Source organism: Benincasa hispida, chromosome 12 (genome assembly GCF_027475165.1).
Source record: "Benincasa hispida cultivar pf3 chromosome 12, pf3_genome.v1.1, whole genome shotgun sequence".
In the NCBI taxonomy this organism is placed as follows: Eukaryota; Viridiplantae; Streptophyta; class Magnoliopsida; order Cucurbitales; family Cucurbitaceae; genus Benincasa; species Benincasa hispida.
In genome coordinates, this window is record NC_143489.1 from 40,146,535 (window position 1) to 40,218,623 (window position 72,089).

Here is a 72,089-nt window from a genome sequence, read left to right on the forward strand (position 1 = left end):
TAGATTTCCAACTCAACATGCCTACCTTTTTGGGGACTTGTCTGATTTGGGAGTTGGGAACTCACTTACACAAGATGGAATTCACTTCTTCCTTGAAATAGGGATAAGTAGATAGATTGCTCCCTTAAGGGCTGATTCTGAGGCTTGAACATAGTGGCCACAACTTCTCTTTGGAAGAGAGGACTCAGTCATAGTAGGACTATGACTTATATTCATTAAAGGATTCAGTGGTACTTAAGAAGTTAGATGTAACTATAGGGGCATAACAGTTATTGGCTGAACTATACTTACGAGCGATCTATGAAGGGTTGTCGTACTGTTGATTGGTTAAGATGGACACATAATATAACTGTGGTAAGGAGAGTTCAGTTGTCGGTCTTTAGTGGAGTGTCTGGTAGTTAATGGATGGTGGATCTGTGACTAAAGAGTTTAGTCAATTATTCATGTATCGTTGGAGCTTTGAGCTACAGGTCCATAAGGTCTCCTTAGTAGCTCATGGATTCAAGATGAGGATCAGTTTTTGGTGTTGATTTGAAATGTTCAAATTGACAAGAGGTAATTCGATTATATATGATATGGTCGGTATGGTGTATGGATACATCAAATGGAGGATTAATGTAAATGAGATTTATATTAAGAGCCATGGAATAGAAAAAGAGCTATGGTTTATATGTTTCATTAGATGAAATATTAAAACTATAGGTTATATATATATTGCGGTAAGTTAGTTATCATTTATATTTATAATAATATTAATTATTGGATAATTATCTCTTTTTCTCTAATAACAAATTGAGTGGGAGGTTATTGGTGGTTTTATGGTAACCGTGAGATAAAAGGAAAAATGTTTTCCTAATTTTAGTAAGGTAAGAAAAAAAAGAAAAGAAAAGAAAAGAAAAGAGAGTTCCAATCTCGGAAAATTACTCACGGAGAAGTTGTCAAGTAAATTAGATTTACTAAGTGATAGCTTGGAGTTAGTTAAACGATCATGGAGTGTTCTTACACGATAGACACTCAGCTAAACGATGAGTTAAACGATCACATAGCTTTTGCTCGACAATCACATAGCTTTTCCTAAACGATTGGGCATCGACCTATATGATAGGTTATTCCATCTCCCACTTGCTCAATCGTTTACACGATTGTGGTTCCTTTGGTTTCCTGCCTCAAACTAAGTCCACACAGATCCCACCCTCTGGATTCTCACACCGAGAATACCAAGTTAACATTCTTGGTGGTGTCATACTCAACTCGACACTGTCGAGGTTCTGTGGAGGCCATTCGTGGAGTTTGGGGTGCTCGTGACCTTAGCGATCGTTGAGTTCGAGTGCGCGGTGATCGTGCAGTGTAGCGATGGTGTTGAACGTTCGTGTGTTGCTATGTTGTTGTGATCGAGCATTCATGATCAAGGAACGTGAAGATGAGTCTACAAAAGTGTGTTGATTCTTGTCCTTAATCTGTTGTATAGCATGTTGTAATTTCTATTTTATGCATAACCGGATGTTTCTGTTTATGATTTTAATTGTAATGTTCATATACGATTGAAATTTAGAAAGATCATTCCGCTGCTTATGGAAATCCTCATGTTCGATTTCCTTCAGGGGTATACCGTACCGATAGATGATGTGAGTGCGGATAAAGTCCACCACATTTTCTTTCTTAGCTTCTTGTAAAGCGCTAGCCTTGGCCCATCTTGAAAAGTAGTCAGTTGCTGCAAGGATATAAGAATACCCTGCCGATGACTTAAGTGTTATAGAGCCAACAAGATTAAGCCCCCACGCTTCGAAAGGCCACGAGGCTATAGTCAGATGCAGAGGCTCGGTCGATTTATGAATGAAATTTGCATGATATTGAAAAGCTTCACACTTCTTTGTGTATTCCATCGAATCCTGGATCATCCCCAGCCAGTAGTAACCCATCTTTTTCAATTGGAACTGGTTTGGTCCAGATTGATGCGCGTCGCATACGCCTGAATGCGCTTCTTCCAAAGCCTTCGTTGATTTATCTTTTCCAAGGCATCGAAGAAAGAGTCCTTCAAGGGATCGGCGGTATAAAACCCCTTTGTAATAAATGAAATGTGCAGCCCTTCTTCGAATCTCGATTTTATGACGAGGGTCGTCCGGAAGCCTTTCGTGATTAAGGTAATCTACAATGGGTTACCGCCAGTCTTCCTCGTCGGTTAAGTAGACTAATATCACATTCATTTCCTCACACGCGATCTCAACCAGAGGTACAACCCACCTTCGAAAAATTGATATACTAAGAGATACATCGTCTAGAACCATCAAGGTAATAACTAAGTTTACTAAAGTGTCCACCTTCTAATTTTCCATCCTTAGGACGTGCTCTAAGATCACGCTTTTGAATTTTTCCATCAACTATCAAGCATAAATGAAGTAAGGCTTCAAGTCATCATGCTTCACATCGTACTAGCATAAGAGTTGATTGATTATCAACTACGAGTCACTAAAAATCTCTATGTAAGATACCCCAATCTCTAAAGCCATTTTGATGCCGATTATCAAAGCTTGGTATTCAGCAACATTGTTCGAGCATGATTCAGCAAACACGAAGCTATAAGGTAACATGTGCTTTTCTGGCAAAATGAGGATGATGCCTACCCCCGCTCCACTTCTCTGGGTCACACCATCGAAGAACATGACCCAAGGCCCCGTGATTTCTATGAAGAGAACTTCATTGACAGACAAGTTTTCACTTAACTTCCAATCTGATGCAACTCGGTGATTTGCCAAGAAGTTGGCCAACGTTTGCCCTTTAATCGCCTTCTGCAGCATATAAACGATGTCGTGTTGCTGAAGCATGATTGCCCAAATGGCTAAATGCCTCGAAATGATTGGCCTAGATATAACGTATTTGATGGGATTGATTTTTGCAATTAGATGGACTGTGAAGGTCTGCATATAGTGTCTCAACTTATCGATGGCGAAGAAGAGTGCGAGGCACATTTTCTCAATAGGGGAATAATTGACTTCAGCTAGTTTAAGGTCATGCTTAGGTAGTAGAGAGCACGTTCTTTTTCCTTCTCTTCTTCTTGGCCAATAACGCCCCCAACGATCTTTCTTGCGCTGTGATGTACAATATTAACGACTTGCCTGCTACTAGGGCTCCTAAGATAGGAGGACTAAGCAAGTACATTTTTATGCTATCAAAAGCATTTTGACAGACATCATCCCATACGAAATTTTCTCCCTTTCTCATCAGTCTCTGAAAGGTTGGCATCGCTCTGCAAGGTTAGAAATAAACCTCCAGATGTAGGCCAGAAGCCCTTGTAGACTTCTCAACTCATGTAAATTCCTTGGCCTTGGCATATTCTAGATGGCATCGATCTTGGATTGATCTATCTCTATCCCCCGATGTCTCACAACGAAGCCCAAAAACTTCCCTGAGGTTACGCCAAACGCACACTTGAGAAGGTTCATCTTCAACTAGTACCTTCGCAGGTGATCAAACATAGTTCTTAGATCCTTCAAATGGTCTTGTCGCCACTTGGTCTTAATCACAAGGTCATCCACATAGCATTCTACATGTTTATGCAACATATCGTCAAACACCTTCTGCATGGCATGTTGTTAAATAGCGCCAGCATTCTTCAATTCGAAAGGCATTACCTTGTAGCAATAGATCTCTTTTGGGGTTCAAAATGCCGTCATTTCCTCATCCTCAAGAGCCATTTGTATCTGGTTATACCCAGACGATCTGTCCATAAAGGATAGGGCTTCATGTCTCGTTTTCGCATCAACCATGATCTTCGTGATGGGCAATGGAAAATCGTCTTTTGGGCACACGCTGTTTAGGTCACGAAAGTCCACGTAGATATGAAACTGTCGTTCTTTTTTCTAATTGGGACAATGTTGGCTATCCATGTTGGGTATTTGACTTTTCGAATAAATCTTGCTTTAATCGACTTATTGACTTCAGCTTCGATCTGGGGAATAAGTTCCGGCCGAAAATGTCATCGAGCCTGCTTGACGGGTCGACATCCTCGATTGATCGCGAGATGGTGGACTGCTACCTTTGGATCCAACCCCAACATTTCTTTGTATGACCAGGCAAAAACATCCCTATATTCGGTAAGTAGACTCATATATTCACCCTTTTCCTCTTTAGAGAGAGATGCACTAATGAAAGTCGGACGCGATTCCTTCATTGTGCCCAGATTCACCTCTTTGAGCTTGTCCACCGTAGACCGAACACCATCCTCCAGACCTAATGGAGCATTTTCCACCTCTTCGGTTGCATCATTTTCGGAGTCTTCGGTGATGGTAATGTGGTGGCATGAAGTTTCACCTTCCTCCTGCTCTAAGTCTCCATTCTGATGGTTGGTGAAGACAATGTCACGCCTCTTTATTCTGAGCGAGCCTTCGCTTGTGTTTAAAGCAACGAAGGTCTTTCTCTTCATTCATGAGGGGATGGTACTACAAATTTCTCTGTCGCTTCTTGCCTCATCTGATGGTTTCTTGTCTGACGGCCTTTCAGCATTTTTAAGGTTGAGGCATCGCCAAATTGACGTCTGGGATATCGGCCCCCTCTTCCTTATAGTCATATTGGGGACGTCACTGCAAGCTTTTCCTTTCCCCTTTATCTCACTAGAGACATGTCCGCCGAGGGGATCTTCAACCCTCTCGCGCTTCAGGTAATAAAAAACGAAAGTGCGGGGTTTTCCTTCACTTTTCTTCAAAACTGTGCCTAATCTCTCAAATGTTGAAGGTCGTGCCACTACCGGTGGTTGACAAATGATCTCCTCCTCTCTTTCGTTAGGCAGAGTCAACCTTCGAAGGGTTGAGCATCGAGTAGCTCCGGGAAACGTATGTGGACTTCCCTTTCTACTTCCGTCATGCTCAATCTCTCGAAGACCAAAGTGCATGCAACAAACGGCCTAATTCGATCGAAGACTGAGGTTCTTTTATCTTTGCCCTCCCTTCCCCTGCATCATCGACTTCTTCTGCGGTGATATGATTGTTGTTAGCACCTTTTCCTTTGCTTTTTCAGTTATGAAAATAGGCTCTGATGATTTATATCCGAGTCTCGTCCTCAACGTAGGTATAGTATGTCTCTCTTGCAAAAGCTTCTTTTAGGTTGACGAGAGTTTGGGTTGCTCATAAATCTTTAAGCTCTTAAACTCAGTGTGAGTTGTGAAGTCATAACCCACCTTCACCAATGGTTTGTAAGCCTTAGGATCGAATCCGTCTTTAGTTTTCTTCTTGGCATTTAACTTCATCAATTCTACCTCCGACTTGTGAATTTTTATATCGCCGACCTGCAAACCTTTTGAGCATTTCGTTAAAGGTGAGTCACCTTTCTTCCATCTCGACAAAGGGACATAGCATAGAATCAAAGGTCTTGAGGCCTTATCATCCCTCACTACAAGTGTCTCTCTGATGCTGGTGGATGTTCCACTCCCTTTTAGGTTGGAGGCTTGTGCCTTGCTACCCATTTCTTTCCTTGTATCAACTGGTGACCTTGATCAGGATCTACCTACTTTCTTTACTAGCAAGGTCTCTGCGAGCATTGCTTCACCGGAATTCTCACTCTTCAAGTAAAACTTCGCATCTGCGAAGTGAGATTCAGCCTCTGAAAACAAATTGGAGTTTGCTTCAAACTTCTTAATCCCATCCTGGTAAAACTTGAAGCAATGATGCAGCGTTGACGTAATCATACCATTTCCATGAATTCAAGGGTGCCTTAGTAGCATCCTATAGGTGGTCTTTGAATCTATAACATGAAATAACGCATCAGCCTTCAGGTCGACAATGAAGAGTCCTAAGCATATCATGCCTATCATCTTTTTGCTCTTCTTGATTGAAACCCTGAATCATAAACTTGTTGTTTGATAACTCTTCCATGAGGATGCCTAACTGTTTCATAGTTGCCTTAGGCATTATATTGACGACGGATCCATTATCGATGAGAATCCGACCGACTCTTTGTTCCCTAATGTATCTAGAGACATACAAAGGCCTATTGTACAACTTGGATCCCAGCAGCAGATCTTCGTCTGAGAAGGTTGTGGATGTACAACATGAGGCATACACATGTGCTGCAGAGGTCGGTGCACCAAACACGTTGGATTTCAACAACGCCTCAAAATAGGGTCGTCTTAGCTTCTTCCAGAAGTGAGAGCAGGTCATCTATACTGAATGATGGTAAGCCCTTTGATTCTTCTGTCGATTTCAATGGGCTTGGGAGGGTATCTTCTTCTTCTGTGGTGTTGATAGCATGACATGTAGCAGCCTCTAGTGTTTCTCTTGAACCTGAATCGCAGAAGTTCTCTGGGAGGAAATCCGCCAACACCACCTGTCGTCTGGGACGAGGAACATCCTCATCTCCCTCCTTAACAACCTTGGGCTTTTGAGCATTCTTTCTTCTCTTCCTCTTCTAGGTCTTGCTCCCTCTTTTATAACTTTGATAGGAGTGTGACTCTTTTTGGGTAGGGTTCAACTTTTTCTTGTTTCAGTGTGTCACAAAGGTCCAGCCTTCATCATCGTTCCTATCAATGCATTATCCCTTGTTTTGCAGATCTGTGACTTGGATCTCCAGCTAGAACCATACAACCACAGGTTTGAAGGTCCTAAATCAAACCAAACTTTCCATTTCCTCATAACATACCACTGGTGTCGGTGCGCTTGGAGTTACTACCAACGAGGCATGATTTGTTTGAGCAACCTCGTCTAAGTCTAGTTCAATCTTTCTTTCCTAAGCCAACCTAAGATCACTCCTTTAGCATAAAACATTTTTCAACCAGGTGGTTAACGACCCTATGGTACCTAGAGTAGTTGGAGTCATCTTCCTTCTCTGCCTACTCTGACTGTTTACACTCTGGTAACTAGATGAGCTACTTTTTCAACAGTTGCTCAAGCATATCTGCCACATCATAGTCAGGGAACGAGTAGACTTTGTCTTGCCTCTCCTTCAAGGTTAGGCGGCGTCTTTCACCTCCCTTTTCCTTCTTTTCTGTCTTCTTTGCTTTTCCTTCTGAGGAATACTTCAGTGAGGTCGTATGGACGACCATTGATTCCTTCGCGACGCTCTTCACAATCTTCTCAGTGCCTTTTATCTCCTTCTTTTCTTTCTTCATCTCAAGGATTGGGAAATTCTTCATCCCCCTATTGGCAATGCTCAACTTCATGTCATAGGTGCGAGTCATGAATTCTTCAAAGGTATAGGGCTTTATTCTCTACAGAATATAGAGGATTCCCCAGTGCATACCTTGAGTGCACATTTCTACAGCAGATAATTCGAAAAGTCAGACTTTGCAGTCCAGACTCAGAGTCCTCCATCGATTGATGTAGTCAATGACTGACTCCCTTTTCCGTTGCTTGGCATTTGTCAGCTCCATCATGGTAACGGTGTGTCTAGTGCTATAGAAGCGATTCAAGAATTCCCTTTCAAGTTGCTCCCAACCGTTGATCACCTCAGGCTCTAGGTCCGTGTACCAGGCAAAAGTGTTTTCTTGGAGGGTTCTAACAAACTACTTGACCAAAAGTTCCCCTTGGTTCCTGCATTCTCGCACGTTTCTCGAAGTGGACAATATGTTGTTTGAGGTTGCCCTTTCTGTAAAATTGTGGAACTTCAAAGGTTGATACCCAGCCGGCATTCTCAAGTTGTCAATCCTCTAGGAGTACGGCTTGGAATACATGAAAGAGGTCTGAGCCGAGCCTACAAATTTTAATCAATCGAGTAATATTATGAATACGTTGGGCTCATTACTTCAATTGAGATAATGGGAAATCATTTCGCTCTCAGATATACTAGTACTAGCAAGTGCATCTTTGATGCAGTTATCGATTCTCCCGAGAGGTCACAATTACCGCTCTTTTAGGTACTTGAATATTTCCCAACTATTCTGGCCCATTTACGGTTATTGCTTCTGTAAACATAGTAGCTAAATAATCCCAATTCACTATCGGTCACCCAGGAGTATTTAGCCTTACAAGGTGGTTGTAATTGATTTTCACAATTAAACTAAACTCGGCTCAATCGAGCCCTTATCGAGGTCATGATCATATTTAGCAACTGTTGGATCGACAGAGAGGCCACCGAAACTGATTGTTGCAGTTGATTTTCTTACAACATGGTCTTCCCTTTGTCAGCTGCTTTGATAGCGGGTGCCTAGTTTGATTCAGTAGCCTCTCGAAATTGCATCTATTCTCTCAAGGTGGCAATCTCATGATCTCGCTTCTTGACGGCTTTCATCAGAAAATTTATCTTCCTTTCCATTTTTGCCATGGCCGTCTTAGCTATTACATCCGCCGTCATGACAGAAATCACCTCTGGGTGTGATTCTCTTTTTGACTTGTTGGGGGTAGAAGCAGAGTTGTCAAACAAGGGATTCTCCTTGATGACAATCCCACCTTTAGAGGGCTCTGTCATCCGCCTCAGGATGTCATGCGCGACGACGAAACCTTATTTCTCCTGGATAACTTCCTTTGTACAATTGCGGGTGACAGGTCCCGTGTAGGGGTTGCTTGTAAAGGATGCTCTAGATGCGACTTTTCTATATGTCATTGAGTTTCTTGGATGTTGAGAGAGAGATGAGAGGTAGAGACGTCCCACTGGGCGTGCCAATAATCACATGAGGCTTCCAGAGAAACTTGTTTCGTAAAGTCGAACTTGAGTTGGTGTTGATTTGATGCGATGTGGTTCGATCTCTAGTATTTGATCCTCTGATTCTCTCTCGATTAAATGAATGTGTCTGACTTCAAGAAGAAAAGCACTGAACATTCTTGAAGTAGAAATCTTGGAAGAGTCTTTGTGTCTTCAAGAGCCTTCAAGAGTCTCAGGAGTCTTCTGCTTGTTGGGAAATTCTCTCTGGGCTCTCTGAATGTAGAATTGTTGACCCCTTGAAATGAGAAGAGTTCCTCTATTTATAGGGCTCTTTGATAGGCTTCATGGGCTTGGGCCTGGATGGCCTATGGGCTTGGCCTTTGAGCCCAATTAATTGGATTTGGGCCTACTTTAGCATTTAGGCCCAAATTAAGCCCATTTTTTGGCGTAACTGGATCAAAGCCCAAATTATAAAGTCAAATTGGGCGAAATTAATTTTACTCAATTGAACGCTTATGATAAAAACATGTGACGTCATCAGAATTTATCTCCAACTTTAATTTGGGACACATGTCAACTCTTAATTGGTCCCAAATTTGATTATCTAGGAATTTTGTCATTATCTTAGTAAATGATGTGATGATTCGTGATTGATTCAAAATTTCTCCTCCAACAGCTTTAACTAGGTGGGAAAAAGAATTTTAAAAATAGAAAAACCTTTGAGAAAAAAAAAAGGATACATAAGGAAAAAAAAAGTCAAATAAAAGTTGTATAATGTTTTCATTAACCGAAAGAGCTTAAAACAAATAAAAATGATCTGGACTTCATTTCAATATGACAACACATATTGGTAATATGTCCAATGAGTATTGAGGAATGAATTTTGTGTGTAGAGTGGTGATAGTAATTGGTGGAATTTTATGGTTTGATCTTATTGGTTTTGAGTTTTCACATAAAAGGTAGGTAAGTGCTCCAATATCTCTCTATTTGTTTGTATTTTTTAGTTTAAAACATGAATGAGAGATTCTAATTTTTGACCTATAGATCAAAGATATATTTTTTACCTTCTTAAAAGAAAATATTAAATTAGTAAAGAATTTTTTTAAAAAAAAATGGCACTTACAACCTCATTGCATTTCTTTTTTCTTTTTTCTTTTTTCATAATGAGAGAAAAAGTGTTGACATTAAGTAGGTGATCAATAGGGTCACACATTTCATTGTAAAGATTGATTTAGAAATAATGGATAGCCTTAGGAAGAATTAGGTTTTAAGGATTATTAATATTAATGTTTTTGCCTCCATCTTAGATATGAAATAGTTACCAAACAGAACCATAAACTTAAGAAAATTATTTGTATTCGACTTTTTGTTACTTTTTTTTAATTTTCACATGAGTCTTTTCATGGTCAGGATGAGTCAATTGATTGATTATAATTTTAAAATGGTAGGAGTTAACTAAGATGTTTGATTGTGCATTACGGATTCGAATTTTGAAATATGAGATAAAAGGAAATAGAAATAAAGAAATTGATAACAAAAGTGGTAATAGACTATTCGATGGAATTTAAACCTCTATTTAGGATCGATTTTTGAGAACTCAATATGTACTATTCTCTTCTCTCCTTTTTGGAATTTTTCCAATTTAATTAAAACACCAAACTACCAAAGATCTCTAAGACTAAAGAAAGCACTAATCACTTACGTAGAGAATCACTAACTACTAATTGACTTTGTAGAAATACAAGGGATAAATATTTATTGATATTTAAAACTCTATAAAATTTGTGAACAATAAGAATAAAAATGAAATCTTTAGGATGATAACATTGTGATACCATTTAGGTATGATTTTGTTTTATTTCCTCTAAATCTTAATGGAAATTTGTTTTATGAGTATAGGATGAAAGTGAGGTGCAATTTTAGTAGGTAGGATGTTTTGGATTGTTTGTGTAAATGTTTAAAAACATTTATTTTTCAATATATGTAGGGATGAAGTGATAAAAATGAAATTAGTATTTCATGAGGAAATTACAATAATTTCTCTCCAGCCAAAATATAAAGTTAATGGAAACATTAATTGAAATTGCATAACAGCTAATATGAAATCATTTTCCCTTCTTTTTAGTTTGTGTCTTGTAAATGATGATGGCAACTTAGAAAGAAGAAAGCACCACTTAAAATGTCCTTTTTCCCATAGAGAAATTAAAATCACCCACCAAAACTTTTGCTTCATTTGGTATTTTATTTTTGATCTTTTAAAATTAAAATTAAGTATATAAACCTCTATTTCATCTCTAAATTTTTTTTTTCAATTCCTGTTTTATTTTTAATTTCTTTTTGTTACAATTATAGGAGATCTTAGTTATTCTTTTTAATATTTTCTGTTTGATTTGGTGATTCTTTTCTATGATTTAAAAGGTTTTGACAAATCATACTATTTTTTTTTTTCAAATTTTAGTGGCATATAAGATGCATATATGATATATCAAATTTAAATTTAAAATCAAGTTTTCATTGTATTGTTTACTTTAGAATTGATATATCAATAGTATATATAACAACAATCAACATTTTAAGTGTATCAACAATATATCTAACAATAATCAATATTCAATCAGTAACTTATTTTAAAGCAAATCATGCATGTTTCATTGTATAAGCATGATATTCCAAATATATTAATAGTATATGTATTAGATATAATACATAAGTATATTAGACATCAATGAGTAAATACTTGAAGTAAGATATAAGTATATCAATAGTATATCTAACATAAATCAACATTCCAAATGTATCTACAATATATCTAAAGACAACCAACATTCAATCATTAACTTATATTTTGAAGTAAAACATGTTTGTTTGTTTTTTTCATTTTATAAGCATGATATTTCAAGTGTATAATAGCAGTATATCAGATATAAAATCTAGTGTATCGGATATCAATTGGTAAATATTTAAAGCAAGATATGAGTGTATCGGCAGTATATCTGACATCAATCAACATTCCAAATGTATCAGTAATAATTCTAACAACAATCAATATTCAATTAGCAGTTACACATTTTAACCATGTGGCATTTTTGGATCTTCGATTATCTTTGTAGTTTTTATGAGTATTTCATAAGTATAACAACAATAATGAATAAACATTAATCATTTCAAGTATTATACTACTCAATTTTAATAACTCTCAAAAGAAATACACATTCAATTGATTTCTATCAAATGTATATCACTTAATAAACTGATTTACCCAAAATGAAGTATATCAATGGTATTTCATGTATATACTCAATATCAGATATATCACTTGACTGGTGTACTTAAGATTGAGTTTATCGTCGATACACTATTGTGTTGATATACTTCTTTTTAGGAATATCATTGATGTACTTAATTAATTGATATACTTGATATTTGTGTACCGTCAATACACCATTGTATTGATGAACTTCATGTTAATGATATATCTAAAATGAAATATATCAAAAGTATATTAGTTAAGAACTCAATTGCTAGTATTTGAAATACGTCAGTAAGCTATCAAAAATCAATCAACAAACCATATTAAAATTCCATGTACATCAACAAACTAGCTATTGGACATCAATCAACGAGCATGTTAAAATTTCAAGTACATCATTAAGCTTTCAAGTATCAATGATATAACTACTATAAATTAAATCAATAATGTACCAATATTGGGAAGTATCAATAATCTAACATATTCTTTCAAAATGTGAGTATAACATAACATATCAATACATGAATACTCTCGCTAAAAATATAATTTTAAGTATGTTATTCGTGTATTAGTATTATACTATTAAGATAATTATCTGACTAGTTAATAATGTGGTGTATTAATGATAAAGTATAGATATGGTTTATCAGTAAGCTAATATACTTGGTCTTTTATAAATGAAGTATATCAAATATATTTTGAAAACCTTACATTGACTCGAGGATATATAAGAACATTTTCGACTTTTATCAATTCTATTTGGGTTGGGATGAAGATGTTTTGTTATATTCGTAAAAGATAAAACCTATAGATACGCTTGTAATATTTTTTTTTTTTTTTTTTTTTTTTTTGTCAAATCTGCAAGTGTCCCAAATAGTTAACACTAATTGGGTTTATTTTATTATTTCAATCAAATCACACAATAATAGGACACAATATATAGTTTGAAAAAGTATATGGGTGCATGTGAGAGTTGAAAAACAAAATGTCCCCACCTTCCTCATAACGTTTTGTTTTCTTTTTACTTTTTCTTTCTATTCCTTTTTATTTCCTCGAGTGCAACCAAAATTTAAGATACGGATATCCATTTTCACCAAAAACTCGAAATTATCTCTAAAATGTTGATGTTGATGAATATTTCAATATATACATATATATATATATATTAACATCTTTATTTTTTATATTACGAACAGTTATAAATATAGACATTAGACCTAAAATATTAACAGATATAACATAATGTAAAAGAATTACAAATGTGATCAAATTTAAATAGTCTATCAGTGATAGACCATATCACTAATAAGAGTCTATCAACAATAGAAGTATAGACTTGGCTATATTTATAATATTTTTAAATGATGTATAAGCTTAGTTACTCTTCCTAAAAATGCTACCAATAGCAATTATCCTTTATATTATATTTATATTAGTAAAATAGGAATATTGGGATCTTTTAGGACAATTTTGATGTGAAATTTCTAAATTGCCCTTTTAGGTTTTTTTTTTTTTAAAAAAAAAATCCCTAAAACCCTAAAATGAATGAAAAGAGGCTAAGAGCAGCCCCACCCATTCGGTCAAATTCTTCGTTTTTATTGAGCTTCAAATAGTTGATTGGGCTTATTGAGTTTTCTGATTTGAATGGTTGGTTGAGTTTCTTTTGGTTTGCTTCTTGGGAAATTGTTGTCCGTTTGGGTTTGTGTTTGTGTTGTAAAAATATGTTTTGTGCTAATTTTTTTTATCTCGCAATCATTTCCAAACTCGAGACATTCAATTGGAACTTATACTTATAGGTGTTTTAAGGTGATTTAAGATGGATATGGATATTTTCTAGGTAGTTTATTGGCTAATATTTTTTTTATCTCGCAACATCCCACCAACAAATATCTATAACCATGGAAGAAGGAGAAAGCATTTTTTTTTTACTTTTTATTAATTTGAATTTGATTTGTTGGATTCTAACAAAAATCTAGAATTTAAATTCATTCCTTTAAAATCTAAAATTAAATTTAAAAAACAATATAACAATTTAAAACAAAATAGTATACACATTATTATGAAATTCTTCGATTAATATATACATAAATTTACAAGTCTTAATACATCAAGCTATTCATCATATTTTTCCTTCTCCCATACTATATCCACCATAACGAACAAATATCCGAACATGGGTCATCCTTAAATTATCAAAAAATCTTTAATTCCTACAAAAATGTCAATAATCTCCAAAAGATCTTGTAGCATATAAGAATGATTTGAAGTGGGGCATTTCAAGTCTAGAGATATTACGAGATGTTGCAAGATCAAAAACAGTTCCTAAAAAACTATCTAAAACATGTCTAATCTCACCCTAAATATCCTAAAATGCATATAGAAATAATTTCAAGTTGGGTGTTTCAAGTCTGAAAGTTGAAAAGTTGTTACGAGAAGTGATGAGATGTTGTGAAATGTTGCGAGAAGTTGCGAGATGTTGCAAGATGTTGCGAGATATTGTGAGATAAAAAAATAATACTTAAAAGACTATCTAAAACACGTGTAAAATTGTCCTAAATCACTTAAAATAAATATAAAATTGATTTGGGGATTAGGCATGTGAAGTTTAGGAGTTGGGAGATGTTGCGAGATGTTCCAAGATTAAAAAAAAAAACAATAGCTAAAAAAATTCATAAAACATATATATAACCACCCTAAATCACCTAAAGGCTAAAACAAGTATATAATTAATTTCAGATTAGGCATCTGAAGTTAGGGAGTTGCAAGATGTTTGCGAGATGTTGCAAGATAGAAAAAAAAAAAAATAGCTAAAAAACCTTCATAAAACATGTGTAAAACCACCCTAAATCACCTAAAAATGTATATAATTAATTTGGGATTGGACATTTGAAATTCGAGAGATGTGAAATGTTTGTGAGATATTACAAGATAAAAAAACAATAGCTAAAAAGACTCCATAAAACATGTGTAAAACCACCCTAAATCACCTAAGACAAGTATATAATTGATTTAGGATTGGGAATTTGAAGTTTGGGAGTTGCGAGATGTTGCGAGAAAAAAAAAAAAAAAAAAAAAAAAAAAAAAAAAAAAAAACTTCATAAACATGTGTAAAACCACCCTAAATCACCTAAAACAAGTATATAATTGATCTGGAATTGGGCATTTGAAGTTTGAGAGTTGTGAGATGCTTACGAGATGTTGCGAGATAAAAATAGTAGCTAAAGGAACTCCCTTAAACATGTGTAAAACCACCTAAAATCACCTAAAATATGTATATAATTGATTTGGGATTAGACATTTGAAGTTTGGAAAATACGAGATGTTTGTGAGATGTTACGAGATTAACAAAAAAAAGTAACTAAAGAACTTGCTAAAACATGTGTAAAACTACCCTAAATCACTTAAAACAAATATAAAATTAATCTAGGTTTATATATTTCAAGATTGGATGTTGCACCAAGAGGAGATATAATCTCAACTTAACTCAACCCAACATCAACATAAAAATAATAGTAGATAATCAAAAAAATCATAAAAAATTACCACAAATATATCGAAGGTGAGAGAATTTTCAAGGAGTGGCTAAAAATCCTAGGACATGGTAAGGGAGCAACTTGATTTGGAGGAACCGAGGATAAAACGAGTTTTTTTCATTCAAGGGTAATAGGATTAATTCACCCTAAAATTGTCCTAGAAGTCGTCTTTTTAAAAGTTGGTCCCAAAAGTCTATATTTCCTTAAAAAAGTCCTTATTTTTGACAATTTTCGAGTAATATTGTGGTTTCACTCTGGCTTTGTACGAACAAGCTGATTCTCTTCTCTACTCTCCTTATCTTGAGTGGTTTGTTTCTCTTTTGTGTCTTTTGATATAATTCTTTTGCCTAATGTTTTTGTTATTTGATTCCTAAAGAAAAGAAAAAATAATAATAATATTTTTTAAAAAAATAGAAAAATAAATATAATCTCATTTGTCACATTAATGTGTACAAGACAAGGCAGACAAACTTTTATAGAATATATCCATAATTTGGTTTTCCAACAACGTTTATCTTTCTATCGGGTAAACCTTTTAGGGTTGTAAAATAATTATGGAAAATTTGAGGAGTAAAAAGTTAAAATTTCTTATTTGCAATATAATAATAATATAATTAATTTGGATAAATCATAAAATATACATCTCTACTCTGTTTCAAAAAATATCCTTGAATTTTCAAAAATTTAAAAGTAAACATTCAAAATAATATAAAAGAAAATATTTATATCATTAGTTGCTAACGAAAACTAAAGTTGAAAAAATGTTAACATCAATACTCTTAATTTTTGAAAAAAGTTGAAAACATTCTTACCATTGGTATATATGAATGGAAATTGTTATCAATCCTCCAATCTATAGTCTAACATCTTCTTGTATTTTATATTTTTTTCTCTTCACTTCTTCAATACCCTCTTAATCTCCTTTATTTATACCTCAATTTAAAAAGTTTTGTTGCTAATCTTATCTTGATGGCCGACTCAATGACTAAAAAGAAAATGTCACAAAAGATAGTTGCAACAGTTTTTAAGTGTCATGAAATCTCAATTTTTTTATATTCAATTTTCTACAATATTTTGTATGTATTTCATTATTTTTTGGAATCGAAGATTCGACCTCTCATCCCTGTAACATATACACAGTAATTATTATAAGTAGGTTTTTTTTTTTTTTTATGATAGTGATTTATAAGGCTTCTCCCTTCCAAAATTCCAACAGTTGGAAGCATGTTAAAGAGTTGAAAGAAAAAGCATACGAAATCAAAAACACCAAACACGCCGCTTTCACCGCTATCACTTTTGAATCCAAAATTTGAAATGACTCCAAATTCATCGCCTTTAACGACGCTATGATAAAATCACATAATCAACAAATCCCTTTCTATAAATAATCACTCATAACACTCGAAATAGTTATTATGACACACAAAATGGCATCCTCTCGTCCTTACATTATCACCTCCTTCTTCATTCTCTTTTTTCTCACTAGCTCTCTCCATTTGGCTGAGGTATGTTCTTATATTTGCTATCACTTAATTCTTTTACTGCTGTTTGTTTTTTTGGAAATATAAATAATCAGAATCTTTGAATATTCGAAATTATAGATGTCTAAAATCGTAGATGTTTACTCTTCAATATCTTTAAACATTCGTATGTGTTTTGTAAGAATATCTTTTTTTCAAATAACTAAGAATATCTGGATAAATGTGTTTGTTTTGTAGTATTTCTACTCGAGAATTGTCTTCAATTTACAAAAGGGTTCAAGAATGTATTTATGACATTCATTCATTTGTAATTAATTTAATAAAATTTAAATTTTTATAACATATTTATTTTTATTAATTTGATTTTTTTTAAGTTAATATAATTTATTTTATTTTTAGAGTAATTGTTTTATATAACAAAACTGCTGGAAACATTTTTAAATATAGCAAAATGTTATTGTTTATCAATGCATGGTAGATATTGATACACACTGATATTGATAGACATTGATATTTTGTTATATTTATAAATTAGTTGGCTCATTTTTCTATATTTGAAAATAACCCTTATTTTTATATGTTATTTTTTTTAACAAAATAATATGTATTAATTTAAGATTTTTTATGAAATAAATATTGATTTGAATTTGAATATTTTTCTAAAAAATAAAACAACGACAAAATAACTAAGAAGAGTGATTGCTAAAAAAAAAAAAAAAACTAAGAAGAGTGATAGAAAATAAGGGTAAAAAGGTAAAAAGAGAATTCATCAACATAGAAATCTTGAAAACTCATGTTTTAGATGGCATTAAAAACTCTTTAAGGTCATCTCTAGTTGTGTGGATATCGTATAAACCATAAAATAAAGACAATAATTCAGATGTACATTTTCTATGTATTTTGGATTCCCAAGAAAGAATCAGCTTCTAGACCCTAAGTTTTATATTTCTCATCAATTATTTTTTTTCCCTTCATATAATGGGGTTTTTTCTCTCAACAGGCTGCTTCAAACTTACGTCCTTCAGGTATACTTATCATAATCATTTTTTTTTTCTTGCCTTTTTTGTTAAATGTTTCAAAGGCATATGTTAATCAAAAGGAATAACCTTGAATGTTCATATATGATATTACTGTTGAATTTGGGTTTTCTTTTTTAAATAAGAATGAGCAGTTGGGATGCCTTTTGAAAGTATTACTTTTAAGTGAATCATTCATTGTAATGAATATATTCATGGAAGAAATATAAGTTTGAAATGAGTTTTGAGATTAGTAGTCTTGATAAGTATTCAGATTTCTTTAGCCAAGCAATGTGAAAACGTTTGAAAGATGTTAGAAAATACATGTACCATTTTTAAACGTCGTGTCAAATTCACTCTAAGTAGTTGTGAATACAGATTGCAAACCGAAATGCAATTATCGATGCTCAGCGACGTCGCACAGGAAGCCATGCATGTTCTTCTGCCAAAAATGTTGTGCAAAATGCCTGTGTGTGCCTCCAGGGACCTATGGCAACAAGCAAGTTTGTCCTTGCTACAATAACTGGAAGACTCAGCAAGGAGGCCCCAAATGCCCTTGAGGAAAATAATAGAGCTTTTTCCTACCCTTCAGTCTTATTTTCTCTTAGGAAGATTTCATTAGATATATTTAGTTCCTGATTTTAGCTTCTCCTTTATTCTCTCTTTTTTAATTTTTTTGGCTTTTATTTTCTTCCTTTAGGAGAACAATGTTTGTAGTATCAAATTTGACCGTTATATATGTCAATTATATCAGTCACTAGTAATCTGGAAATATCTCGAAAAAGTAAATTGAGCAGTGGTGTCGAGAGTAATTGAAGTATTTGAAATGACCAACATAGCTATAGAATTTAAAACGAATAAATTCAGTAAGAAAAGTAGAAATGGAAATTCTCATTGATAAGAAATAGCCAAAATGGGCTATCTCAACTATTGCTCAGGCTTCAATGTCTTTTCTTAAACATCAATGCAATCTTCGACTCATAATTCACCATCATGAATAAAAGCATAGCCTAGAGTGCTTTAGAAAGTGTACAACCAAAACATAACAATATTCTGTCATTAAGAACTTGTAATCTAAGTAATATAATCAAAGCAGGTGTGCTAAAATGACATCCTTTTATACTAAAATTGTTTTAATAAACAATGCTAATATAGGTAGCAGATAATGTGACATATTTGAGAATGAAGTGATTCTACTACAATATATATATATATAATATATATATGCTAATTTGTTTTGATTTTCGGTTGTCATTCTGAGAAGATTACACTACAGAACTTTACAGACATCAACAATATTAACCTTACCAATGAGTAGATGGAAAAAGATCCAACTAAAACACTAACATTGCTATAATTCCTCGACTTGGACAGAAAAGCCACAATGGCAGCGTTTTGTCACTACCAAACTTTTCTCATCAAAAATCTGATCCTCTAACAAAAACACATGCTTGTGATCTTGATTGATAAAAGATGGAGCATCCATATTAGTGTTACTTACGTTATCCTGCTGGTGCTCGAAAGGTTCTGCATCATCTTGACAAGAAGGGATACGAATATCTGCATTTCCCTTGTCATGCGTGCTCCGAACATCACTCACCACTTGTGATGGATTCTCACTGTCCCCATAACGGCTGTTCAACCTTTGCCGAGTTATGATGGATGAAAGAAGCTGATACCATCTTGAAATAGCTTGTTTTTCTCTATGTCTTCTCTCTTCAGCCTCCATTCTCTCTGCTTCCTCAGTGTATGCCTGTATCACAAACAAACATGAGTTGAGTTGAGAAATATACAAGAAATCATCATAAAACTTGAGCTATAATAATGGGAGAACGGTCTTTATACCTAGATTTGATGGTTGAAAATTAGAACATGGAAGGAGTATATTTAGAAGTGCGCAAGAAAGAAAAATATAAGTTTCTCCAAAGAACAAGTCCCTAAAACAGTGAAAGTAAATGGAACCTTGAAAAAATAACAAATCGTTGCATATCATAAAAGATTTACCATTCTACTTATCTTGGGAACTACAACGGGAAATACCAACCTCTAATATTACATCTTTAAACTCAGAACAGACCACAATCCCATCATAAATAGGATATGATCGACCATTTCGAAATTCGAAGCCAACCATGGCAGGTGCATAATCAATTTCCAGCCTCTTGGCAACTCTGAACACCCTGGGCAACCTGATGTGCACAGTTCCTGGTGGAAGGCACTTCTCAGACCACACATCCACTTGACCACGCTCATTCTATAAGGTAGGATACAATAATTAGCTTCTGATAAAGAGTAACAACATAAGGAGTTAGGAACAAGCAAAAATGGGGAATTTTAGGTTCAATAATTGTCTTGAGGTTCTATACTTTACAGAGTCAAGCGCACCAATAGAACATAATCACAGAAACATAGCGAGGGTAAATGACTAAGAAATGTCCATATCTCAAATGATGGTTCCCTACCCCTCTAAAGCTATACAAGATGACCTAAGTAGCATAAAAAAGTACAAACCACAGGGATTGAGAGGAATATGTAATTCTTTAAGAAGCTAGAGTATTTCCTAGGCTCTACTCCAAGTTTACTTCTTATCAAAAAGAAAGAAACCTTGATACTACATTCATCATTGTTGAAGATTAGTTCTCATAAAACTCTCACGGGTGAATATCATTTTTTCTTTTTTCTTTTTTTTTCGTCTCAAGATTAATATCAACAATTTCTTATAGAAACAAAATGTTATGAAATATCTCAGAAGATAGATGGTTCACGTCCAATGTCTTGAGCACCACAAGCAAACAGTTTATCAAAAAGGCTTTAGAGCTAACAAGTCTTAAAAGTTTTAAAAATGCCAAGTTCATCGGGACGCCCTATCAAAATACCTGCATTCATTCCTATGAATCATAAATAATAAAAAATAAAAATAAAATAAAATATAAAAGAGCTCACTTTTGGTACAATCCCATTAATAGCACGAGGCAGTTGCAATGGTTCTAACTGCCACTTCCCATAGAGTGGAATGACTCCTTGAGAATCACCCTGATCAAAGTCATCAGCTTCAGATTCTAGTATTTTGATTTTCTTCATGGAACGTTTCAACTCCTAAAACCAAATAACCACAAAGTATGCAATTAAAATAGAAAGAGAAAAATAAGAAAATGACCATGTGATAATGAAGTGAAGACTAATCAAACCTTAACAGGTAGTTCATTAGATTTGACTTGCAGTCCCTCACGCAACCACTTTTGCTTTGTCTTAAGCATTTGGACACATGTTCTAGGGTAAACTGGATGTCCAGAACAAAAACCCAGAACAGGACCCTTTGGATGAAGCATCTGATACTTAGTTAGCCATTTTTCAAGGGCATATAAACGGTGGTTTTTGTAGGCCTGCAATTCAAACAGCATTTTCCAAATTAAAGCTTCATAATTTAGATACCAGTTATAAGTTTGAAATAAATCGTCCACCTGCTGATTAGTTGGAAGAGGTTCAGTAAGAGCCCGAGTTTCCAATTCTATATCCTCAAGATGGTCTCTGGTAGCAACAAATTGATTACCCAAAGAGTCTCGGTTAGTGTCGAGCTCTTCTGACACATTGTGATCCGACTTCCCTGGCTGGTTACCAGCATCTAGAAGATTTTTCTGCTTCAAGTTATCTGACAAATCTGACATGTTCAATTTATCTTGTTCCATCAAGCCATCAATGCAGCTCTTTTCCAAGTGACCAGTGCCCCCCACAGCTTGTCCTTCAAGTATCCTTAACGGTGCCAATACATTATCCCACCAAAGAGCATTAACTCGTTTTGTTTCTATCTTGTACCACTTCATACAATATCTGCACATAAAATGATCATAAAATCCTTAAGTCAAAATAATTAGCCCCAAAACCTAGAGTAACGTAAAAACCAAATTTTCATGTCATAACACTGGAAAAGTCCTCCCAACTCCTTCCCACAAGGGAAAGAAAAAAATGGGGTAACGTGAGATGTACCGAGAAGTAAATGCCGGAATAATAGTTAATGACACACCTATTTACCGCCAAAAAACAAATACAAAAAAGCAACCATGGAATTTCATGGACCTTTCATAGGAAACAATATGGACAATAGCAATCCCTAAAATATTAATTGCTTATTTTCCTGCCTTGGGAAATTTACTCTTTATAATGGTCATGGCCACTAAAAGTATATATCCACCTCTATGTAAATTACATATAAGTATAGAAGTTATCCGATCCGATAGAAAAGAAAAATGTTATTAGGAGGAAGATATATATAAGCATGTATTATAATATTTGGTTACTTAAAGTGTTTCCAAATGTGGCTCTCTTTTCCACTCTGTTCATACAATAACCAGTTACAAAAATTTGACATTGCATTACAAAATAAATGCAGTTGCCATCAGTATCTTATTTTAGCCATGAAGAAAGTAGCTGCAGCTTAAGTACATGTATTGCGAATAGAAGAGCTTACGTGCAAGTATTGTTGAAGTATCCAGATCTCTCACTAAAAAATACTTCCATTTTATCGATCCACCCCACATTCCAAACTTCTAAGGACAAAGCATAATCGCATCCTGACTACCAAGCATGATGACATCTTTGCAAAAAACTGCAGGTAATTCTAACTTTTAATCATCTCTCTTTCTGGCTTGATCCAGTTAATCATACAAATCGAAGAATGCAATGCAATGTTCCATAGTCTAGCATGCTAAACAAACAAACCCCATTCCTCTTTCCCCCTTCAATGAAAGCCTCACCCCTTGGTAGGTAAATTGATAGAAAACATGAATAAATTTCAAAAGATAATGGAGAATAAACAGAACAGTTGCCCAGTTCAATTATCATCTTGAAAAAAAAAAAGTAAGAAAAGAAGACCTGCGAGTCACATCTTTAGCACCAAGCCCAGAAAAAGCAACCACATAGCTCAAAGATGTTTTGCATGCAGCAGTTAAATCCTCCACTTTGTGCTCTCCATCAACAACCATATTTACAGCATCAATGTGTACCCACTTACCTGTCAAGTTCTCCGCATTGCAGTATACTTCTGCCCAATACAAGGGAGATCCCTCCTTACTTGAACCAACAGCAGTGGAGATTCCATGAGAAGAAGAGGCAGATTCTTCATTAACAGTTCTTTTCAGGTTTTTAGGTGAAGGAAAGTTCAAAGGAGGCCCATTTGAGTAATTTATGCTAGAATTTCTAGGCATAGTCTCAACTGCTGTAGCGGAGAGAGCCATTTGTAACTGCATTTCAAACTCAATATCCCCCTTCCTCTTCAGTACCTGAGAGTTATTAGGGGGGAAGGTTTCAGGGATATCAGGTTTTGTGTTGCAACTGGAACTTGTGGTGCAAGACAACTCATCAGGGACATGCGTTTTCTTGCCTGCTAAATGAACTGCATTGCTTTCACAATTATCACCAGAAGTACTTTTACGGAGATTATCCTTCTTGTCAAGACAACGTGGAGGAGAATCTTTATCAACTGGTTCTGCTTTATCTACCATCAAAGTTGAGTTCTTGAAAAGGTTCCTACTTGATCTGCTTGTCTCTTGGCTATATTTAGATCTTTCGGCCTCTGGTTTTATAGGAGCAACATCCAAAATGGATACGAACCTGGAAAGTGACAACATGGGATCTTATTGATTAATTAATTCTTTAAAATGCAGCATATCTTTTAAAAAAATAATAATAATAAATCAAACTAGCAGTTCATTTTTTTAAAAGTACATGGAATGGAATCTAAAAGTGAAACAAAAAAAAAAATCCTTGTTCTTTTTTTTCTTTTTCTTCTCTTTTTTTTCCCCTTGAGGAACCAAAACTTTACTCATGGAAAAAATGTAGAATGAAGGCAGAAATCAACAAATCATCATCCAACCTAAAATTAGATTGCTGAAAGATATCCAACTAGTAAACAGACAAGGAAAAGTTACTGGATTCTAAAGTCATGACGTTATTTAATCAGTAATAGAATGAAAAATATTTGCCCAAGCAAACTCAACATCATCAACTGATGACTATTTCATTAAGCAAGAAAAGCCTTTTATAACTCAATCAACCTGCACAACACTATATGCAACAATATCGTTAGCCTTCTCCCCATTTGCTAGGATGGAAACCCACTCAAAATTTGCAGTCAAGCTTCTGGTGAATTTCACTAAAGCTTTTTCTAAAACTTTTTTACTGGAATGATAAAATATAATACTTCGAGAGAAGAAAGTATGTTCTCGATTTTTTGTGAAAATATTGTATTTTTCAAGTCTTTGTCCTGGTGTAGGTTTTTCAGCTATGATTATTTTTGTCTTTGTGGTATTGGAAGACCTTTCTGTAACTTCTTTAGCACAAGTTGTTGCTTTCTGCCCACCTTTTTGCATAATTTTTTTCATTTAAATATTGTCTTATGCTAGATGATATATAATTAAATTTACCTTCCACTCACAAGTTTAAGCTTTTGGATTAATCGGTGATTTAATATAGTATCAAAACAAGTGAATACAGAAAGTCTTGTATTCAAGCCCCTGCAATATTGTTTCCTCCCCAATTAAAATTCATTTTCACTTGTTGGGTATTCTTCATATTCCAAGCCCACAAGTGAGGGGGAATGTTAGATGATATATTTTACCTTCATCCACTAGCTTAAGCTTTTGGGTCAATCGGTGATTTGACATCTTATTATAAATAAACAAAAAATTTAACATGCATGTGGATGAGCATATATAAGCTCAAACCTAGCAATAGCAAGAAATCCAAACAACTTGAACACATAAAAGAAATAACAGCCAGATTTCTAAGCAAATATGTAGGAACTAGCGTGTCATAAGATAGTGATATTTAAATACTTTCTGACTTGATAGGGACAAGAAATGAATAAATTAATTACTATAAGCAGGCCCATAGAATTTTTGGAGGTATAAGCCAAACAAAGCATTCATAAGACAAGGATAATTAGTAATAATGATATCAAAATTGAAAGCCTACCTGGTTGTTAGATCCAAAGCTCTAAAAAGCACCACGGTCAATGCAGCAATCTGAAGGGGGGAAAACACTTATTGAAATGCTTATCACAGTAATAGCATAGGTTATTATTAAAAAATGCACCAACAAGAAAAAGAGGTTGAAAGATGCATCAACATTAGGGTGAAAGAGAAGTTAATGCTTTGTTCCCAGAGTCTGGCATGGCTACCTCTGTAGTATTTGTCAATAGCTATAGAGAAAATTTTACAATCAAAGTAGATGAAGCACATGCGGGTAGTTCCACTCCATCACAGGAGATGGAGCAAGGTAGGGAAGAACAAGTGCGATAAAAGGTTAGCAGCCATCGGTGAGGAGGAAGGAAGAGGAGGCTTAGAACGAGAAAGAGAGCATGAGAAGAAAAATTTTGGGTCCCTTCTTCCTATTATCTTTTGGCTTTGTTTTAATGGTTTCTCATTTGGGATTTTATAGTTTTTTTTTTTAATTTCCGTAGGACCATTGCAATGACATCAAAAAATAAAAATCAAATTTCAAATTATCATTACAGACATAGATAGCTGAATCTACCTCCTCTGAAGTCCCTTCATGCGTTTCAAGAGCACGAGCTAGAGCTGAATCAATAGAACACTCCGACCTAGTTTGGTTTCGAACACGGAAATTGTTATGTAACTGCAATGTAAGTACAACCCAAAATACATTTAGAAGAATAAATAAATATATAAAAAAATACAAAAATAAAATATTCTTATTATGGTATCAGACAATCAGTACATTCAAGAGGTAATCAAGCTAGCTATACTTTTTCTTTTCCTTTCCCATTCTACTTATTTCTAATTCATAATTCTTATGAGGCATAAGTCATACGTGGAAAAAAAAAAAAAAAAAAACTGAATTGACTTATTTTAATTTTTTTATGAGGTTTATTGTATATGAATAAAAACTACTAAATCATCCATCCATGGGAGTTCTCAAGATAAGCCAAGATAGGGAATGAATTTTATTTTTGTTGTTTTTTTGGAAACTTTTCATTTATGTAAGCCAAGACAGGACCTTTTCAGGAAAGAATTAATCTGGTTTTTTAATATTAGTCAAGACAGGAAGGGGATATTGAAATGAATCGCATAATAGAGGCATAAAAGCATACCCAAGTAACCAGGGGTTTCAGAGAGCTGGCTGTCAGTTGCTTGGCTGGTGAGATCTTCAGTAAATGTGCTGGAAGAAGAGAAAGCAAAGCAGACTGCAATAACAAACTAATTGTCCTCAGGACAAAAGAAATGATATGACCTTGTATTTCTTCCACCAGCAGAAACTACAATTTAGAAGAATAAGTTATGAATTCGTCTTTAAACTAAATTTTGCACCCCAAGAGAAGCTGGCTCTAATCAAATTGTTGCATTGTAATCATTGCCATCATTTGTAAGGATCATCATAAATTATGTACAGCATATAGTATAATATATCTGGCAGCTTCTTCATTGATGTCTATAGTGATGCATGTTGCTGAGTTAGATAATAATTGTTATTCTCTACAGCAAAAAACCTGAATAATAGGGTCATTGCAAGCTCGGTCAATTAATCTCCCCCGTCCAAGTAAACAAAGCAAATGAACTTTATGCACAAACTCTGCAATTTCCTGCCAAAGACGACATTCATCTAAAAATTTAAGCACATAAAAAACTTGCAGTAAGATGAGATCATGAGATACAACATCACTACTTCAAATTGAGAAATTCACCTTATCAGCAGCAGAAGCTCGACGAATAGGTTTCCTCCTGGTAGAGTCAGGGGTCTGCTGCATCTCACTGAATTCAATAGTCAATGGATGAGACTCTGTTCCATCCAAAGTGTGAACACAACCATCTTCCCAATCGGAATCATCCAAATCTTCTAAGACTTCCGATACAGGATTCTGCAAATTTACTTCACGAACATCATCGTCCATGGAACAGCTCACTATTACATTTTCAATGCACGTCTCAGCCTCTAATTTCACCTTCTTGTCCATAGCAGCATTTTCATCTTTTCCAACGGTAGATTTTGGCTATGAAATAAACCAAAGAAAATTTTTCAAAAAGATGTTTTAACCAACAGAACATGCATAGTCAGCAAAGATTCTACTATAATTTAAAGGAGATGTCACCACTTCAAAGCACAAACATTTTATAGGTCTAAATCAACTAGATAAACCATTCTGACCAAATCACATGGATGCAGAGCATGTTTCCTTTTTCCTGACAAACGACGTCCAGATGCACGACTTAGAAGCTTGCCCACAGCCATCCTTGAAACATTGGCTAAAGTTCCTAGAAACAAAAACATAAAATATGAGGTACATTCGGTAAGAATAATTTTTCAAAGAACAAAACAATAGGTAATTTATGGACCAAAAGACCTCTGTCAGTACTGGTCTGTGAACAGCTTCCTCCTGAATCTGGTATGGCATCACCAGCATCTTCTATACCTATCCAGAAAAGTTCCACAATGTTGTAAGAGCTCGACAGTAATAAACACTCAAAAAGATTTCCTAGATCACATTTCGCAATCTGTTGTAAGAGCTAGACAGCAATCAACAGCTTCCGCCTGAATCTGTTGTAAGAGCTAGACAGCAATAAATACTCAAGTGTATGCATATAGTTTCTTTGTTGTTTGATCCAAAATCAAAAATTCATGTAGAGAAGTTTCAATGCACACCATAATATTAATTGTTGCAAGTCATCAAATCATAAAATCTTGAAAACAACTTTGAAAATGAATAAATAAAGTCATTTTGAAAACAATGTCCAAAACGAGCCCCCGAGTTTTTTCTTTGTTAGAGGAAGATCTTGATTCTTGACTGATGACATCTCAAAAAGATCTCCCATATCACATTTCTTACAAGTATATGTTGTTTATATGGTCTGCAAGTGTTGATCATCTGGTGTTATATTATTCCTATAACTCAATATAATGGAAAAAGCCTTTCAAGATCGTTTTGGTGCATATGAAAGGAGAGGAATAATGAATTCTTCAGACAGAATTAAATATTTCAATCCAACAGGGTTGGAAGCCACTTTCTAATGTCACTTAAACCTAGAAATTTTGAATTATCCTTCTTTCATAGCCCATTGACTTCGTTTAAATAATCTACTTGTGTTATACATGTGTTATATTAACTTTTTTATGGGCGTTTAGTCCTACTACTTCATTGAGGAGGAGGATCTTGTATTCTACAACGTAGAATCACAACTAAAAAGTTCAAGAAAGTACTTGAAGTCTTTACATTTTAGGGACTAACTGAACACCACAATCAATGTTGATGAGCACAAATCGTAATTTATTCCAAATTCAAAACTTGAAAGTACAATTCTACTCCAAGAAGTCCAACTTATGTCAGGACAACTTATAGGGGAAGTCTCGAGTCCTATTGATTAATACCACCAATACTTTGAGTCTCGCAGTCACCACTTCCGAGATAACAATATGATAGAATATCTATAAACATTGTTGAGGAGAATGATCTTGTATTAGAGTAAGTCGTTACAATCTCCTCTGGCTTTTGTTGCTCGCGAATAATGACCTTATTACAGACAGTACCCCCTTCTCCCTGAATACTACTCTGTTTTCCTCTTAATCAAGAGGCAGAAGTCCTTAAAGGGGTCCCAAAACACAAACCAGAAAATACCCAGAGTAGGGTCATTTTCCTACTACAACTTCATAGGAAATGAAGGGGAAAAATCACAAGGGAAATTCCTGTACATTTGTGTATGTTCCTATCAGATAGAGCTATGAGTCACAGTATAAACAACAAGTGCAATTAGAAGAAGATTATCACTTTCTGTAATCCTAAACAGCAGAATGAAGAAAGGTCAAGTAATCAAAACCTACCTGAAGATTTTTTGGGTCGCTTTGACTGTTTTCGGCCTTGCATTTTCTCACGGTCTCTTCCAATTCGTCCACGCCGCTTGTACTCTCTCTGCGTTATAAATTTACGAGAAGTTCAGAACTATGAATGAAGAAATAATACCAAAAACTCTAGTCTCTTTGATACGAGGCGCGAAAATAACTTCTCAGATACGCTCGCAGTTTTTTTTTTTTTTTTTTTCCTTGTGGGAGCTTGTTTAGTAATTTTATTCCCGAGTAGGGGTACCATTGAAATGCAGAAAATTTCGTGCGCTTTAGGTTTTTATTTGCTCTCTTATCCTCTATCTAGAACTTATGATTTTTGTGGATTTTTTTAGTACAACAATTGAGATGAGGGATCGAATGTTTGATTTCTAGAGATGAAGGTCGTATAAATTACCCTTGAGCTTTGCCCATTTGGATGATTTTTAAGGAATTTCACAATAAGACTTAAAGTTAAATTACTTATTGTTATAGGTAATTTTAGACCGATGGAAGGTCAAAGGTCAAGGTAGAACAAAGAGAGTTACCTAGTTCAGGAAACGGACCTGACACTGGCTAAAGAGCAAACCCAAGAGAGTTTCAATAAATAAAGGGATGATATGTTGAGCTCAAAAAAGCCCACTTGGCCCGCCTCGACCTTGGAGGCCAATGTGGGTTTTGAGAGCCCAAGGCCTACCTCAGCCTCGAAGGCCGAGGCCGAGGCCACAAAATCCCCAATAATGAGGTCAATTCAGATCGACCCTCTTCGTTGAAACATCTTCAGCGGCTCAATTGCCCCACGTGTCCGACTTCAAAGTAGGAAAAGGAAATAGATCTTCTCCAAATGGGGTAAGGAAGACCTCTAGGACTTAATTATAAATAGAGCATGGCAACCCCATGAAAGGTAGGCTCATCTCCTCCCTAAAAACTACTTGTCCTGAAATTTGTGCAAAATACTAACTAAGTATCGTAGTGTCTATGGCAAGCACTATACTAGTGTGTTACCCTTTTGATTGTTTTGCAGGTAATTTCCTCTCCTAAAATCAAAATTCACCATTGAAGACAGTGAAAGTCAGGTGAGTTCCTTTGGCCGGATTTTACTATCAACAGTTGTCGCCATCTATGGGGAAAGACGTGACACCTGCTAGAAGGTCTCAAGAACATGCCATTTAAGCAAAGAAAGAGATGAGAGAATAGAACCTTTTCTTCGGCCCATCTCGACCTCAATATCCCGAGAAAGAGGCACAGGCACAATTAAAAATTTTAGAAGCACGGGTGAAGGCTTTAGATCAAAACCTAGCTCAAATCAAGGGACTCTTAGAAGTGCAAAGAAACTTCATAGACACTACACGCTCGGGTCGGCCTCATTCTTCTAAGGAAGAGGTAGAGCAAAATCCAAGAAATTGCGAGAAGTAAGAAAAATGGACCAAGATTTAGCTCGGATTCCGAAAAATTCAATGAGACAAGACCTACTCGAGGAAGAACCAAGGGGTACAACCAAGGAAACCTGCACTTTTGATAAAGATGGTAGTTCTTAGGAAAAAAAAAATATGAGAAAATCTAACATCCAAAGCTAGAAACCACATAAAAGACAACTTTAAAACAAGAATCAATTGAGGCAACAGAAAAGGCCGAAAGAGACAACAAAGTCCACAAGGTTCACTTCTCCATTAGAAGTCGAGACCAAGGCAAGCTTAGGCTAGACCGTGGTCAAAGTGAGAAATCGAGGCCAGGGCAAGGCTGAGGTGAAAAACTTGGGCCAGGTCGAGGCCAAAGTGAAAATTCAGGCCAGGTCAAGGCTGAGGTGAAAAACTTGGGCCAGGTCGAGGCCAAAGTGAAAATTCAGGCCAGGTCAAGGCTAAGGTAAAAATTTTAGGCCAGGTCGAGGTCGAGGTGAAAAGCTTAAGCTAGGCTAAGGTTGAGGTGAAAAATCTAGGTGAGGCCAAGGCTGAAGTGAGAAATCCAGGAAAAGCCAAGTCCAAGGTGAAAAGCTTAGGCCAGGGCGAGGCCAAAGTGAAAAATTTAGACCAGGCTGATGCCAATAAGGAAAACTCAGGCCAAGTGGAGGCTGATGGAAGTTTAGGCGAAACCAAAACTGAAATGCACCCACGAGGATATGAGGTCAACCAAAGGGGATAACCCACAGAGGCCTTAAGATTCGTCCCTCTCATATCTAAAGAAAAAAAAAAAGCGAACATTGGTCTAAGCTGAGAATTAAGCAGAAGGCAAGGTTGCTTACCTTCATTAGAGAAAATGCATATGTGTTTTCTTGGTCACATGAGGACATGCCAAGAACAGATCCTAGTGTAATAGTATGCAGATTGAATGTTAATGGAGATTTTAAGCCCATAAGACAAATATGAAAAGTTTTTAATCAAGAATGGAATGAAATGATAGCTGACCAAGTTGAAAATGTTCTCAAGGCAGGTTTCATCAAAGAACTATCTAAAGTGGCTTTCTAATGTAGTGATAGTTAAGAAACCAAATGGAAAATGGCAAATGTATATTGATTTCACTTATCTAAACAAAGCTTGCCTCAAAGACAGTTTCCTCTTCCAATAATAGACCAGTTAGTGTATTCCACAACAGGTTACGAGATATTATGTTTTATGGACGTGTACTCAGGTTATAATCGAATCAAAATGCATGAAGAAGATCAAGAGAAAACTTCTTTCATCACTAATAAAGGTTTTTATTATTATAAAGTCATGTCATTTGGCCTTAAAAATGCAGGGTCCACGTATTAGAGAATGATAAACCACATATTTTCCCCTCTCATTAGGAAAAATATGGAAGTGTACGTGGACGATATGCTAATAAAAAGTACCAAGGCAAACCGGCATGAGGCCGACCTGAATAAAGCTTTTCAAGTACTCAGAAAATACAAATGAAGTTAAATCTAGAAAAATGTGCCTTCGGAGTAACGTCAAGAAAGTTTCTAGGTTTCATGGTTCACCAAAGAGGTATAGAGGCCAATCCGGACAAAATTTAGGCTATCATAGAAATTTCATCTTCAACGAACCTCAAGCAACTTCAGAGCCTCAATGGAAGAATAACATCACTTAATAGATTTGTAAGCAGAACCACGAATAGGTGTTTGCCTTTTTTTCAAAGTTCTAAGAAAGGAGACTCAATTTGAATGGACCGAGGAATGTGAGAAAACTTTTAACCACTTAAAAGCATACTTGAGATCAGCTCCCCTTTCTTACAAAAATCATTCCATGAGATGAGTTACTACTCTACCTAGCAGTCTCACAATGAAAGAAGAAAAAGGACTCAAGCGACCAATTTATTATACGAATAGAGCAATGGTGGGAGCTGAAACCAGATATCCTCAAGTAGAGAAACTCACCCTTGTATTGATCACTTCAGCAATAAGATTACACCTATACTTTCAGACGCATAAAATTACCATCTTGACTAATTTCCCTTTGAAGTAGATGCTACAAAGACCAGAGGCATCAGCATGACTTATGAAACAGGCAATAGAATCCAATGAGCATGATATCCACTACAAACCAAAAACATCAATGAAAGGTCAAGCCATGGTAGATTTTATAGCATAATTAACTATAAAGGATGTAGGACAGGATAAGGCCATCTCAGGATAAGTCAAAGCTGAAACCAAAGCTAAAGTGAACTCTCTCCAATCAGCTACTTCTAAGATCCCATGGATATTGTTCGTGGTTCAGCAAATGCAAAAGGATGTAGGATAGGATTGCTATTTGTATCCCCTTGAGAAGAACATCTAGAACACGCATTGAGATTCAGTTTTCGGGCTTCAAATAATAAAGCAAAATATGAAGCCCTCCTCACAAGATTAAGAGTTGTAAATGGGTTGGGCATTTTAAATTTTTTAATATTAAGTGATTCTCAGTTAATTGTAAAGTAAATAACAGTCGAATATTAGGCCAAGGATCAGAGAATGGCAGTATATCTATCTAAAATCAAAGAAATTTTAACCTCATACTCGAAGTAAGAAATAAGGTGGATCCTGAGATCACAAAATGCAAGTGTAGATTTCTTAGCCCAATTAGCAATAGCCTATGAAAAAGAATTGAATAAGACAACATCAATAGATGTTTTGCACCAACCAGGCATCGCAGAGGAAGAAACTTCAAAAGAAGAGAATTCTGATTATAAGGAAAGTTTGTAAAGGTATGTGATCAATGTCAACATTTTGCGTCGATTTCGAGACAGTCACCAAAACCATTGACTAAAATCACAAGTCCATGGCGATTTGCACAATCAAGAATAGATCTCATGGACCACTTTTCCAGGGCAAAGGGCAAGTGAAGTTTGCAATAGTAATAGTAGATTATTTTATAGAGTGGGCCGAGGCAAAGGCACTAGTAACCATAACCAAGAAGAAAATAAATAGCTTTATCTGGAAAGACATTATATGTCAATTTGGAATCCCAAATGAAATAGTAACTGATAATGGGAAGCAATTTGATAATGTCGCGTTCAAAAAATTATGTTCAGATCTAGGGATCAAACATCATTGTTCTCGCATATAATGTACAGATGATTTGTTTATTTAATAAAACTTTTAGCATTTTATTTGACAAAATTTGTAGCATTTTATTCGACATTTAGTAGCATTAACCCACAAAATCAATAAACTAACATATGAGGTTATCTTCTGTAGCTTAAACATGTATGTAGAGACATACAAGTGGATCATATTTAAGTTATAACCTAAATGGTCTGTAGTAGATGGATAAGGTTGGATACCTTATCCTGGTGACACCACGAATACGACCCGCTTTGTAGATGTTACAATTGTTGTAAAGTGCTACAAATGATATCATCCCTATCATTCATGTAGAGACATGTATGAAGGAACCGTGAAGTTCCATTGTGGAAGCAGAATCGTCCCAATTTTTAGATTTACATAGAAAAGAAATTTAACAAGACACAATTATGCAAATTACAGAAATTTTATAGCATGCAATAGAAGAGGGAAAAAATAGAATTAGCATATCAAGAAAACATACCCTTGAAGAACAATTTCTGCGTGTGGTTCCTCTTGTCCCAATTGGTCATGAACATGCTTGGAAACATGAACTCCAAAAATTGCAACAAACCAAAATGACTACTACCACAAGAGAGTCCTTTGTATTCTCAGTAAGAGATGAGAAATACAGGAGGTGTGAGCTCTGTATTTTTTATATGAGGAAAGATGGATTTTAGAGAGAGAATTTCTTTTTTTAAGGAGATATTTGAAAACAACCAAAGAGTGTGAATGTTTTTCACACAGTCTGTTAAAAATTATGTGAAGAAGATGATGGCCTCCATAAATTACAACCACCCTACTCATCACGTATTCCAAGAGAGAATTATGGGGAGGGAAATTATTTCCCTCCTTTTAATTTTGAAAATTATAATTAAAATCAAATTCATTTTAATTTTTATATATATATCGTTGGGGATGATGCCCTAAATTCTCGTGTCCTGTAGTTTGTAAACACATTTTGAACAAACGTTTGTGATGCATAATATATGATATTTTCTTCACTTATTGCCTATGAGCATTGAATGTTTTATCTGCTTTACCACAAACCAATAAATTAAGATCCCTAGTTGTCGTTTGTAACTTAAGCATGTATGTGAAGACATACAAGTGGATCATGTCTTAAGTGATAACCAAAATGGTCTATAGTATATGGATATAGGAGGAAAACCTTATCCTGGTAATGCTACGGATGCGGCCCGTTTTGTAGAATAGTTACAAGTGTTGTGACTTGCTACAGATGGTTTGATCCTGATCATTCATGTGGGGACATGCTAGCGAGGGCGTCCTATACAAAGAGTTTGTATAAGACCTGACCACAAAGTGTTATAGTCTTGTTATATAACGTCATTCATGACATAGACTTCACTTCACTAGGATGACCATAGGTAACATGACCTCAACCTTGAGTGAGTTGGGAACTTCTGTCTTTGAGGGCGGTTCTTTGATTTGCATGGGTGTGAATGGCCAGATCGCCGACTCAAACCTACCACTTTGGGGATTCTTCTGATTTAGGAGATGGGAACTCAGCTATACAAGATGGAATTCACTCCTTCCCCGAAGTAGGAATAAGTAGATAGATTGCTTCCTTAAAGACTGATTCCGGGGCTTAAACGATGTGGCGCCACACACCTTCTCATGGCTCAAAAGGTGTCCACACATAATAAGACTATGTTGTATTGTTCATTAGAGGGATCAGTGGTACTTAAGAAGTTAGATGTAATTATAGGGGCAAAACGGTAAATTGGCTCATCTGTACTTACGAGCATCTGTGAAGGGTTATCGTACTGTTGATTGGTTATATCCGATGGACATAGAAATATATCTATGGTGAGAATAGTTCAGTTGTCGATCTTTAGTGGGATGCCTGGTAGTTAACGAATGGTGGATCTCGTGGCTAAAGACTTTAGTCAGCTATTCACGTACCGTTGGAGCTTCAAGCCATAGGTCCATAAGGTCCCTTGGTAACTCAATGAATTCAAGTTGAGAATCAGTTTTTAGATCAATTTGAAGTGTTCAAATTGACAAGAGGGAGTTCGATTATATATGATATGATTGAACTGGTTAATTATATATGATATAATTGACATTATGTATGAGATACATTATTTGGAGGAAAATGGTATAAATATGATTTATATCTAGTAGAGGAGAAAAGACTAGGATTCATATGTTGTATTTGATGTGATATTAAACCATAGGTTAATGAATATAATATGATTATAATTATTATTTTTTTGGACAATTATGGGATAATTGTGCCACGTTTTCTTCGTAACATGTGATAGTGGGAGGTTTCATTCAGTTTTCGTAACCGAAGAATAAAATGAAAATTATTTTCATTTTGCAAAGAGATCGGTCATTCACTCACATTTAGTGTATACAGTCTATCACATAGCAAACCGAGAGACTACACGATAGCTCAACGTTTCTACACGATCGTATACACACGCGCTTATTTCTAAATGATCGCATAGGATTTGTTAAACGATTGTCTAGCTCTTTCATAAACAATCACCACCCGAGCGTTTACTAAACGATCATCTATACGATCGCAACCTATTTACTAAACGATCATGTACCGCTTCTTAAAAGATCAAGCATCGTTTATACGATAGACATCAGCCTTCTCCCACTTTCTTGGTCGTGATATACGATCACTTCTTCCTTCCCTCTGCAAAATCCAATAGAGCCCACACCTCTTGGATTCTCAAACCGAGAATACCTAGGGTTCTAAGTGGTGGTGTCATCCACAACAATTTAATGATTAAACAGTGCAAAAATGCACCCACCAAGAATGTAAATGTAATTTCGTTGCAACATATGAAATTGGAGAATCAGAACCTGGCTCTGATAATAATTGAAGGATCTCTTAACGAAAAGTTCCATGAGCACGTTCGGATCGCTCCAATTTCACCGTGACCGAAATACATCAAATACATTCAAACGCATAATTATGCAAACAAACAGTAATTAACAGTATGCTTTGAACAAGAAATAACAAGGGAGAGAGTTCTCATACCAGTTAAAGACGGTTTTCTAACTATGGAACTCAATACAGCGGAAGACCTCTACCCGATCAACCAACGCCCAGCAGATGCGTCGACTACAGCAACACGAACAATCGCAAACACACGAATGCAGTGGGGATGACACCACCAGAAAGGACTCCCAGGTATTCTTGAAGTGAGAACCCAAAGCGTGGTCTTCGGTGAGTTTGGTAGAGGTAGGAGGAAGAACTAATCGTGTAGGCGATAAGCAAGTGGGAGAGTATATGAAGTTATCGCATAGCAAAATGCTTATTGCTTAGAAGAAACTACACGATCGTGTAGATTTTACTGAATGATCATTTAGGAAAGCTAACCAATCATTTAGGACTTAGTGTGCAATCGTTTAGGCGCTAGGTAGGCGATCATTTAGGCACGATGTATGCGATCGTTTAGGCGTTGAACGACTATCGTATAGGCTCTCGACGTTAAGCGATCGATTACGTTTTCACACCAGCGTAAACCTTCTGATCTTTTTTGAACTTTGAACCCTTCAAAATGAAACAAATTTCATTTTTATTCATCGGTTACAATAACCGACATTGTTCCCCACTAACGCACGTCCGAGAGAGATTTTAAGTTAATTATCATATAATTAACCAATTAAATTAATAATAAATATAATCATATTATAGTTTTACCCTATAGTTTGATATCACATATCTACTATAATAATTTCTCCTCTACTTGATATAAATCATATTTATATCTAATTTCCTCCAAAATAATGTATCTCATAATTTAGCCAATTATATCATATATAATTAACTAGTCCAATTATATCATATATAATTAACTAGTCCAATTATATCATATATAATCGAACTTCCTCTTGTCAATTTGAACATTTCAAATTAACCCAAACACTGATTCTCGACTTTATCCAAGTTACCCAGGGGACCTAATGGACCTGTGGGTCGAAGCTTCAACGGTCCGTAAATAGCTGACTAAACTCTTTAGCCACGAGATCCACCATCCGTTAACTGTCAGGCATTCCACTAAAGACCAACAACTGAACTCATCTTACCACAGATATATTTCTATATCCATTGCATATAACCAATCATGATACGATGACCCTTCACAGATGCTCGTAAGTACAGCTAGGCCAAATTATCATTTTACCCCTGTAGTTACATCTCACTCCTTAAGTACCATCGATTCCTCTAATGAACAATACAACATAGTCCAACTATGTGTGAACACCTCTCGGGCTAAGAGAATGTGTGTGGCGCCACATCGTTCAAGCCCTGGAATCAACCCTTAAAGGAGCTATCTATCTACTTTCTACCTCGGGGAAGGAGTGAATTCCATCTTGGTAGTTGAGTTTCCAGCTCCCAAATCAGACGAATCCCCAAAATGGTAGGTTTGAATCAGCAACCTGGCCACTTACCCATAAAAATCAAAGAACCGCCCTCAATGGCAGGAGTTCCCAACTCATTCAAGATTGAGGTCATGTTACCTATGGTCATCCTAGTGAAGTGAAGTCTCTGTCATAAACGGTGTTATATATGAGACGTTAACACTTCGTGGTCAGGTCTTATACAAACTCTTTGTATAGGACGCCCGCACTCGCATGTCCCCAACACAAATGATCAGGATCAGACCATCTGTGACAAGTCACAACACTTGTGACCATTCCACAAAGTGAGCCGCATTCGTAGCGTTACTAGGATAAGGTTTCCCTCCTATATCCATATACTACAGACCATTTTGGTTATCACTCAAGACATGATGCACTTGTATGTCATCACATACATGCTTGAGTCACATACAGATAACCAGGGATTTTACGTTTATTGGTTTTTGGTAAAGTAAATAAAACATGAAGCTGAGCAAAATACAAGATGTGAAGTAAATATCATATATTATACAACACAAATGTTCGTACAAACTGTTTACAAACTACAGGACGAGACTTTAAGGCATCAACCCCAACAAGGGGACTTTATGAACCTATAAATTAAAGCTCCAGTCGTACTTGAATAATTAATTAAACTCCTTTAATTGAGTTTAATTAATTATTCAACATCCATTAACTGCCAGTCACTCCTCTAAAGACCGACAACTGCACTCTTCGTACTACAGATATATTTCTGTGTCCATTGGGTATAACCAGTCAACAGTGCGATAACCCTTCACAAATTGTTCGTAAGTACAATTGGACCAAAATTACTAGTTTGTCCCTATAGTTACATCTAACTTCTTAAGTACCATTGATCCCTCTAATGAACAATGTCTTAGTCCAACTATGACCCAACTCCTCTCAGGCTAAGAGAGGGTGTGGCACCACATTGTTCAAGCCCCAAAATCAATCCTTAAGGGAGCAATTTATCTACTTACCCCGACATTAGGGAAGGACTAAATTTTGTCTTATGTAGCTGTGTACCCAACTCCTCAATCAAAAGAATCCCCAAAATGGTAGGCTTATTGAGTCAGTGAACTGGCCATTCTTACCTATACAAACTAAAGGACCGCATTCATAGGCAGGAGTTCACAACTCACTCAGGATTCAAGTCATATCATTTATGGTCATCCTGATGAAAGCTAAGTCTTAATCAATGGTGTTATATAATGAGAATAATCATTTCGTGGTCCGGTCTTATATAAATCCTTTGTATAGAATACCTCTACTCACATGTCTCCACATGAATGATTAGGATCAGATTATTTGTATCACTTTACAACAATTGTAACATTTATAAAGCGAGTCGTATTCGTAATGTCATCAGGATATGGTACCCAGCCTTATCCATCTACTACAGACCATATGTTATCTCTTAAACATGAATCCACTTGTATGTCTCTATATACATGTTTAAGATACAGAAGATAACGTTGGATGTTAGTTTATTGGTTTATGGGTTAATGCTACTAAATGTCAAATAAACATCTCATATTTTAATAAATAAATAAATTTTATTGTAAATTAATATTACAAACTATAGAACCCACGAGATTTAGGGCATCAACCCCAACAATCTGCCACTTGTACTAAAGCTAGTGGGGTGTACATCATAAAAGTCATCTAATATAAAAGTACACAAAACAGTAAACTAGGGCATAATATGCGTGCCTAGTACAAAATCTTCCACTTGCCCTAGACTAGTTGTGGCATGTCCTGTAGACCCATACTCTGCAGGTGACCCTCAAACACCTTAGCCGCGAGGGCCTTTGTAAATGGATTGGCAACATTGTGCTCCGATGCTATCTGCATGATAATCACGTCCCCTTGATACACAATCTCTCGGATGATATGATACTTCTGCTCTATGTGCTTCCCGTGCTTGTGACTCCTAAGCTCTCGAGAATTAGTCACAGCACCACTATTATCACAATAAAGAGTGATGGGCTTTGACATGTCTGAAACCACTTCTAGATCAGTCAAGAATTTTCTAAGCCACGCAAATTTCTTAGCAACTTCACAAGCCGCTACATACTCAGCCTCCATACTGGAGTCAGCAATTCACCCCTACTTGGTGCTTCTCCAGATTACTGCTCTTCCGTTAAGAGTGAATGTTGATTCTTATATGGATTTCCTAGAATCCTTATCAGTATGAAAATCAAAGTTTGTGTATCCTGTAAAGATCAGATCCTTAGAACCATACACAAGCATGTAGTCCCTCGTTCTCCATGGATATTTGAGGATATTCTTAACGGCGGTCCAATGATCAAATCCTAGATTAGACTGATATCTACTGTCTATCCCCACCACATATCAAATGTCAGGTCTAGTACATAACATTGCATACATCAGGCTACCAATAGCCGATGCATAGGGGATCCATCTCATTTCCTCAACTTCTTGAGCTGTCTTAGGACATTGTTCCTTAGACAATATAACTCCATTCCTAAAAGGGAGTAATTCTCTCTTGGAGTTCTGCATCGAAAACTTGAAAAGCATCTTGTAATTATACGATGCCTGAGACAGTGCTAACGTTTTTTTCTTTCGATCTCTAAAGATCTGAATACCCAGAACTAACTGCACCTCTCCCAGATCTTTCATTTGAAATTGGGTCGCTAGCCAATTCTTAATTTCAGTCAGTAGACTTACATCATTCTTAATTAGTAGGATATCATCTACATACAACACTAGAAAAACTACTAAATTATTTATGATTCTCTTGTATACACAAGATGTTAGGTTTTATGTCCTAAAACTCGTGGTTTGTAAACAATAAACTCATTATATAAATAAGGAAAGTTGTTATTGAAGTTTGGTTCAATAAAGTTGTATTTAATATATGAATTTATTATTTCATTTTAGAAATAAATCCAACAAACTAAAATATCCATGACTAATACATGAGTACTTGAACTTTATGTAGAGACATAAGAGTGGATCAGGTTCGAGTAAATAGTCTAAATGATCTATAATATATGAATAAGGTTAGATGCCTTATTCTGGTAACACTATCGGATGCCGCCCATTCTGTAGTTATTACAAGGAGTTGGAAAATGCACAAATGAAGTGATCCTGATTCGTACATATAGTGACATGAGGAGTGGGGGTGTCCTATGCAATGAGTTTACGCAAGATTGGACCAAGAAATAAGTCACTCTTACTTTATAATGTTATTTACTCTTTATGACTGACTATTTCAAACGATGACCTAGGTAACTTGACCTTAATCCTGAGCTAACTATGAACTCTTGTTTATTCGAGATTATTCTTAGAATTGCATTGGTGAGGGTTGGCTCAACAGTGTCAGCTCAATAAGCCTCCCATTTCAGGGGTAAGATTAGGTAGATAGTTGGGGACATAGGGTGCAAGATGGAATTCACTCCTACCCACTTTCATGGACAGTAAAGAGATTGTTCCCTTAAGTGTTGACTTTGGGTCGTGAAAAAAGTACCACACCCTCTCATTGATCCAAGAAGGACTCGGTTTGATGATCGGATCACAAATCAATTGTTTATTAGAGGATAAATAGGACTTAAGGAAGAAGAGGTAATTTTGGGAGTAAAACAGCCTTTTGACCCATCCGTTATTACGAACAACCTGTAAAGGGTTAACTTACTAATCATGGTTATATCGAGTAGACACAATATATCTACAGTGAGGGGAGTGTAACTACGGGCTTTAATGGAGTGATCCGGTAGTTAACGAATGAGGTTAATTCGGTGTAAAGAGTTTATCCAATTAATCTCGGATCATTGGAGTCCATGATCTATAGGTCCATTGGGTCCTCCTACTAGCTCACAAACGAATTAGCCTTAGAATAGCGTGATAATTGATTTGAAACGTTCAAATTAGAATTAAGGGAATTAGTAATTATATGTGATATAGATACACGTTTAATTTCGAAATTAAAGAAAATTGGAAAATCGATTAATATTTAAATATGATTTAAATATTAAATTCATGATAGTGAAATTGGTGATTAATTAATTTGATATTTGATATTAAATTAATTAGAATTAATTAAATTGTTTAATTAATTATTAATTATTAATTTTATTAAAAAATAATTATTGAATTAATTTTTGTAGAATTAATAAAAACTCAATTTTAATTAAAGAATTAAAATTGAAAAGTTAATTTTTAATTTTAATTTTGGAAAAGTTTCAAAATTGAAATAAAAAATTGGAAAATGAGAAAAGTTGGAAAAAAGGGAATTTCCCACTTCTTCATCTAGTAGGTTAATCACCAATCCATTACATTTCCAGCTCAAATTCTCAAGGTGGAGCTAGAATTCATGCAGGATGTTGATTTGCATGAAAGTAATGCAATATAACAATGAGATCTGAGTGAAAATCATGATGCAATCGGTTGCAATTTGCTGAGAAAAGTGGTTGAAGAAGGGTTCTTCACACTGCTGAAAAACCAGTTCTTCACCTCCAATTCCCCTAATCCAAGCTTGTATTGAGTCTCACAACTCAATCTAAGGCTCCAAGAGAATAGTAAGGAAGACCTTGTAATGGTTCACAATCAAAGGAAAAGGAGATTGCAGCTGAAGATCATGATTCAAGAGGTACTTCAAAGGTTAGTGTTCTATCTTTTTAGTTTATGAACATCTTGAATTTGAAGCCAAAATTAATGAATTAGAATGCTTAATGATCCTATTTTTCTTCCATTGCTTGTTTCTATATTCTAACACAAGGCTCATCAACATTCTGATCAAAGCCATAAGATGTAAGTGCAATATCAACCCTTATATTCTAAGATTGAGAAGCATGCTTCAATCCATAAATAGACCAATTAAGCTTGCAAACTTTTTGCTCTTAACCTTAGGTAATGAACCCCTCAGATTACTCCATATATATGATCTCCTAAAGATTTATATTCAGAAAAGTAGTCTTGACGTCCATCTGCCAAATCTCATAGTCATAATGTAAAGCAATGGACAGGAGTATCCGGATAGACTTCAACATGGAAACAGGTGAAAAAGTCTCCTTATAGCTGACTCCCTCAACTTGGGTATAACCCTTTGCCATAAGTCTAGCTTGAAGGTTTACACCTTCCCATCAGCACTCCGTTTTCTCTTATAGATCCACTTGCAACATATAAATTTAACCTCATCAAGTTGATCTACAAGATCCCAAACCGAATTGAAGTACATAGACTCCATTTCGAGATCAATAGTTTTGATCCACTCATCCTTTTCAATATCCTCCATTACCTTTTTGTAATATAGTAGATCCTCAACATCTCTGTCAACTACAATACCTAGGTTTTTGTTAAACTCATATAACGAACAGGAAGGTTCGAAAACCTCCCATTACATCGAGGTTCCCTCAACACTTGAGGTGAATTTGACCTACTAAATGATCCAACTTCAAAAACTCTTGTTGGGGTAGGTTCTTCAACAACTCTAGTTGAAGGTTCAATAGTTTCATTGGAAAGTTCATTCAACACAATCTTACTCGGGGTTGTTCCCTTATGTGGTCCTCTTCTAAAAAGGTAGTGTTTGTCAACACAAATACCTTATTATCCTTAGGATCGTAGAAGTAACCACTTCTCATTCTTTTAGGGTAACCTGCAAATAGGCACAATTTTAAATGAGGTTTCAATTTCTTAGGATTCTGAAATAGCATAAACTACCTTTATAACCATTTCATATCTTTAAAGGTGTTCCAGTAACACTTTTGGATCAAACACAAAATGTAAGTTTAGTATGTATTGCATAACCCCAAAATGAGTCTGGTATCAGCATAACTCATCATAGACTGAACCATGTCCTTGTTCAATTTCTCCTTTCTGATACTGCTAAGGTGTATCAGGTGCTGAGAGTTGGGATACAATTCCATATTCTATAAAATAGTCTTGGAATTTTAGATCCAAACACTCTCCATGCACCTCGATCGGATGGAAATGTTTTTTATGGAATATAAAAAACAACATGCACAGCGGAAGTAAGGATCAATAACGTTCTAATTACATAAAACTAAAAATAAGCATGCATAAAGGGTAAGAAAATACAACCTTTGTAGAATCCACCATAATATTCCTCTTCGTGCTCGATCGATACCACCAATGGTAAATCCTTGCTATTTTCCAGTTGAAGAACATGGTTGTGGGGTCGTTTTGTTAATGAACTAAATGGAATTTCACTCTAGTAAAGTGGAGAGTAAAGAGATTTTGGTGGAAAAGTAAAGTCAAAAGTCAAAAGTCAAAGAAGCATTAGTTCTTACATATTTCAAAAACCAAATTATTTAAAGACAAATTACATACAAAATCCTATCTCGCATGTCTCCACCTCAAACTCCACTAGTATGTAATCTTTAGGTGTCAAGTTTTGAAAGTGTCACTTGAAAGTCCACTTAGTTAGTGGGAAAATCCAACAATTGGATTTTTCCACTAACTAATTTAAAAAATAAATCAATCAATTTTTTTTATGAAAAAACATTTTCATAATTTAGAAAATAATTTTAAAACAAATTTAATATCACATATTAAATTGTTTTTGACACCTAACTTAGTTAATCACATTAATCAAGTTTAAAAAACACTTTCATACTAATGTTCAAGAATACTCTAAAAAAATAATTAATTAACGAATTAATTATTTAATTGTAAATTATATCTCATATAAAATAAAATTTTCTCTAAAGCCCGAATTTGAGCACTTCAAATTTTGTCCGTAATGAGCTAGCAAGGAGACCCGATGGACCTACAAATCATGGGCTCCAACGATCCGAGACTAACTGATCAAACTTTTTAACCTAGTTAATCAACATTCGTTAACTAATAGGATTGTTCACTATAGCCTGTAGTTGCACTCCCCTCATTGTAGATATATTATCTGTCCATTTGAAATAACCGTCATCGATAAGTTGATCTTTCATAGGTTGTTCGTAACCTCAACTAGGTCAAATACCGAAATACCCCTGAGTTACATCTTTTCTCCTTAAGTACCACTGTCCCTCTAATGAACAATTGATTTAGGATCATAATCACTAAATCCATTCCCTTTCAAGCTAACAAGAGGATGAGACCCCCTGTTCAAGACTCGAGATCAGCCTTTAAGGGAATAACCTTTCTACTATCCCCAAAATGGGTAGGAGTGAATTCCATCTTGCAAATTCTATGTCCCCATCCATCTACCCGGTCTTATCTCTGAAATGGGAGACATATTGAGCAGCGATGTTAAGGTTACCCTCACCTATGCAGATCAAGGGACAATCCCAAATAAAAGGAGTTAATAGACAGCTCAGGATTCAGATCAAGTTATCTAGGTCATCAAGAAGTGAAATTAATCAATGTTAACCGTAAACGATGTTAAGACGTAACAATGATTATTTCGTGGTCAGTCTTACACAATCTCATTGTGTAGAATACCCCCGCTCACATGTCTCTACATGAGTGAATTGATCACATTGTTTATGGCACTTTACAACATTTGTAACAATCATAAAGCGGGTTGTATTCCATAGTATCTACAGAAATAGGTACCCAACCTAATCCAAGTACTATAGACTGTTTAGGCTATTTTACTCGAAATTAATCTAGTTTATGTCTCCACATAAAGTCCAAGTATTCATGACAATAGCCAAGGGTTCGTAATTTATTGGATTTAGAGTTATAAAACAATCAACAACACTTATCTGAATAAACTTCATATATGTTTGTTGTTTACGAACTACGAGTTTTAGGACATACAACCTAACAGTTTTAATGGTTTTATTAAATGTGTTTTCAACTTCAGCCTTGTATTCCTTGAACTTGTCAAGGGCTTCAGACTTATATTGCATTAAATAAACATATCCATATCTAGAATAATCATCAGTAAAAATGATGAAATATTCAAACCCTCATCTTACCTTAACATTCATCAGACCACAGAGATCTATAAGTACAAGTTCTAAGGGTTCTTTCACCCTGTGACCTTTTTCAGTAAAAGATCTTTTAATCATTTTGCCTTTAAGGCATAACTCACACACAAGTAAAGAATTTTCTTTAAACTCACTTAGAAGTCCATTCTTGAATAATGCCTCAATCCTATTGAGATTTATGTGTTCTGATCTTATGTACTAAATCTGGTCATTTTCCTTAGGAGAAATTTTAAGTCTTTTATTCTGAGTTACTACAGTTTTAAACAATTCGATATTTATGAGGGCTTTAGTTGCTAACGGTCTTAGAACATAAACGAGATTTGCCAAACAAATATATACACCATTTTTGTAAACAAACACTTTATTTATATTAAATGAAACAAAATATTTTTGTTATAATAGGCACTTTACAGAAATAAGGTTCCTTTTCAAACTTGGAACCACATATACAATATCTAGTATAATATACGATTTCTGTAACTAATGTCGAAGTCTTCCCACTGTCGTAGCTGACACGACATGCCTAGTTCCAACATACATCATCATTTCCTTAGCCTTCAGTTACCGCCAGGAATTAATTTCCTAAAATGAAGAACAAACATGGTTAGTGGTGCCTGAATCTATTATCCAGACTGAACCATCATTCTCCACTAAACAAGTCTCCAGAATAAGTAAATCATATTTACCTTGCTTGACCTTCTTCTTTTCTGCCAAGTATTTGGATAATTCATCTTCCAGTGTCCCTCTTGATTGCAATGGAAACAAATTGCCTTTACAGCCTTGGCCTTCTTGCCCTTTTGGGCAGTAGCTGGTGGGTTAGCTTTCCTTTTTCCACCTTCTTCTTCTTCCACTTTTTTGTGTCGAAAGAAGAAAGCACAGACTTAGTTCTAGAACAATCCTCTGTAGAACTTCTTAGAGAACGAGGCAACATTTGTCTCACCCTTCTGTTCCTTGGATTTCATCACGGATTCGAAACTTTGTAGCTCGTTGAGCAAGGTGGTCAGGTTGTAGACAATCCTGTTCATAACAACATTGATACGAAACTGTAGGAAACTTTCAGGTAAAGATTCAAGGATGAAGCTAACCTAATTGGCCTCATCGATGACTGACCCATTCATCTCTGCCACGTTGAAGTGGACCATCATGTTGAGAACATATTCTCTAACAGATGCCCCAGTTGCATACGATACGATCATTGAAGATATTTTTCAGAGCGTCATGCCTGAGTTGTGCAGACAGTTATCCGAACATCCCCTGTAAGGACTCCATGATCTCACGGGCAGTGATCATGGGCTCATGCTTCTTGGCCAAGACTTCAAAAAGGCTTGCCAAAATATACGTTCAGGCCTTCTCATTTGCCCATATCCAATGCTCATATGCCTCCCGAACGTTTCGAGAAACATTTTGAGCTGGTACAAGAGGAAAATTCTCCACAAGGACAAATCTCATGTCATCAATGATTAAAATTGTGTTGGTTGTGTTTGTTCGTGTAGCGTAATTTTCATCGGTAAGTTTGTCGGCGGCGAGTAAATATGTTGCGTGATGACAGGAAATTGGAAGTCAATTTTACTCGACAACCAACTTCCCTTGGACGCGTTATGCGATGCATGTTCCTAAGATATGCATTGATAGTCATGCGTCGATGGTCATGCGTTGGAATGAAAAATGCGTTAATCGAATGTATGTGATGACCATGCGTCCTGCCACAAGTTTTCTTGCGTTAACACCAAATATAACATGAACACAAGCTTCTCGGGTAATCCGAGGTCGAACACAGGGACTTGTAACTATATGTTTGTGGTGATTGCGCATGCGGCGGTTGAATAAAAGAATGGAGGGGATGTTGCTATGTTAATGCTACTTCTACTCCTATCTATCAGACAACGCTATGAGAATATGCATGAAAGGTAGAGATGCAACAAACCTTGACATGAAATAAATGTATGGGAAAGTAGATAAAATGCGGAGATGTTTTCATTGCAAAACTTAAGAGTGATCGCAAGGGCAACCTTAATCAGCGTTAGACTATGCAATCATGTTACAACCATACACAGCAAGTCATTTTCTAATGGAAATTCGATGTCCTAATTCTAGGAGGCATGTGTTAAAAGCAAACTGTCTATAGAGCTTATTCCTAAGACTCTACTCTTATCCTATGCGATGATGAAAAATGCATGAAAGCAAGGTGACCGCATTCAATCGTATCCAGGATGCATGCGATGCGTTAATAACAAATAGTGCTCATTCCTAAGTGCCTATCTCTTGTATTATGTGTTCTAATCTGGCTCTCCCAAACCTAGATTCTGACCTAACCTTCCCAAGCCTAGATCTTGTCCTTAGACTACCCTCCCGAGTATCCCTAATGGAAGAATGAAGCATACATAATACAAGACAATCACATAAACTTTGCTGACCTAAGATTGTTACTATCCCTAGTGAACAATGTATACCTTGCTTAATACGTCCAAACACTTACCCTCTCGGGCAGTTGATTGTTGCTGACTTCACTCATAGACAAGTAATGTATTAGCCTATAGATAGGCGTTGCAGAAACTTCACACTAAGCAAATAAGATTACTCACATACTCGCACAACGCACACCTCTCGGTGGGTTGCTACATGCTTCATATTCCTAATCCACATGACTAAGTATGCAATACTCAAGCACTCCCATTAAGTGTTGCAATGAAAGTAAAGATGCTAAGCAAGAAGATGAAGATGAATTCGAAGGAATAGAGAAATGCATTGAAAACATATTATATTAATTTCTTGATTCCAAAATGTCATACAATACAATATAGAAAAAGAAAGGAAAAAGAAATGACTGCTGGAAGCAAAACTTTGCTTCCAGCGGATGATGCGCATTAAGGCTGCTGGTGGTGCCATGGATGGGCAAAGAAGCTGACTCTCTCGAGATCTAGCTCCAGTCGAACGCTCCGACCGTCACTCGGAATGGATGAAGGAGGTGAAGAACTCTCAGCGTCTTCTCACGCAGTTTTTCTGGATTACAAAGATCCGCCCTAGGTGAACCTCAGGCAAAAACCTTGGATAAAATGAATCTCAGCTCATCGACTTCTATTTATGAAGCTTGGATCGCTGACAGCATTAATTGGACTGCTCTGAGTCTGATGTTCGGTGCGTTCGTCCTTTCTGAACCTCTGCCACTAACGGCGTGGTAGGTGAAATGTCAACATCATCTTTGGATTTTCTCGAGGTAGATGTGTTGATGCGTTCATTCCACCTACCTTGCGTTGATCCCATTAGAATGTGTTGTCGCGTAGCCGTAATCATTCAATGGCTGCATTCGCTTAACACCGCAACTCTACATGATGACCGCAATCGCTTGACGAGCGTAACTCCCATGCGATGGACGCATACGGCTGATTACTGTAACATCCATGTGTTGATCGATGTGTTTGTCTTGCGATGGAGTGCTTCTCCGCATGCGGTCGTCTATGCGATGGTCTGGTTTCTGCGTTTACGTTCATCTCCCGCATTAGCTACAAAGATAGAATATTGAATGCATAATTAACGCAAAATAACGGGTTAGCTGAGTTTCTGATCGACGCAAGCTCATATTCTTGTGAATTCTTGTCATGATGGACGCATATTCTGCCTAACAACCATCATAATTCTAAGTAAAAGATCTAAGATGACATGCATGTCATCTTTGCGCAAGTCATTATGTAATTTTGCTAAAACATACAATTTATTTATATTGGTATTCAAGCATGACCCATTTGGAAAAACTAATCAAATTTAATAAAATAATTTAATGCACCATATGTGACATCTATTTTGTAATGATGTTTCAGTAAGCTAGGGTAAAAGCCATAGTAAGGTGATCAGGTACCTCTTCATTGAAATGAGACGATCTCAACCAATATACAGAACAACTTCTTGTTACTGTAAATATCATTCATCATTGTTCGATCTAGAAATTGTGAACTAGCTTAATGTTTTCTTGTAAGTGTAAACCCTCATTTTAGATTCTAGAATTCCACCCCAATGAGCCAACCATAGGGAAAAACCAATTGGGGGCAAAAACTACAACAATCCTTTCCATTTCTAGAGTTTAAGTAAAAAGTCATGCAAATGCCATCTGTAAGGGGACACAAGCAAAGGTGTCTTGAGGCCAAGCATGAAAATTTACTACAAACTAATGAGAGAGACCTTGGGATGTGTTGACACACGTTCTGCTCCCATTTACTATAAATACTCTCTCTATTCACCTTGGTATTGACCTATACAAACACCACCCGTAAAGGGACACAAGCAAAGATGTCTCAAGGCCAAGTATAGATCTCACGGTGTGAACTTTGAGGGAGAAACATGAAAAGGAAAAATGAAGTATCATATAGCTCATTTTCCTCCACTGAGTGTTTTACCTAGGGTTATTTAACTTAGAAAAATATGGCTATGTACTTTTACCAAGTGTTTGTTTAAATTTTCCCAAAAGTAACACTTACTTTGGATAGTTAAACAACTTTGATTAATGTTCATTAAATACTTTAATAAACTTTAATCAATAGTTGCATGCTTGTAGAAAATCTATCTAATTCACCTTTCTAGGTCAATTCCCAAATAGGGGGTGCTCCGTTTCCATCAACTTAAATACCCCAGCCTAGACAAAACTAGTCTTAGACAAAAAGGTCCCTTATAGATATGTTTGCTACAAATTTAATCTTTTAATTAAAATCAATTTAATCCTATTAAACTGATTAAAAGATTAAACTTATTTCTAATCTCATTAGAAATGTGATCTTAGGTCTATGTGAATCATGTTTTTAAATTATTTTAAAAAATGATTTTAACATGAGGTTTGCATGCAATTCTAAATTATTAATTATGATTTCTAATTTCATTTAATTATAACAATTATAAAATGAAATGGAATAAATTAAAACCAATCATTGCATGTGAAAGCATACTTTAGTAAATTATAACAATTATAAAATAACTTAAAGTAATTTCATGTTTCATGCAATCCCATTTCATTACTAAACATACATAACACTTATATACTAAAGTAATAAAGTAATTAATAACATACATTCATCCATACATTAAAACTATATATTATAATGCTTACAATATAAATGATGCATGACTATGTTACTAATACATGCAAACATATTTTATAACACTTATATTATATGATGCATGAGCATGCTATAAAAGTAAATCATGCAACTATATATTATAATATTTATAATATAAATTATGCATGAATAATGCATAACCTATGGTAGGAATTTTACTATATGGCATACATTATACATATATAAATAAAGTTAAACATACATCAAATGCATAATTTAAACCACAATTATTGGACCGGGATTTGACTCCTAAATAATTAATTAGATTAATATAACACGTATATTAATTTGATTAATTGAAAGCAACTAACTATAACATAATTAATAGCCAAACTGGTTCAAAACAGGTGAACCGAATCTTGAACCGCACGAACCAGATCACCCAGCACCCGAATCACCCTCGAACCGCTTGAACCAAGCAAACTGGATGCAACATTGTGACCTAGCGTTGTAACGCTATGGAAAAATTTTCCACTCGCCATTCGCAGCGTTGAAACGTTACTGTACAATAACCACTCTACAGTTGCGAATTCCATTGATCCTTCTCCAATTTGGGCCTCATTTTCTCTAGAAAAATACCGAAATGATCACGAACGACTCAAAACTTTCAAAATACAGATTCTATCGCAATTTATGTCAAAAAAATCAAAGAGCCTTTACAAACCAAATTGTAAAATAAAGCGATAAATCTAAAAAAATCCAATCCCGCAGACATCCAAAAATTGCAAACATTCACAAATCCATTCATCATTGAAGGAACGGTGAAGTTCCATTGCGAAAGCGGGATTATTCCAATATTTAGATTTACACAGAAAAGAAATTATACAAAACACAATTATGCAAATTGTAAAAGTTTTACAGCATGCAATAGAAGAAGAACAAATATAATTAGGGTTTCAAGAAAACTTACCCTTGAAGAATAATTTTTTCGTGTGGTTCCTCTCCTCCAAATTGGTCACGAACATGCTTGGAAACATGAACTCCAAAAATTGCAACAAACCAAAATGGTCACCACCACAAGAGTGTCTTTTGTATTCTCTATAGGGGATGAGAAATATAGGAGATGTAGGCTTTGTATTTTTTAAATGAGGGAAGATGCATTTTATAGAGAGAGATTTCTTTTTGTAGGGAGATATTTGAAAAAACCAGATAGCATGAATGTTTTTCACGCATTTGGTTAAATATTCTATGAAGAAGAAGATGGTCTCCACAAATTGCAACCACCCCACTCATCATGTATTCCCATAGAGGATTAAGGGGAGGGAAGTTATTTTCCTTCCTTTAATTTTGAAAATTAAAATTAATTTTAATTAAATAAATATTTTTTATATATATATACAGGACCTAGTTTTATATTATATTAAATAAATATAACTTATAATTTGTTTCTCTGTCAATAATACATGACATTTAATATAAATCACATTTATACTAAATTTAATTACATGAATCTCATCCATATAATTAATATTTGAATCATATTCAAATATATAATTCCTCTCAAATAAAATTTATATTATAATGTATCAAATACATTATATATGATTAAGTTAAATTAATTTGAACAATTCAAATTAATCAAAAAATGATAGTGAGATTTTTTTGGAGTTGCCTACAACCAGATTATAGAGGGTAGTTATTTATCACTTCAAGTGAGATCTTTCTAATTTATCATTCTTTATTATCATTGTTTGTTGTCGAAATTATTAATATTGAGATATCTATTGTATATGTCCTACTTGTGACTATGGAGAACTCATTGTAGTTTTTTACTCAATTTTTTTCACATTAAAATTAATTGTGTCCTTGTTCGATTATTATTATTGTTTTTAGTTGTTTAATTTCCTATTAAGTTCACACGAGAGGAGAGGAGATAATTATCCCAACACTTAAGACATTTAAGATGACTTAAATTTAAAGACTTTTTGATGATGAGAAGTACCCATTGTGCCCCTCTTTAAAAATACCTCTCATTCATCTTTTTCTCGACCACATAAAATTCTCATTTTCTTCATTCCTCCTTCAACTTCTATCTTCTTTCTCTCTAGCTCCTCTCTTCATCATCCTAAATTTCAAGTTTCTCTCAGCCTCATTCTCTTGTGTGATTACCGTTTTGTTTTTATTATTATCATAAATTGTTTAGTCTCTTACTCTCATTCATAGTGTAGAGATAGGTCAGATTCTCTTTCATTTTTGTCATGTTTTGGACTATTATCTCATCTTTGTTAGGTTTTATTTTATTTTGCAATATTATTAAAAAAAATTATGCAATGTGTTAATTGATTTTCCCCCTGAAATATTTATCAGGGGTTCTTTTTCGTTGCAAACAAGAAAAAGTGTTTACAGTACATACAGTACATGACTTTTGAAAGTGTTGAACTGTTTCTCAAGATAATTGCTAGATAAATTACAGCATCTTAATATATAAGTGGTTGTGGCTGGAACATTACAGATTGTATGATTGTTTAAGAATGACCCGTGTTTGATTTTAGTTTGGTATTGTGGAGTATGAGATGACGAGTGAGAATACCATCAATTGGTGAAACTCTCACATTGCATAAATGAGACAATGTCACCAAAAAGACCATAATAGATTAATATGTCACAATCCTATTGCACGCACAAGAACCCACTTATACAAGATTTAATGGATACAATAACATTATAACCGCTTGGATCTTGAACTCTCTTTCGAAGGAAAACTCTGCTAATGTCAATTGCATTGATTCGGCTAGAGAAATTTGGCTTAATCTAGGAAGAATTGATCTTGTATTTTTCAACTTCGTCGTAAGTTCTCGATTTTGGTTCAAGATCAGAACTCTATTACGACATATTTTGCGAAGTTGAAGACTCTAGTCTCTGGAATGAACTCACTTCTAATCGTCCGGTATGTTCGTGAAGATGTTATTCTCATGACAGTGTGAAAGATCTGATTGAATATTTTCAAAACAAAGCACACCATAGCCTTTTTTATGGTTTGAATGATTTCTTTGCTCATTTGCACTCAATTACTCTTTATCGAGCTTGAGCTCACTATTTAGAGGGCTTTCTCTTTAGTTGTTCAATATGTGGAACAGCGACCAGCGATCTCTACTTCTACTCCTACAATAACTAATGTTGCTACTCTTTTGGTGAAGTCCTTGACAGATTTCTCTCGACCTTAGTCATAAACCAACAAGAAGGAGAAAAGCGTCTTCTCTATACTTCTTGCAATATCCTCCATCACATAAGAGATTGCTACTACAAAGTCCATGGTTATCCATTTGGCTATTTCTCTTTGAAGAGTTCTTTTGCTAAATTTGAAGGTTTTGCAACATTCATTACTAAACCTGAAGAAACTCTGACTTCCTTAAGTTATGAACAATGTCAAGGCATATTGGCTTGTTGCAGTCTCATCTTGTGAAGTCAAAGTTGTTTATCAATGATTATGCTACTAGAATTCATGTATGGTAGGTACTTGTTGTCTTCTTTCTACACCTTCTTCACATGTTTGGATATCATACTCAGGGACCTCTGCACATATATGTTGTTTTCAAGAGTTCTTTACCTCTTTATCCTCTATTTCTATTGTGCCTGTCTCGTTACCTAAAACTCGTTGAGTTAGTATGGAATTTGTATGTACTGTTCACATTAATCATGAACTGCTACTTCATAATGTACTCTTCGTTCCGACTTTACGATTCAACATTATCTCAATCAGTGCCCTTACACCCACTTTGCCATTATGAATCAATTTGTTAATAACTTTTGTGTTCTTCAGGACAAGTTTTCTTTGAAGATGACTAGCAAGGTTGATCTTTGGCAAGGTTTGTATCTGATTGAAGCTGATTTTCTCAAGTATCCGAAGTCAATAAAGGGAGCTTCTTATTCATCTCTTGTTAGCGTTATTATTTTTCTTGTAATTTCTCACATATTTGGCATACTAGATTTGATCATTCGTCTATAAAACACTTGAATGCTTGATGTTTTGTCTAATTTTTTTTAAAGATGATCATTCTCAACCATGTTTGATCTCTACTCTTGCCCCAAACAATGTAGATTATCTTTTCAATCTCATAATCATCTGGCTGTCAATACATTTGAATTGTTGCACTATGATGTTTGGTATCCTAATCAGTCTTGCACACATGCTGGCTATCGATATTTTCTCACTTTAGTTTATGATCTTTCCAACTATACATGGAATTTTCTAATGGAAAACAAATCTGATACAACAAGAATATTTCCTCAGCTTTTCCAATTTGTTGAAACTTAGTTTGGTGCATTAATCAAGCAGTTTAGGTCAAATAACGCTTCAAAACTAGATTATACATTTCTTTCTTACCAAAGGAGATTTTGCATCAGTATTCTTGTGTCCAACGACCTAAAGAGAACTCGTTGAAAGGAAGCACCAGCATCTTCTGAATGGAGCCAGGTCTTGCTTTTTCAGTCATGGTTGCCTAACTTTTTGGGGGAGAATGTGTTCTGACAGCATGTTTTTTAATCAACTATTACTTGTTAAGAGGAAAATGTAAACTATTTTGATATGCGTTGATTTCTATTTGTTAATGGTCATGCATTGAACTGAAGAATATGTATTAATCATGTATGCGATGACCAAGTGTTCTTGTCACAAGTTTTCCTGCTCTCTCGTCAAATATAACGAGAATGCAAGTTCCTCGAGATGATCCGAGATCGAACACGGGGACTTGTAGCTAAATGATGTTTGCGAAATAATGCATTTGAGACAATGAATAAAAATAAAAAGAAAGAAGCTAATTACTATGCGCTACTCCTACTCCTAGTTAAACGGATTAAGCAATGGAATATGATAATTGGTAGAGATGCGGCAACTGTTAACGCGTAATATGATGCATGAAGAAATAGAATTGTGTAGTGAATAAATTAACCATGTCATTGGCTTGGTCGCAAAAGTAATTCCAGCTCGCCACACTAACGCATCGCAGACCTCTCGGTGGTTAGCCACATACTTCTCTATAACGCATGGTTATGTTGAGCATAAGATCATTCCTATCTCTTGGAACACTACTTACCTTGCTTAGTGTGTTCCACTACTTACCCTCTCGAGCAGCACTCAACAAGCATTGTGGTAATCTTACACCAAGCAAAAAGGATTAACTCACTATACTCGTGCAACGCACACCTCTCAATGGTTTTCTATATGCATCATATCTCTAGGCTGCATGATTGAGTATGTGATAACTCTTGCAATCAACACTTAACTAAACGATAAACATAAACAATGATAAAGAAGAAGAAGATGAAGATGGTGCTGAAGGAACTAAATAGATGCATACACAATTTCACATGAGTACAGCACCCCCAGACCGTGGTGGTTAACCGGTGCGTAGAGAACTACCTAGGATGCTTTACAAGCGATAGACCAGGGGAATGGGTACGCGTTGGTTACCATGGGCAGAATAGTGGTACAATACCACAACTCATTCGGCAACTAAACAAAGACCGTTTGAAGTGGTATATTGGCGCTCACGACCTCACATTACGTCCTCGCCCTATACTCATGAGTCCGTCCAACAAAGTGCATCAAGTTGATTGCGACTTACTAGGGATTGTGTTTTGCAACTTTGAAAGAATAATTTGTTAAGCCAAAATGTAATACAATACAAAGATAAGAAGAGAGCTAGGGGGCTTCCATCAAATGTACGTCAAGGCTGTCAAAGGTGCCATGGATGGGTGGTAGAGAAGTCTCTCTCGAGCTTTATCTTCGATGAAGTTATGATCATCACTTGGAAAAGGTTGTGAAAGTGAAAATCTCTTAAGGACTATCTTGCCCATGCTCTCATCTATGTTCACAAGAATTTGCCTAAGGCAGAGACTCGGATGGCTTGAAGTTGGACTGCAAGGCTCTATTTATAGAGCTCAAACGCCTATAACATTAGTTAGTCCCGCTCTGAATACGCGATAGGTGAATACGATCTGGGATCAACGCATACGATCGATCCCTACAATAGCTACAAAACAGACATTTTGACGCAGAATAACGCATGATATAGGGTTAGCAAGAATTTTCAGTACTAATCGACGCAAGCTCATTTTTCCTAAGACTGTATCATTTTTCCCAAGCTTGCTAATCGACGCAAGCTATATCAATACTCATCAGCCCTCATAATTCTAAGTAAAATGCTACAATAGCTTGTATTTTTACAAGCTATCAATACTCATCAATATCAAATTGGCAAACAATTTTATTTTTGTATTTGTGGGAAGAATGCCAACTATAGTTCTGTTAAAGCTTTTGGGTGCTTGTGTTTTGCTTTTTCCCCTTCTCATCTGTAGTTGAAGTTTGATCCTAAAGCTATTCCTTCCGTCTTTGTTGGTTATCCTCCAGGGATGAAGGGGTACGTTTGTTTAACATCAGGATAACAAATTTTGTGTGTCTAGAGAGACATCTTTCTTGAAAGAATATTCCTTTCCATCAAGTCACTACCACATGATCCTTTTCCCAACCTTGTTTTTCAATTTGGCAGTTCTAAGGTCTCTGATACAAACCTTCAAATGCGTTGGTTGGGGCTAATCTTATTGATGCTACTGATGATATAGCCCCTGATATTGTCCAACAGCCTGGTATTATTAAACAAGGTGCTATTGTTGAACAACCTAATATAACCCTTGATATTGTTACACAGCCTACTGTTGTTCATAACTCAGTTCCCAGTGGTGCTATAGTGCTCCTGATCAATCTCTTGTTGACATTATCCATGTGATTCGAAGATCTAGGCCATCCAACAAGTCTTCCTACGTACAAGATTACCACTGTGGGTTGCTCCAACAACAGTCAATACTCTTCAACCACAAAGTTCTCTCCAAAAATATTTGTCCTATGATAAATTCTTGACTTTTGTGCTCAATGTTTCCGCAACGCAAGAACCTCAAATCTATCTTTAAGCTATGGAGGATAATCATATTTGGTCTATTGTTTTGTTGCCTTATGATCTTCACTCCATAGGATGCAAGGGAGTGTACACGATCAAACAAAAGGCTGATGGCAATGGCAATTTAGAACATTATAAGGCCCAATTGGTAGTAAAAGAGTACACTCAACAAGAGAGTCGACTATATTGAAACCTTCTCTCCAATTGCAAAGATGGTAATTGTTAAGATTTTGCTTAACCTTGCTGTCTGCAAAATATGGACTTTATTTAGTTAATGTTAACAATATTTTTCTAAATGGAGATATTGGTTGAAGAGATTTATTACATGAAGTTTTGGAACTTTCATCCTTTACTAACATTGACAAGAGCTTCTTAATGATGGTTTTAGACTAATAGATCTGAAGTTCTTGCATTATTTTCTTTCTTGGCTTAGGAATTAGCAAGGTCTTGTTTACCTGCTACCTTGCCCATCGATCACAATATCAGGCTTTATTTTGTATTTCTATGGGAAAGTCCATTGTTCCAAGAAGTCAGGATGAATACCATGCCCTTACCTAGACTTTCAATACTCACCCCTTCTTTCTTCCTTGACTTAAAAAATATTTTTTTCAGAACTAAGTTTTTTTAAACATTTTTAATCAAAATGATTTAAAATACTTATTTTTTAAACCAACTTATTTTTTAAATCATATAATATTTTATCGTCTTTTGTGAGTTGGGTGAATTAAATAAAGAACACATTTGGATATTTGTACAAGAAAAAATATATTTTTTTTCAAAAAAAAAAACTCATTTTGATTTGAACATTTTTGACCAAAATTATTTAAAATACTCTTCAAAAACCACTATATTGAGTTATTAACAAACACTACAATTTTTTTTCTAAAATGGTTTATTTTTTGAATTAAACACTTTAAAATACATTCCAAACACACCCAAATCAACCAACCAAAACAGAAAAAAGAAATCAAAAAACCAAAAGTTCAAAAAGGCAAACCTAAACTAATTCAAAACTACTTAACATCGTACTAGAAAAAAATAGATAAAATGAATAAAATGCTATGTTATATCTTATTCTCGTAAAATCAATTTGATTCAAATTCCAATCAAAATTAGAATATAGAAAGTTCTGAAAAAACCAGATGTTAATGGAAAGTTTGATTTTACACTTTTAATCAAAATTGGTTTCGAATATTAAAAATGATCTTGAATATTTTGAAAATAACTAAGTAATTTTAACTATTTGAAAATTAGTCCCAATTAAATTCCTTAAGATCCGATCGATTAAACACTTTCAAATGTATGGGTAACAAAAGTCACTTTCGAAAGATAAATACATTGTGTTTTGCAGGCAGTTTACCAGACAAAAAATTCTTGATCGAGAGAAAAAAATGAAAATTTCATGAAAAATACAAAGCAATTTGGATGATCGATTCCCAAAAGCAAAAGCATCAGTTCAATTCATCGGCAAAAAAAAAAAAAGATCAATAACAGACTGACAATCGCTTTTAATGACGAACAATTGCTCTCAGAAAAAGGCCAAAGTTTTCCACATGCGAAAACTCGAAGCTGGCGGATCCTAAAACGTTTAGGCCCAGAAAGAAATCACTTCAAGCGATTGAAATTCCCTTCATCCTCCCCCTAAAAGAAGAGGAAATTGAAACAAATTCCTCTAATCATAGGAGGAAGAGTCGTCAGGCGAAAACCAATAACAAGAATGAAATCTACTCAAAAGTTTAAATGAATGAGGATCAAGACACAGCCACAGTTCGCTTCGGTGTGGTTAAAGCAAAAAACAATCATCATCGAGCAGATCAATTTCATAAAACAACACTTAAAAGAGTCAGAAACAAGAAATCAGTACCGGATTTGTAAATCAATCCATTCAGTTAGGGTTAGAGAAGTAAGAGATATGTGGAACAAACGAGAAATGGCAGAACCCGTAGATAGGTCGGCAATGCCGGTCCATGTAGTACCGATTTGAAATCGATTTTGCATCTTTTCGTACTCCCGATGCCATTGATAAACAAGCAGCGAGAGTCATAGTCGATGCTTTGAGAAGATTCCAACGAAGATCGAAGAAAGAAATTGAAAAAAGAAAATGAAAACAGAAATCGAAGAAAGAACAGAGAGATCGGTAGAGATATGAAGGATTGATTTGCAAGGCGGCGAAGATGAGGTATTTATAGCGGGATGAAGTTAGGGTTTCTCTAGCGATCTAAACTAACGGGGTCAACATATTAAAATTTTGGAAAATCTTTTTAAGTCCCAAAAATTAGACCAAAAAAAATTGTAAAACGACCCGATTCTTTAAAAAAATGACAAATGCAAATTAAATCCTAAACTTTTATAGTTGTATTAATTTAAACCACAAATATATAATTATATGAATTATTATAAGTATATTAATTTAAACCCTAAACTTTCATAATTGTATAACTTAAATTCTCCATTATGTTTTATTAGGATACAATTATAAAAGTCCATAATTTAAATTGATATATTTATGAAAGTTCATGGTTCAAATTGATACTCTTATAAAAGTTCATAATTTAAATCGATACACTTATGAAAATCCAAAATTTAAATTGATAGAATTATTAGGTTGGGATTTAAATTGATGCAACTTCAAAAGTTCAAGATTTAAATTGATACAATTATAAAGTTTAGGGTTTAAATTGATATAATTCTTAGTTTAAGGTTTAAATTGATACAACTCCTAAAATTTAGGGTATAAATTGATATTTTTCCTTGAAAAAAATGTCAAATGACTCTTTGATGATGTCAAATTCGGGTGAAATTATCAAAATATATTCACATGCACGCAGAAAAGCAGTCTCGCTCTCGCTCATCTCGCTTTTTCTTCTTTTTTCAATCACAAATCACTATGTCTCTCACTCTTACTCATCTCGCTCTCTCTTCTTTTTTTCACTTATAAATCACTATGTCTCTCGCTCGTCTCACTCTCTTCATTTCCTCACTCACAAAATCATTAATCTCTCTCAACTCATCGGAGTTAGTCACATCGGAGCTGCTCACGTCGTGCCAGAGAAGAAGAAAAAGATGTGCAAAGGAGAAGAAGCCAGAGAAGAGGAAGACGACGTGCAGAGGAAGATTCTCGTACTGGGGAAGAAGAGAAAAAAAAAAAAAAAAAAAAAAAAAAAAAAAAAAAAAAAAGGGCAATGTCGTAACTTCACGTGGTATGACATTAGCAAAAGGGAATTTGACATTTAAAAAAAATGATCATTTGCCATTTTAGACCTTTAAGAAGGGTATTTTGGGCAATTATCTCAATCTTTTTATATAGATCTTTTTTCAATATTAATCAATAATTATTCATGGATTAAAAATGATAAAATTTTAAAAATTCATGGATTTGAGACACAAAATTAGAAATTTGACATTCTTTTTTAAAGTTAGATAATTGCAATGGGTAACATTTTTAGGAATAATAACAAGTGCATAACAGTATTTTAAAAAATTATAAATATAGTTTGTCTGCGAAATGACATGTCACTAATAGACTATCTATAATTTGTTATATTATGTTATATTTGTTCATATTTTGGGTTTGATTGTTATATTTGCAACTATCCATTTAGAGTTCAATGACCTATAAAACATAAAATTGAAGAGTAAAGGCTTATTAGACATTTTTTTAGTCTAAGCTACGTAGATACAAAGTTGAAACTTGAAAGCCCATAAACTAAACTTGCAACATAACCTATATTTTATTTTTCATTGTTAGGTGAAATTTTAATCTTTTTTAGAAAAAAAAAACAAAAACAAAAACAAAAGGAAATCAACCTTGGTTGAGAATTTCACATTGATAAATTTTGAAAGGGAGTCTTCTTTTGTACTCCAACCTTGGGATATGGGTTTGGGACCCAAAGGGTACCCATGTCTTGGAGGGAGTGAAGAGATATGTCAATGTGAATGTAAGGCAAGGAATCCAGTCTAAAAGGTTGTGTTTGGGCTGATTTATTCTGGGGACAATGTGACAGTATGTACCAGTCCGAGTCAATCCGTAGAGCGGTAAATGGAGGGTTTCCATGTGCGTGAAATTAAAAATAAAAAGGTAAATATAATCTAAAATAGGAGTCTATCTAATTTCTAGAGTAAGAGAGAGTTTCCTATGCAAATTTTACAAGTTAAAATTGAATTGTATTACGAAAGGCTTCAATTATTGAGACATACTATAAGCCGAAAAAGTCATATCTTACAGCATGATTTATTTGGAAAATATTATATTAGGGCATACATGCATTTGGTCAGAAAAAGTCTAGACTTTACACATGCGATCCTAATATATGCAACTAAATCAATCAATATATATGCACATGCTATGACGATTTTGCAAACAATAATTTCAATAAACTAATTTGTCAGATCAATTTATAAAAATTCCATTAAAATTCAATCAAATCATCCCAAAGAGTTTACAATAATTCAGTTAAATTAATTAGAAAACCTTCATAAAAAAAAACATATGGCTCTTGCTCAAAGAAATTAGATAGGAGTTACCTCTTAATTCATAGACAAATCTGGGATACTTATACAATCCATCGATTACTATCCAAAATAAATAAATAAATAAAATTAACCTAAAGATACTAAAATCTGAAGGGAAAGGAAGAAGAATGAAGGTTAACTTCGGCCTCCATCAGTTCAACCCCCAAAATTCAGCATAATTTGGCCTAAAGATGAAGGGAGGTATTTATAGAAATCTTGTAGCATTGCAACGCTCGATAGAAAATGCCACAAACATCAGGGAAAACATTGCAATGTTGAGCAGTTTATCAAAAACTCGATACTCGATGCACGATGATCCTTTACTCGATACTCGATGCTCGATTACTCGATTACTCGATGGCCTTTTTGGTAATTACTCGATGCTTGATAGCATTACTTGATGGTACCCGATTATACTCGATGGCAATTTACTCGATTACTCGATGGTTGATTATACTCGATGCCACTAATAAAAATATTGAATACTCGATAGTACTCAATGACATTCTAGTAATTTCAACTCCTTTGAAGCCTAAATCAACTCCAAATTGCTTCAAATTAACCTCATTCTTCACCAAATGATTAATTCTACCTCTTGATTGCTCGGTACTTACAAAATAGGAAAATACACATGTAAAATCCGATAGCGAGCTCGAATTAAGCTAGGAATAATAGCTCTTTTTGAAATCTATCAAATAGCCCCAACTTAATTCTTACTCGTCCCGAGCAAGGTAGAAACAAATAAACAAAAAGAATATAAAATAATTAAAGATATGCTAGCTTAATTTGCAGTGTTGTTACTCTAGTCTCAACAATCAAACCGAATGAAATTTGAAATCAAAAACGAAATTCAATTATGATCAATGAATGAAGCACAAGTTTAAGAATGGTTCTTAATTTATTCATGCATGAGTAAGCCTAGAGTTTTTCTAGTTAAGCTTGTACAAACCGGAAAAGTTTTAAAAGTCTTTATCCCGTTTTTTTCCTACTCTGGTTTGGTTATCTACCTCAGACATACCACACTTGCAAAAAAAAAAAAAAAAAAGGGCAACACTAAGACAAAGGTGTCTCACTCACACAAAACATAAAGGACATTTATTTTACATAGAGGGCTAGCTTTCACACCCAATTGTCAGGAACCCACCACTCTTTCTCGCGGGCCCTAACTAGACACGACGGAGATAGCTCTTTTCATCTCTATCCATACACACACATACTTTTTTTTTATTTTTTGCAGGCACGTCGACTAATGCCTCTCTTTTTTTTATATGCATTTTTTTTTTCTTTTTTTTTCTCTCTCTCTCTTTTTTCTTTCTCTTTTTTTTTTTCACAGTAGGCCCTATTTTATCCACTTTGTCTAGTTTTGCTCTAAAACAAGTATAGTTACTCCTAAGTCAAAGGTGGACCTTTCGGGATGACAATAGAAATATAAACTAGATAACCCAATTTTAAGCATGCAAGGGTTTATTTTCACAAAACAATGACTTAAAGATGCATGAGAGATAAGAAAAATTTTAAAATTTGGACTAAAATTATGATCATGCTTTCCTAACGTTCTTTCATGCGAAATTCATCACAGGAAGAGTGCGTCGTAAACTATTATGATAATAGCAGTGCAAATAAGCTGGCAAAGCAATTAAAGTACACAGCATAGTCCGAGCACAGTGCTCAAGGACCCCAAGCTAGTAAAAACTACCCTGAAGGAAATCGACACTCGAGATTTCCATGAGCAGCGGAACAAGACTATTCCAAATTACAATCATGAATCAACAAATCATTTATAGTCGACTTTAATACAAGGAGTTATACAATTTACATAGAAATTACAGTATGAAACAACAAATATACAGAGGGAAAAACTGTACTAACAACGGCAGAAGCGTCTCTATGCTTCGATGCGCACTCTGATCGAACAACAGCAACCATGAGCGCTCGATCTACACGACTGCAACACCGCACGAACACTTCGCGCTCATCCTCAATGATCTCCTCGGTCACGAACTCCTCCGCAGCAGCGAACGGCCTCCACAGTACCACGAATGGCCTCCAGAAAACCTCGACGGTGTCGAGTTAAGTCTGACACCATTAACAAGGCGACCTTGGTATTCTCGATGTGAGAATCTAGAGGGTGGGTTCTATTCAAACTTGGTGTGAGGCAAACGAAGGAGGAAACAACGATCGAGTACACGACTGGGAAAGTGGGAGAAATCGAAGACCTATCGCATAGGTCGATTCCCAATTGTTTAGATAAAGTTATTCGATCATCTAGCAAAAGCTATGCGATCGTTTAGCTCAGTCTGTCGCGTACAGACTCTACATGATCGTGTACCTTGGGCTAGCGATCGTCTAGCAAAGCTATGCGATTGTTTAGTAAACATTGTACGGTCGTTTAGCACATGCACAATCGTTTAGCTTGCCTAGCCGTCGTTTAGTAAATCTGTATTTACTTGATGACTTCCGTGAGTTTCTTTTCGCTGGAGAGAAAACTCAAATTCTTTTCAAACTTTTGTAAAACCTTTTTTTTTTCAAAATAGGAAACTGATTTTCTTTTAAACTCACGGTTACCATGATCAATAACCACCCACTACATTTGGTTATTTAAAAGAAAATGTATTAATTATCTAATAATTCATATTATTATAAATATAAATGATAACCAACTTATCATACTATATTTATAACCTATAGTTTTAATATTTCATCTCATGAAACATATAAACCATAGTTCTTTTTCTATTCCATGGTACTTAATGTAAATCTCATTTACATCAATCCTCCACTAGATGTATCTTATACATCATACCGATTATATCATATATAATCAAAATACCTCTTGTCAATTTGAACATTTCAAATCAACACCAAGAACTTGATCCTTCAACATGAATCCAAGCTACCAAGGGGACCTCATGGACCTGTAGATCCGAAGCTCAAACTGTACGTGAATAACTTACTAAACTCTTTAGTCACGGGATACACCATCCGTTAATTATCAGGCACTCCACTAAAGACAGACAACTGAACTCTCCTCACTATAGATATATTATGTGTCCATCTTAACCAATCAGCAGTGCGACAATCCTTCACAGATCGCTCGTAAGTACAGCTGGGCCAATAACCGTTATGCCCCTGTAATTACATTTGTTTCCTTAAGTACCACCGATCCCTCTAATGAACATAAGTCATAGTCCCACTATGACTGAGTCTTCTCTTCCAAAGAGAAGATGTGGCCACTATGTTCAAGTCCCGGAATAAGCCCTTAAGGGAGCAATCTCTCTACTTATCCCTACTTTGGGAAAGAAGTGAATTTCATATTGTGGATTGAGTTCCCAACACTCAGATTAGACAAGTCCCCAAAAAGGTAGGCATGTTGAGTTTGCAATCTGGCCACTCTCACCCATACTAAGCAAAGGACCGTCCTCAAAGGCAGGAGTTCACAAAACACTCAGGATTGAGGTCGTGTCACTTATGGTCGTTTAGGTGAGATGCAAGTCTCTAGTATCGACGGCGTTATATACATAATCTAGTATCTCATGGTCCAGGTCTAAACATGTCGACATAAATTACCTCATCGTTGCACGCCTCGGTGATATCATAAGATGTGTGTAGCAGGGATTCACATCCTCTCTCAACTGAATCAAAAGATTGAATGACTAAGTCTCTCAAACTCTGAAAATCAGTTCCAACCTCAGTTTGGAAACTAAAGCTCTCCTGAAGGTCGCGGATCTCCTACTCAAAAACAATATTGTTAATAGAAAGTTAATCACATCTTCTAATGACATACATGAGTCAACGGGTTGAGCATGCATCGTCATGTCAGATGTGGCAGGGTGTGAATCATAGTGGAACTAGTCCCATCCTAGGTTTCCATAGCCATAAGACTCCTCCCATCTAGGCCGATGAAAATTTTCATCCATATAACTAGGATACCCTCCCATGGAGTAGTCTCGTGGTATAGGGCTCCACTGTAGACTTGGGCATGTTTGCTCAGGGTGGTCAATCCTACATGTGCACCTATTGCGGGTTACCTACAACCAACTGACTAACCAAAGAAGTTAACTCAGCAAGTTGGCCTCGAAGGTTACGAACCTCATCACTAAGCTGAGATGCTCTACTCGATTTTCCTCATCCTGGTTGATGATATTTGTCCATGTTTAGAATACTGACACAAAAAAAGAAAACAAATCAAAAGCAAAAAAATACTCTAACTAGAAATTTAACTAACGGAACGACACTGGCTTCCCCAACAACGGCGCCAGTTTTGACAGAGCCCAAAAAATACATCATTAATAAGCTTCAAACTTGATCAAAAGAAAATTTTCATATACCGAACTACTTCTATCACTACAAAGACGTAACAACAGTGGTAAGTCCGAATCAATCCACCGGGAAGCGCAATTTGTTTCGTTCAGTTAATTTTCTAACTAAAGCGGTAAATGGAGGGTATTGTGTGGAAGAGATATATATGTGAAATTAAAAATAAAAAGGTAAATGTAATCTAGAATAGGAGTCTATCTAATTTCTAGAGCAAAAGGGAGTTTTCTATGCAGTTTCTTTCATTAGACATCAATTAATTACACTGAATCTGTCAACCCCTCGACCTATTAGAAAATCTAATAGCCCAATTAGCCAAATTTGATATTAAACCAAATTAGCCCTAATTCAATCTACAACTCTTCCTTCATAGCGACGTACAAGTTAAAATTGAATTGCATTACGAAAGGGTTCAATTGTTGAGACATACTACAAGCCGAAAAAGCCATATCTTATAGCATGATTTATTTGGAAAAGATTATATTAGGGCATACATGCATTTGGTCAGAAAAAGTCTAGACTTTACACATGCGACAATATGTGCAACTAAATCAATCAATATATGCATAGGCTATGATGATTTTGTAAACAAGAATTTCAATAAACTAATTTGTCAGATCAATTTATAAAAATTCCATTAAGATTCAATCAAATCATCCTAGAGAGTTCACAACAATTCAATCAAATTAATTAAAAAACCTTTAAGAAAATAAACATAGGGTTCTTGCTCAAAGAAATTAGATAGAAGTTGTCTCTTAATTCATAGAAAAATCTGAGATACACATCCAATCCATCGATTACAACCCAAAATAAAAAGAAAAACTAACCTAAAGATACTAAAATCTGAAGGGAAAGGAAGAAGAATGAAGGTTCACTTCGGCCTTTATCAGTTCAGCCCCCAAAATTCAGCATAATTTAACTTAAAGACAAAGGGAGCTATTTATAGAAATCTTCACAACATTGTAACACTCGAAAAAAAAGGCCACGAGCGTCAGGAAAAACATTGCAATGCTGAGTAGTCTTTTAAAAACTCGATACTCGATACACGATGATCCTTTACTCGATATTACTCGATGGCCTTTTTGGTAATTACTCGATGCTTGATAGCATTACTTGATGGTACTCGATTATACTCGATGGAAATTTACTCGATCACTCGATGGTTGATTATACTCGATGCCACTAATAAAAATATAGAATACTCGATGGTACTTAATGGCATTTTGGTAATTTCAACTCCTTTGAAGGCCGAATGCTCAAATCAACTCCAAATTGCTTCAAATTAACCTTGTTCTTCACCAAATGATTAATTCTATCTCTTGATTGCTCGGTACCTATAAAATAGAAAAATAAACACGTTAAATTTGATAACGAGCCCAAATTAAGCTAGGAATAATACCTCTTGTATAGAGCTATCAAGTGTTCACACCATGGTCTTGGTTTTCGTTGCCGATTCTAAATTCCTGTGTAGTTTTGATTTCTATTTTAACCGTTATCATAAGTATTTATACGTACCTCATTACTAAGGTGTTGAGCAATTAAAGTCGATCCTTCAGATTTAGAGCTTGCAGTCACTCCTAATGTTAGTTTCTTCCTACTTTCTTCTCTTCTTACTTCTGCAGAAACATCTGTGATGTTAGATAATGGTTTAATGGATAAGATTCTACCACGTACCTCATCTAGTTCTTTATTAAGCCAAGGAGAAATTTGAACACTCATTTCTTCTCAACTATCTTTTTGAATGTGGCTCCATCTGTAGTGCATTCCCATTTATGGCTTTCAAATACATAAAGTTGTTGCCAAAGACGAGACAGCTGAGTGAAATAGTGAATGACTTGCATATACTCTTGTCGTAGCTCGTGAATTTTGCCTTCAATTTCAAATGACTCCATTGTATTTTCTTGGTCAGAATAAGTTTCACGAGCTGCTTTCCAGATTTTTCTTGCAATTGAAAAGAGTAGAAATCCTTCACTAATCTCTATCGTCATGGAGTTGATTAGCCATGACATAACCATATTATTTTTCCCTTTCTATGTCTTGTATTTTTTATCAGCTAGGTCTGAGATAGGAGTTTTGCTTGATAGATAATCTTCCTTTCCTTTTCCACATATAAACATCATAATAGATTGTGACCATGGAGATAATTCCTTCCATTTAATTTGTGATTAGTAATTGGTAGTATGGTCCCTAAAGTATTTATGGAATTTGTTGATGCCATAAAAATTGATAATTTGCAAGACAAAAATTAAGAAAGAAATAGGGAAAAAGGAGAAAACACACTCCCATACCCAAATTCTTAATAAAAAAATAAAAAAATAAAAAAAAAAAACCTTCTCAGACCCGATTGAATTTCGACTTGACCTAGTTGATAAAATACTCCCACAATTAAATCACAAACCCACGAAGAATGGCGACCTACACACAGTAACCTATGGCTTCAAACTCGATACTTGATACTCGATAACAAGATACTCGATAACACGATACACGATAACAAAACCAAAACCCTTTAATGATACTCGATACTCAACAACACACACGGATTAGATCGAACAAACCCACGACAACACGATACTCGTTCGAAGAACGCATTTCGACCAGGGCTGCTTCGGACTAGATCGATACTTGAAGAACGAAATTCGACCATCGTAAACGATGGAGCACGGATTCGCTTTAGACATGAAACTCCAAGTTGTGGATGGTGGTTTTTCTAACACACAGCTTCAAACAAATTGGTAGGTTTTAATTTTCAATGTTTTATTTATTTATTTTTTTTTTCTAGGGTTTTGGACGTGAAACCTATGAAGATGATTTAGAGAGATGGCTCTAATACTATGTTGAAATTCTGAATTTTCTCAATGTTTTTCTACATACGTTTTACACGGAGAAGTCTCCCATATATATACAACAATGTTTGCCAAATATGGAAAAGACACATAACAATAAAAATGGACATAAGGAAAGAATAATACTAAAAAGGATAAATACAAATTGCAAAGAAGAACATTCCAAATGGGTAAGGGGAAGGAGGAGACTTTTCATATTCAACATGAAGGTATGCCTTTAGATGAACAATTCCAAGTTGCTATTATTATTGATAAACTGCCCCTTTGTGGAAGGATTTTAAGAACATATTAAGGCATAAGACCAAGGAGTTTTCCTTGAAGAGTCTCATCACCCGGCTAAGGATTGAAAAGGAAGCCCGAAAGTAGGACCAGAGGGAGGAGGTAAACACCGTACCTGGGAGATCTGTCTCTGCCAGGGTAAAACCTAACCAAAAATCAAAAGGGACAAAGAGGAAAGGTCAAAATCGTGGTTCTAGCAACCAGAACCAACAGAAAAAACATAAATCCCCTTCAGGAGAAACAATACAGTTCCTTTGCTTTAATTGTAATAAATCTGGACACATGGCTAGGAGCTGCAGGAATAGGCGTCGTCCTGCTGGTTAGGCGAACCTAACAGAAGAACTGTTAGTTGCCATGATCATAGAAGTAAATGTGATCGGTGGTTCTAAGGGGTGGTAGATAAACACTAGAGCTACGCGCCATGTCTGTCACATCTTTAGTCTCTTTAAAACTTATACTGAAACTAAGGATAAAAATATTCTGTTATGGGATCACGACTCTACAAAAGTTGCTGGAACCGGCAAGGTGGAACTAAAGTTTACCTCTGAGAAAACTCTCACATTGAAGGACGTCCTGCAACTCCAGAGATTACAAAGAACTTGGTCTCGGGTTATCTCCTCAACAAGGCCAGATTTACTCAAATCATAGGGGGGAAATTTATATACCCTTACCAAAAATAATATATTTGTATGGAGAGGGTATGATATTGAGGGAATGTTCAGATTAAATTTAGACCTTAATAAAATGAAATCTTCTTTGTATATGTTGTGTTCTATGAATGTTTGGCATGCTAGATTGTGTCATGTTAATAAGAAATTAATTAGTAACATGATTAGGCTAGAAATGATACCTAAGTTATCCATGAATGAATTTGATAAATGCTAAAATTACTAAAACTCCGCATAAATCTGTATTTAGGATTTATGAGCCTCTAGATTTAATTCATTCTGATTTATGTGAATTTGATGGCATCTTGACTAGAAATAGTAAAAGATATTTTACTACTTTTATTGATGTCTGCTTTGATTTTACTTTTGTATATTTGCTTTAAAAAAAAAGTGATGCATTTGGTACCTTCAAATTGTATGTATCTGTACTATAGAATTAGTTTAATAGAAAGGTTAAAAGACTTCGTAGTGATAGGGGAACTAAGTACGACTCAGTTAGCTTTTAATGAGTTCTTTAACTCACATGGAATAATACATGAAAAGATTGCACCTTACTCTCCTGAAATGAACGAAAAAACCGAAAGGAAAAATAGAACTTTAGTTGAGTTAGTAGTTGCTATTTTACTTGGTTCAGAAGTCGCGTCTTATTGGTGAGGTGAGATCATCTTTACTGTGTGTTATATTCTAAATAGAATCCCAAAGTCTAAAAATACCTCTTCACCCTACGAAATCCTCAGAATAAAAAATCAAACCTGTCATATTTTAGAATATGAGGTTGTCTAGCCTATATAAGGATTCCATACCCGAAAAGAAGAAAGTTAACTAGTAGAGTCTATGAGTGTGTTTTTATAGGCTATGTCATAAATAGTAAAGCCTATAGGTTCTATGATCTAGTAAACCAAGTGATCATTGAGTTAAATGATGCCGACTTCATTGAGGATAGATTTTCTTTTAAATCGAGAATAAGTGGGGGCTCGGGATCCAGTAGTCTAACCCTAGTAGTGTCAGTTCCCAAGTTAAACTCCAGGAAGAGTTTAGAAAACCTGTCATATTTTAGAACATGGGGTTGTCTAGCCTATGTAATGATTTTCTTTTTTGAGCAGAAATGGATGGATGACAAAACCAGTAGTGTCAGTTTCCAAGTTAAATTCTAGGAAGAGAAAGAAAGGAAGAGAAGTGTTCTCTGAAATGGAACTTAGAGCTAATTTAGGTTCTGATACTGATCTCACTACTCTCCAAATGAGGAGGATTTCCAAAGACAGTAAAGATGATTTATTGGTCTTGGAGACGTGTTTGGTGAATGATGATTTTGTCTAGATCCTTGATTCGGGTGCTACTAATCACATCAGTTCCTCTTACCAAGGATTCAATTCCTAGCAAACGTTGCCACAGGGGGAGATGACTCTTCGAGTCGGTACTAGTTTGGTTGTTTCAACTGTTGTTGTAGGCAGGTTGAGGTTATTTTTGGACAAGAAACGTTATCTGTTACTAGATAATATTTTTGTAGTTCCTCATATCAAGAAGAACTTAATCTCGATTTCTTGTCTCATTAAACAAGGTTATACCGTCTCCTTTTCTAAGATTAAAGTGTTTGTTTTCAAGAATGGGATGGAGATTGGTTTTGGTTCAATGGAGAATAGTTTGTATGTACTAAGGCCGATAGTCATAAAAGCCTTGTTCAGTACAACGATAACAACTAAAAAGACCAAAGGTTTCTCCTAACTAAATAGATGATTATTCAAGGTACGGGTATCTATACTTAATGCAACGTAAGTATGAAGCCCTTGACAAGTTCAAGGAGTATAAGCCTAAAGTTGAAAACTTGTTGGGTAAGAAGATAAAAAACACTACGATATGATCGTGGTATAGAGTATATGGATCTCAAATTCCAGAACTACATGAGAGAACATGGAATTACATCCAAACTCTCGACCCTAGGTACACCTAGGTAGAATGGTGTATCAGAA

At 35.2% G+C, this 72,089-nt stretch overlaps 2 protein-coding genes and 2 long non-coding RNA genes across 6 annotated transcripts; 2 read left to right on the top strand and 2 right to left on the bottom strand.

The window, feature by feature from the left end:
* The first annotated feature begins 16,720 nt into the window (after positions 1-16,720).
* LOC120068374 (protein RSI-1-like) lies at positions 16,721-18,609 on the top strand. 2 transcript variants are annotated; one of them, XM_090308030.1, is made up of 3 exons: positions 16,721-16,853; positions 17,830-17,854; positions 18,212-18,609. In XM_090308030.1, exons 1-3 carry the CDS (start codon positions 16,764-16,766, stop codon positions 18,403-18,405), a joined length of 309 nt encoding a protein of 102 aa, XP_090164156.1. In that variant the 5' UTR covers positions 16,721-16,763; the 3' UTR covers positions 18,406-18,609. The 2 variants fall into 2 exon arrangements, with proteins under 2 accessions (XP_090164156.1, XP_038876048.1); XM_039020120.2 differs by having other exon boundaries at positions 16,724-16,853; positions 18,224-18,609.
* A 411-nt stretch (positions 18,610-19,020) lies between these two features.
* On the bottom strand, positions 19,021-28,957 carry RAD4 (DNA repair protein Rad4 family). Of its 2 annotated transcripts, none has more exons than XM_039018923.2 (14): positions 28,673-28,957; positions 27,201-27,269; positions 27,005-27,111; positions 26,544-26,849; positions 26,349-26,441; positions 25,953-26,117; positions 25,376-25,477; positions 24,815-24,864; positions 22,715-23,452; positions 21,307-21,673; positions 21,034-21,228; positions 20,789-20,941; positions 19,890-20,099; positions 19,021-19,598 (listed from the first exon to the last, which is right to left on the bottom strand). In XM_039018923.2, exons 1-14 carry the CDS (start codon positions 28,713-28,715, stop codon positions 19,197-19,199), a joined length of 3,000 nt encoding a protein of 999 aa, XP_038874851.1. In that variant the 5' UTR covers positions 28,716-28,957; the 3' UTR covers positions 19,021-19,196. The 2 variants fall into 2 exon arrangements, with proteins under 2 accessions (XP_038874851.1, XP_038874852.1); XM_039018924.2 differs by having other exon boundaries at positions 25,953-26,045; positions 28,673-28,955.
* A 21,894-nt stretch (positions 28,958-50,851) lies between these two features.
* LOC150031990 (uncharacterized) lies at positions 50,852-51,831 on the bottom strand. Its single transcript, XR_016524980.1, has 2 exons — positions 51,521-51,831; positions 50,852-51,177 (listed from the first exon to the last, which is right to left on the bottom strand). It is a non-coding gene; the product is annotated as an uncharacterized LOC150031990 (long non-coding RNA).
* Positions 51,832-52,212: 381 nt separating this feature from the next.
* Positions 52,213-54,585, top strand: LOC120068283 (uncharacterized). The gene is made up of 2 exons (XR_005479144.2): positions 52,213-54,059; positions 54,371-54,585. It is a non-coding gene; the product is annotated as an uncharacterized LOC120068283 (long non-coding RNA).
* The last annotated feature ends 17,504 nt before the right edge of the window (positions 54,586-72,089 follow it).

Coding starts and splice junctions, on each gene's coding strand:
- LOC120068374 (XM_090308030.1), top strand. CDS start 16,764: ATGACACACAAAATGGCATCCTCTCGTCCTTACATTATCACCTCCTTC. Junction 16,854..17,829: donor GCTCTCTCCATTTGGCTGAG/GTATGTTCTTAT, acceptor TTCTCTCAACAG/GCTGCTTCAAACTTACGTCC. Junction 17,855..18,211: donor TTCAAACTTACGTCCTTCAG/GTATACTTATCA, acceptor CACTCTAAGTAG/TTGTGAATACAGATTGCAAA.
- RAD4 (XM_039018923.2), bottom strand. CDS start 28,715: ATGCAAGGCCGAAAACAGTCAAAGCGACCCAAAAAATCTTCAG. Junction 26,118..26,348: donor GCAATGACCCTATTATTCAG/GTTTTTTGCTGT, acceptor TCTAAATTGTAG/TTTCTGCTGGTGGAAGAAAT. Junction 20,942..21,033: donor CTAATGAACTACCTGTTAAG/GTTTGATTAGTC, acceptor ATTTGGTTTTAG/GAGTTGAAACGTTCCATGAA.